The following is a 59535-nucleotide window of genomic DNA, read 5'->3' as shown; positions in this document are numbered from 1 at the left end:
TTGTCTCTTAAGGGAACTCACATCCTCCTTTGTAAAGTATCTGAGGGTGAAATCCCTCTGAGACAGCTGGAAGGTTCTCTTCAGATACTGCTTGTTGTCTTTGCCCTTCTTCCAGAGTGTGGATTCAAACAGATCTAGAGCACATAGATCAGGAAAACCATTGAACATCCAGCTTTTTGCTTCAATGACATAGAAATATACACCCTGTAAAATAAAGGATGCTGCTGTATCTAATAAGACCTGCTGCAGTCACTCTGTCTGCACTGAGGAAGGTTGACTCACCTCAGCATGCTGGAGGCATAACTAAGTAAGTCTGACCACCTAATCTGCACAATAATTGGTGATTGAACTTTTTATTACGGCTTTATCTTATTCTAAGACATAAAAACGTGAATTGAATAATTTAATTACACGTCCACCTCTCAAAGTGGGACTAGAGCAACAGAGAGAGAAATGCAGACGGACGAATCGTTGTTCCATAAAGTCCAAATGTTCTGACCTTTCATTCAAAGCTAGAAGGAAAATGGAGAACTGGGAATAAATTGACCTCTGAGCTGATTGGTTTGGCAAAAACGCTGTTCTAGCTCCATTTTAGAGACGTAAACAGCGTTGAAACGTCGTCTTCTAAAAACAACCAAGTACTACGTGACTAACTGACTTCTTAATAATAATTTATCTCACATTGGAGAAATTTATCTCTGCATTTAAACTCCCCTAAATGTTAAACTCCTTCTTGCTCGATGATGTAATAAAGAACTGCCAGAACTAGTAGAAGCATTCCGGAACATTCAGCCTGAACGCTTCTCAGATCTCCAACCTTTGGCCGAACTTTCCTTCTGCTCCTGGAAAGGTTCAACAGTTACCTTGATTGTAAGTTTGCAGAAAGTCGTTTCTTTCTCCAGTGAACTCCCTTCTTTCATACTTTGCACGGATCCATTGGTCCTTCAGAACACTGAAGCAAAGCAAAAACATTTCCATTTGCTTTCACCAGGATTTACACAATCATTAACTCCATGTTTGTGTCCAATCACCAAATTATTCTCCTCTGCCGTTCATTAAAAGGACGGATGAGTCCCACCACCTATGCTAACACTACCTATGCTAACACCACCTATGCTAACACCGCCTATGCTAACACCGCCTATGCTAACACCGCCTATGCTAACACCACCTATGCTAACACTACCTATGCTAACACCACCTATGCTAACACCACCTATGCTAACACCGCCTATGCTAACACCAACTATGCTAACACTACCTATGCTAACACCACCTATGCTAACACCACCTATGCTTACACCACCTATGCTAACACCACCTATGCTAACACCACCTATGCTAACACCACCTATGCTTACACCACCTATGCTAACACTACCTATGTTAACACCGCCTATGCTAACACCAACTATGCTAACACTACCTATGCTAACACCACCTATGCTAACACCACCTATGCTAACACCAACTATGCTAACACTACCTATGCTAACACCACCTATGCTAACACCACCTATGCTTACACCACCTATGCTAACACCACCTATGCTAACACCACCTATGCTAACACTACCTATGCTAACACCACCTATGCTAACACCACCTATGCTAACACCGCCTATGCTAACACCAACTATGCTAACACTACCTATGCTAACACCACCTATGCTAACACCACCTATGCTTACACCACCTATGCTAACACTACCTATGCTAACACCACCTATGCTAACACCACCTATGCTAACACTACCTATGCTTACACCACCTATGCTAACACCACCTATGCTAACACCACCTATGCTAACACTACCTATGCTTACACCACCTATGCTAACACCACCTATGCTAACACCACCTATGCTAACACCACCTATGCTTACACCACCTATGCTAACACTACCTATGCTTACACCACCTATGCTAACACTACCTATGCTAACACCACCTATGCTTACACCACCTATGCTTACACCACCTATGCTAACACCACCTATGCTAACCCTAACCACTGCAACTAATGTAAATTTAAGCTAGTAATTTTTTCTTAAAATTAGTTCATTTTTATTGAATTGAGGAGGTAAGTGAGACACTTTGAATGGAACAATTTACATTTAAATTAAGAAAAAACTGTTGCAAAAATCATCTTATCTGCCAGCTCACATTAAGGGTAAATACGCTTAATTTAAGAAATGTTTACTTATTTCTAGATCAGTTTTCCAGTGTGAGGTCAAATAAAAAAGGTGAAATAAAAACTCACATGCAGTCGTGATGCCGCGGCCTGTAATAGAAGGACGGGACACACTTCTCAAAAACAGCTTTGGCAGCAGTATTTCCCATCTGTTGCATGAACTGAAACCACAGAATGACGGGTTTTAGGAGGACAGCGCATGTTTTTCAGCTTCCTTCCCATTTTTAAACCAAACTTTTAGAAATCTGTGTTTATTGAATAGTTGCTGCAGGTTAGAGGTGGATTATCACTTATTTCCAATTAGCTGAACTCCTGGACAGTAAAATGTTTCACCTGAAAGGAGAATTACAGTTTTGGGTCAAATGTTAGAACTTCAAAAACGTTTCAGTATTTATCAAGAACTCCTTTGCGGTCCTAAGTTGCTACCATGGTAACCTGCACACAGGGGTTAGTAAAGGAGTGTGATAATAAGCAAACTGAGGTTCTTCAAAAATATTCTTCCAACTGTGAAAACAATAAATCTATAACAGATCACTTTATAATAAGACTTTTAGGCCAAATATGAAGCAAATAATTCTAAAGTTGATGCAACAAATCAGAGAGTTTCGTTTAATGAAAATGTGTTGCATGCGAACTGAAACAACAAACAAACAAGGAAGCATCATTTGAATCAATGAGAAATGAAGCAAAGTTCCCATCTCTACCTGAACTAAAGAGTCTTCCCAGTAATCCAGGCGTATGGATTTCACTCTGCTGACTGAGGGCAGGTTACGGTGCATCCCAGAACAGTTCAGGCACACAAACACGCCGAGCGTGTACGAGGCCCAGTCAGGCTCTGCGAGGGCGAACCAACATGTGGGAAGAATGAAAGGAAAAAAAACAGATCATTTTCTGTTCTACAGGTAGCGTGGCGGAGGCTTCCTTTCAAAGGGTTGGCCGATCGCTCTAAGAGGAACAATTAGGTCATAACGCAGCTACATAGAGTCCCTGCTTCCCTAAATCACACTCAAACGGGACCAAAGCAATAGAATCTGGGTTTTTAAACATTTGCCTCTAGCTGCTCTTTACTGTTATTAAATGAGAGCACTGAAACAAGGAATTAAAGAAATAAAGGTTTTAAAAAGTCCAGATTTCCCCCTGCAGCTGAGGGCGTACTCACCAGGAGCAGCACAGTCAGCACACAGGTCGTTTCCCGCCTGCTGCACCAGATCCAGCAGGATTCGGTTGTTTCTTCCCTGACTGGCCATAGAGGAAAGCTGCCTGTTTCTACCAGCAGATTCAGCTACTAGGTATCAACTCCATGCTGGTTCCAGCTCTGCTCGGCGGCAGCTAGAAAACGCTGCTTCTTCTCACTGGGCCGGTATTTCCTCTTAGCAGGGCAGCATCATGAAGTTAATTGTTCTGCATACAAAACACAGACATCCAGAAATAACCGAGAAAGGAAGTGAAAGAAACGTCAGTCGGCCTCACAGTGACTGACTGACCGTATCAGCCCTCTGGCTCATATAAAAGGTTGGAGTTTGACTGGAATGGGGGAGTCCTTATCAGTCACTCTGTTACTCTATAACAGCTGGAGAAGCTGGCGGCTGACGGATACAGACTGTTTGACCAAACTCTGCTTGATCAGAGATAATGTTTAAGAGATTCATTGATTTTCATCCAAGACGAGGTTTGGATGTTTGGTGGAGCAAGACGTGAACCTGCAGGTTCCAGACTAGCACCTTTAGCACTGAGGGTGAAGCTGGGGAGGGATTGTTCACCAGGACAAAGGGAGGAAAAGTTTGGACAAACTTGGACAATAAACTATAGAGAATAAGGAAGCAGCCGATAGATGTTTGAGCAGAATGTGAACATAAAAGGTTAAGAGTTTCATTTTAAAGCCACTAAACTGAGAAGAGCAGAGATGTCGTCTTTCTCATCCCTGAAGAGGTTTAACCTTTTAGTAACTTTACTGTTTCTTCTAAACACATTTAGGGGGTGAGCCTCATTGAAAACGCAATTCTATTCAGTTTATTTCTATAGCTCCAATTCACATCATGTCATCTCAGGTCACTTTCCAGTTCACCAGATCATCCAGTCAGATTGATTCAAAGTTTTCTATCTAAGGAAAACCAGCTGATTGCATCGACTCATTGACTCTTCAGCAATCCCTCACACTAAGCATGCTTGTAGCGACAGTGGAGAGGAAAAACTCCCTTTGAACAGGAAGAAACCTCCAGCAGAACCAGGCTCAGTGTGAGCGGCCATCTGCTGAGGAAATCTTTATTGTGAACTTAAAATTAGAAACTTCATGTTCAAGGTTTAAAACCTGGAGTCAAAGTTCTAAAAATCTAAAACTATTTTGCTGAGAGGGGAAGAAGAGGCGTCCGTTCGCCCTGAAGAATATTCTAATGCTGGAACTGGTCGCCTACTGGATCTTAGCTCTAACCAGTTAGCAGGAATTATAGGAAAGCCTAAATATGGCGCTCGATGGCCCCGTTTCTTTTATTTAGGACAGCTAATTGAGCACATTTGGTGTTTGCTGCTCTCTAAAAAACTTCATGACAGAACAGAAACTTTCTTTGACTTCTTTACTTCTGGCAGGAAAGAAGAAATAAAAATCAGTTTTGCGTCATTGTTGAATCCAGTCATGTTGTTTTAATCCAAACCAGCAAAACTCCTGGAAATGATTTCAAACATGACATCATTTTTAACCCCTTAGTGTCAGATGTTGGCTTCCTGACCTCTGGGATCATAGATGGAGTCGATCGATCCATCCATCCATCCATCCATATATATATATAATATATTATATATATATATATATTATATATATATATAATAAAACGTTACAGAGACGGGTGACGTCAAGGGGCGTTTCTTCAGCAGAATGTGTCCATTTGGTTTATAATATTTTCAAATATAATCATAGTTTGTATAAAAAGGCAAAGGACTTAGGGAATCACGATTTTTTTATTTTTTTATTTTTTTTTACTTTTATTTAATAAATTCAAAAAACACTTTCAGAAAAGCAGAAACCTACAACTGAACATATGCCATCCATAACCGCCTTATTGTTCTCCAGTAACTTTATCGAGGCATGAAAACTTTTAATATCGTTTTGGAATGCTTGAAAATGTGGATAAACTTTATAGAATCTGCATTTGTGGATAAAGAATTTTCCCATAATGAAAATATTATTACATAAAAATTCCACATTTTTATCATTAAAAGTAATGCCAAATTTAACTCCTTTATATTCAAAATTAGGAATCACATTTTTTGTAGATAACGATCATAAATCTTGTCCCAAAAATACGTAACCACACAACAATTGTAAAAAGGGTTAGGGTTTTAAAATGAACTTCTTTCATCTTTGGTAGGAAATGAGAAAAATCCTGTTCTGACCTTAAGAACTTCTATCTCTGAAAACACGTTTAAAGATAAGTTCCTCTTAACTGGGAGAGGAAAAATTGTGTTGTTTATGTGTTCTCTTATCATTTTGTTATTCATTTTGAGATCCGTAAAATCGTAATTATCTATAAGGAGAGTGGGAAAGATCAGTGTTACATCAGAATATTTAATCCTTCCTTTGACCAAATTCATCATGGTTGCCAGAATTGCCCTAATCAAAGATAGAAATTGTTTCCTTGGACAATCTAAATTATATTTTCTTTTAAATACTGTATAATCCAGAATATCACCGTTTGTGTCCATAAGATGTATAATGGCCCAGATACCCTTTTCCTCCCATTCTCTGTACTATAGACATTTTCTCTTATACAAAATAAATTTGTTATTCCAAATAATCCTATTATGTGGCGTAAAATTGTGTTCGTATAACATTTTCCAATACTTTAGAACTTGTGTGTGGTATTCTGATAATTTAATCGGTAATTTGACAGGATCAAAGTTACATCTTAAGAGAAATTATATTCCTCCATTTTTTTGAAAAAGTTGTGAAGGGAAACAAAACCATAAACTTGTTTCATTTTTAATTAAAGTCTGCAGCTATTTTAATTTTATTACAGCATCCATTACTTCAAAATCAAAAACATTTATTCCTCCTCTTTCTTCTGACTTTACTATGTTGTTCTTTCTGATCAGATGTCGTTTATTATTCCATATGAAATTGTAATGAATTTGATAAATGTTTTTTATCGTAGTATTTGTTATATTTAAGGTAAATGCTGGATAAATTAGTCTGGCTATCCCATCTGTTTTAGTTAATAATATTCTTCCAAAAATTGAAATGTTCCTTTGGAGCCAACTTTTAAATATTTGTTGATTTTTTTGTAAAATTGGTTGAATAATTGTTCTTTCATTATCAGTGTGGTCCTTGTTAATTATTACACCTAAATATTTGATCTTATTCTTTGCTTTGTTATTATGAATTAAAGTGGATTGATTATTTTGAATTGATTGATTGATTTCACATTTTTCCATTTTCAATTTTAGGCCTGAAGCTTTAGAGAGGAAATAAACTGCTTCTAAAGCCTCAGGTATTTGGTCAGCATTTTTAAGAACACCGCTGTATCGTCTGCTAACAGTGTAATATCAAAGTTTGTACCTGGGAAACTTAGTGGACTTATCTTGCTGTTATTTTTAATGTTTAATGCTAATAGTTCTGTTCCTATTATAAAAAGCAGTGGGCTAATCGGGTCGAATTCCTCTTTTTACATCAAATCTCCTGATATTTCCTGACTGAAGCAATTCCGAGCTTCTTATGTCTTTATATAATGTAGAACAATGTTTATATTTTTTTTCCAAAGCCAAATTGTTATAATGACTTTATTATGAAAGGGTTTCTATTTTATCAAATGCTTTAAGGAAATCTGAGAACAAAATGATTCCTTCATCTTCTATAAATTGTTTGTATCTATTTTTTTAATTAAAAGAGTATTTTCCTGGAAACTGATCGCATAACCAGTTTTATTTTGAAAATCCATGAGAAAAATATATTTCCGGGTCACAGACGTATTTCCGGTAGAGGTCACTGAGCGCTCCGTTGCTAATGTGAGGAAAATTAATCCTGAAATGGTTTCATAACTAAAGGAAGAAGGATCGATGTGGCTCCTTAGAAGATTCCTGTCGCCGGTGGTTAGAAGAGGTTGGTCTCCATGGTGATTTGATCCCCATGCAGCGGTCTGTAGTTCAGCTCCCTGAAGGTGGCTGGAGCTTTAGTAGGCCTGTTAAAATGCCTGAATGAAATGAATCCCGCGCTCTTTAATTCACTCTTATGTTTTTAGCAGCTGTTTAATTTGGGATCAAAGCAAACTAGCTCTCAATACTAAAAACGATTACGTCATATACAATGACAAACGTGAAGAAATAGAACTATGAAAATAGATTAAAGACATCTTTCTAGAAGGTATCATCGGTAAGGATCTTAGTTAAAAATCTATGGGTTTAAGAGAAAGTGAACATTTTAATAAATCAATCAGGATTAATCAGTTTGTTAAACTCAAAGATCAGATTATATTTCAGCTGCTGTGTGGAGATTAAAACCAGTTAATCTACACATTAAATTTACATTATAATAAAGGGCAGAGGAATCTATTAATAACACAGAAATTAATATTTCCAGTGAACATCAAAGAAAGGTAAGAAAAATAGAGAAAAAGATAAAACCTTTAAGGAGGAAATGTATAAAAATAAATAGATTATAATCCAAAGTTATAGACAGTCACAGTAAAATGAATTAATTTGTGGAACAGATTTAAAGCTGCAGGGTTAGTGATTGAATTAGGTCTGGAATATTTCTAAACTTTAATATATATTTAATCTATAGGCTGTAAATGACAGTAAATATCAGAGAGAAGCGACGCAGAGATGGAAAATGATCTAAAGTTCTTCTTTTATTGAGGATGTTTGTGTGAAATGTAAATGATTTGCAGGTCGCCATGCCGGGCGGCTGGGCTTCCTCCTCCAGCCGCGCTACGGTTCCCGTCCGGCCGACCTGGAGCTGCGTTACCTTCAGTGCACCTGCTGCTGGAGGAGCAGGGTTCCCGTGGCCGGCTTCGAGACCTTGAACGCCTCGCTCACCTCCCCGTCTGAAGCCCGTAAGGAGGAAGACGGCGGGAGTACGCTGGACGCCTGCTACACCTCGGAACAGCGGGACGCCATCCTGCAGCTCCTCAACAACGCCACCTCGGCGGAGCTGGCCGGGGTCAAGCTGCTGAGAGGCCGCAAGTCACTGAGCATCGTGGAGTACAGGACCAAACACGGACCTTTCCGAACTCTGGAGAGCGTGGTCAACGTTCCGCTGCTGAAGCACAAGAGCGCCGTCACCGTGTTTAACGCCATCCTGAACCCGGTGAGGAAGGAGAAGAAGGTCAGGGTCCAGCTGGCCAAGTTCATCCGGCCGGAGGTCGACCGGTCCTGGTTGGAGGTGAGATCCAGGCGTCTGAGGAGCAGAGCTTTATCTAGGATTAACCTTTAACACCTTTTGCTTCTCAACATGGATGCAGCTTTATAGGAGTTCTTCCATTTAGCCCCGTTTACCCCGGTACCCCTAAATAGAAATCAGTGGTTCTGCATCAATTCTGCCTGAATAGTTGATGTAGTTTTCTTCCTGTGTAAATGAGGCAGTCCCTGAAGGCATCACAGTTTTGCTAAAAGCTTTGGAGAACAAACGAGGATCAAGAAAAACATCAACAGATGAAGTTATGATATAAGGAGAGTTTTCCTTACAAACTGGGTAGAAGCTTATGGTGGAGCTCTGGTTCCCATCATGCTGCCCAGTTTAGGGCAGCGACCTGACTGGGCGTAGGTGGAGGAGGGGGCGGCACCGCCCTCATCCTGTAACGCAGAGGCGGCAGAAGATGCTGATGGCGACACAGAAAAGACGCCTCAGCTGCGGTCAGAAGCTGCCGGAGGTCGAACCGGGTCACAGCCAATCATCTCTGTTCACTGGATTGCTAATAGCCTGAAAAATTCAAGGCATCGGCCGCCATGTTGGTACTCCCCACTCCCACAGTGCAGTAAAATGCCTCCCTGTGCAGCATTTAGCTGCTAAAACCAGGAAGACGTTCCTCAGGTCATTTCCCAGTCAGTGGATGAACTAAGCAATAAATCCATTTTTTATTCTAAGTTAAAGTTAATCTACTGATGCTATGAAACAGTCAGTCTGTGTCAAACTGATGAATTTATCTTTATTTTAAAAGTCTGAAAATGAGAACATTGTGGTTGTTTGATGCTGTAGCGCACCGATTACATTCTGACCGGTCTAACTAGGGAGTACCAATATGGTGGCTGGTGACTCCATCCCGTACTACCGACGGGCAATCAGCAATCCAGTGAACAGAGGTCAGAGGTCAGAAGCAACATGCTTCCCTCACAGATGGAAAACGGTCCTCTGCTGGTAAACAGTCACAAGGAAGGATTCATTTTTAACCCAATTAACAGAAAACCTGGATTTTATTCTCTCATCCAATCAAGGAATAAATAAACAGACCCGATGTAGAGAAGGGGAACAGAAAGATGGAGCGAAAGGGAGCAGATCTAGAAGGAAACCTGTTGGCTGCAGAAACAAAGACTGTGTTAGAAAACCTGGACTAGATCCTTCCAAGTCCGTGAAAATAAGGAGACCGGAAGAGTTTGGGCTGTGAATTCGATCAGGTCTACCTTTCTGCGGGTTTTACCGCCGCTATGCTCTGTTGCTTAGCAACCGTGAAAGTTTACACATTACAAGTTTTATATATTTCTTTTTTATTAAGTGAACAAAGACTGATTTAATCAAGAGTGGAATAACGGTTCCAACCACCGGCAGCAGGAACCAATCAAATCAAATGTAATGATAGAAACCTTAGTCAGTTAAATAACCTGCTGCTGTCATTCTGCACATCTCTGATGTTGCTGCTATTTTCAATTACTGTAAAAATGTCCACAGCTGCATATTGGTTATTTATTCTCCAGTTTTATATTGTTAAAACACTTTACAGGATTTTATTGTTTATATTTTAACTCTTCACTATTATGTTATTCTTTATTCTATTGTGTGACCATTTTCAATAATCTTTCTGCTGCTGTAAATCTGCCCATTGTGGGACAATAAAGGGATTTTGTATACATTGTTAAGTAAATCTTAACAATGTATGTATAAAAAATATATCTGCAAAATTTCTGATATTCAACAACAAAAATTCTTAGTTAAGCAAATTGTGCAAAACAGCAATTCAAAAATTAAACTCGTATCAGATTTATAGAGAGGCTGTCAGAGTGGCTAACAGAGTGGCTAACAGAGAGGCTAACAGAGAGGCTGTCAGAGTGGCTAACAGAGTGGCTAACAGAGTGGCTAACAGAGAAGCTGTCAGACTGGTTAACAGAGAGGCTGTCAGAGTGGCTAACAGAGAGGCTAACAGAGATGCTGTCAGAATGGCTAACAGAGAGGCTAACAGAGTGGCTTATAGAGAGGCTGTCAGAATGGCTAACAGAGAGGCTAACAGAGTGGCTTATAGAGAGGCTGTCAGAGTGGCTAACAGAGAAGCTGTCAGACTGGCTAACAGAGTGGCTAACAGAGTGGCTTATAGAGAGGCTGTCAGAATGGCTAACAGAGAGGCTAACAGAGTGGCTTATAGAGAGGCTGTCAGAGTGGCTAACAGAGAAGCTGTCAGAGTGGCTAACAAAGAGGCTGTCAGAGTGGCTAACAGAGTGGCTAACAGAGATGCTGTCAGAATGGCTAACAGAGAGGCTAACAGAGTGGCTTATAGAGAGGCTGTCAGAGTGGCTAACAGAGAAGCTGTCAGACTGGCTAACAGAGTGGCTAACAGAGTGGCTAACAGAGGCCGTCAGAGTGGCTAACATAGAGGCTAACAGAGAGGCCGACAGAGTGGCTAACATAGAGGCTAACAGAGAGGCCGTCAGAGTGGCCAACAGAGAGTCTTTCACAGTGGCTAACAGAGTGGCTAACGTAGAGGCTAACAGAGACAGAGTGGCCAACAGAGTGGCTAACAGAGAGGCTGTCAGAGAGGCTAACAGAGAGTCTTTCACAGTGGCTAACAGAGAGGCTAACGTAGAGGCTAACAGAGTAGCTAACAGAGACAGAGAGGCTAAAAGAGGCTGTCAGAGTGGCTAACAGAGAGGCTGTCAGAGTGGCTGTCAGAGTGGCTAACAGAGAGGCTGTCAGAGTGGCTAACAGAGTGGCTAAAAGAGAGGCTGTCAGAGTGGCTAACAGAGTGGCTAAAAGAGAGGCTGTCAGAGTGGCTAACAGAGAGGCTAAAAGAGAGGCTGTCAGAGTGGCTAACAGAGAGGCTAACAGAGTGGCTAACAGAGAGGCTAACAGAGTGGCTAACAGAGAGGCTAACAGAGAGGCTAACAGAGAGGCTGTCAGAGTGGCTAACAGAGAAGCTGTCAGACTGGCTAACAGAGTGGCTAAAAGAGAGGCTGTCAGAGAGGCTAACAGAGAAGCTGTCAGAGAGGCTAACAGAGTGGCTGTCAGACTGGCTAACAGAGTGGCTGTCAGAGTGGCTAACAGAGAGGCTAACAGAGAAGCTGTCAGACTGGCTAACAGAGTGGCTGTCAGAGTGGCTAACAGAGAGGCTGTCAGAGTAGCTAACAGAGAGGCTGTCAGAGTGGCTAACAGAGTGGCTAACAGAGAGGCTAACAGAGAAGCTGTCAGACTGGCTAACAGAGAGGCTAACAGAGTGGCTTATAGAGAGGCTGTCAGAATGGCTAACAGAGTGGCTTATAGAGAGGCTGTCAGAATGGCTAACAGAGAGGCTAACAGAGTGGCTTATAGAGAGGCTGTCAGAGTGGCTAACAGAGAAGCTGTCAGACTGGCTAACAGAGTGGCTAACAGAGGCCGTCAGAGTGGCTAACAGAGAGGCCGTCAGAGTGGCCAACAGAGAGGCTAACAGAGAGTCTTTCACAGTGGCTAACGTAGAGGCTAACAGAGGCAGAGTGGCCAACAGAGTGGCTAACAGAGAGGCTAACAGAGAGTCTTTCACAGTGGCTAACAGAGAGGCTAACAGAGTGGCTAACGTAGAGGCTAACAGAGTAGCTAACAGAGACAGAGAGGCTAAAAGAGAGGCTGTCAGAGTGGCTAACAGAGGCTGTCAGAGTGGCTAACAGAGTGGCTAAAAGAGAGGCTGTCAGAGTGGCTAACAGAGAGGCTGTCAGAGTGGCTAACAGAGAGGCTAACAGAGTGGCTAACAGAGAGGCTAACAGAGTGGCTAACAGAGAGGCTAACAGAGTGGCTAACAGAGAAGCTGTCAGAGAGGCTATTTAGAGTGGCCAACAGAGAGGCTAACAGAGAGGCTAACAGAGAGGCTAACAGAGAGGCTAACAGAGTGGCTAACAGAGAGGCTAACAGAGAAGCTGTCAGACTGGCTAACAGAGAGGCTAACAGAGCAGCTGTCAGAATGGCTAACAGAGAGGCTAACAGAGTGGCTTATAGAGAGGCTGTCAGAATGGCTAACAGAGAGGCTAACAGAGTGGCTTATAGAGAGGCTGTCAGAGTGGCTAACAGAGAAGCTGTCAGACTGGCTAACAGAGTGGCTAACAGAGGCCGTCAGAGTGGCTAACATAGAGGCTAACAGAGAGGCCGTCAGAGAGGCTAACAGAGAGGCCGTCAGAGTGGCCAACAGAGGCTTTCACAGTGGCTAACGTAGAGGCTAACAGAGACAGAGTGGCCAACAGAGTGGCTAACAGAGAGGCTGTCAGAGAGGCTAACAGAGAGTCTTTCACAGTGGCTAACAGAGAGGCTAACAGAGTGGCTAACGTAGAGGCTAACAGAGTAGCTAACAGAGACAGAGAGGCTAAAAGAGAGGCTGTCAGAGTGGCTAACAGAGGCTGTCAGAGTGGCTAACATAGAGGCTAACAGAGAGGCTGTCAGAGTGGCTAACAGAGTGGCTAAAAGAGAGGCTGTCAGAGTGGCTAACAGAGTGGCTAAAAGAGAGGCTGTCAGAGTGGCTAACAGAGAGGCTGTCAGAGTGGCTAACAGAGAGGCTGTCAGAGTGGCTAACAGAGAGGCTAACAGAGTGGCTAACAGAGAGGCTAACAGAGTGGCTAACAGAGAGGCTGTCAGAGTGGCTAACAGAGAAGCTGTCAGACTGGCTAACAGAGTGGCTAACAGAGAAGCTGTCAGAGAAGCTGTCAGAGAGGCTAACAGAGTGGCTGTCAGAGAGGCTAACAGAGTGGCTGTCAGAGTGGCTAACAGAGAAGCTGTCAGACTGGCTAACAGAGTGGCTAACAGAGAAGCTGTCAGAGAAGCTGTCAGAGAGGCTAAAAGAGAGGCTGTCAGAGTGGCTAACAGAGAAGCTGTCAGACTGGCCAACAGAGTGGCTAAAAGAGAGGCTGTCAGAGTGGCTAACAGAGAGGCTAACAGAGAAGCTGTCAGAGAGGCTGTCAGAGTGGCTAACAGAGTGGCTAACAGAGAGGCTAACAGAGTGGCTAACAGAGAGGCTAATAGAGGCTGTCAGAGTGGCTAACAGAGAGGCTAACAGAGAGGCTAATAGAGTGGCTAACATAGAGGCTAACAGAGTGGCTAACAGAGAGGCTAACAGAGAGGCTGTCAGAGAGGCTGTCAGAGTGGCTAACAGAGAGGCTAACAGAGAGGCTAACAGCGTGGCTAACAGAGAGGCTAACAGAGTGGCTAACAGAGTGGCTAACAGAGAGGCTAACAGAGTGGCTAACAGAGAGGCTGTCAGAGTGGCTAACAGAGTGGCTAAAAGAGAGGCTGTCAGAGTGGCTAACAGAGTGACTAACAGAGAGGCTGTCAGAGTGGCTAACAGAGTGACTAACAGAGAGGCTAACAGAGTGGCTAACAGAGAGGCTAACAGAGTGGCTAACAGAGTGGCTAACAGAGTGGCTAACATAGAGGCTAACAGAGAGGCTGTCAGAGTGGCTAACAGAGTGGCTAAAAGAGAGGCTGTCAGAGTGGCTAACAGAGTGGCTAAAAGAGAGGCTGTCAGAGTGGCTAACAGAGTGGCTAAAAGAGAGGCTGTCAGAGTGGCTAACAGAGAGGCTGTCAGAGTGGCTAACAGAGAGGCTGTCAGAGTGGCTAACAGAGAGGCTAACAGAGTGGCTAACAGAGAGGCTAACAGAGTGGCTAACAGAGAGGCTGTCAGAGTGGCTAACAGAGAAGCTGTCAGACTGGCTAACAGAGTGGCTAACAGAGAAGCTGTCAGAGAAGCTGTCAGAGAGGCTAACAGAGTGGCTGTCAGAGTGGCTAACAGAGTGGCTAACAGAGTGGCTAACAGAGAGGCTAACAGAGAGGCTAATAGAGGCTGTCAGAGTGGCTAACAGAGAGGCTAACAGAGAGGCTAATAGAGTGGCTAACATAGAGGCTAACAGAGGGGCTAACAGAGAGGCTGTCAGAGAGGCTGTCAGAGTGGCTAAAAGAGAGGCTAACAGAGTGGCTAACAGAGAGGCTAACAGAGTGGCTAACAGAGTGGCTAACAGAGAGGCTAACATAGAGGCTAACAGAGAGGCTGTCAGAGTGGCTAACAGAGTGGCTAAAAGAGAGGCTGTCAGAGTGGCTAACAGAGAGGCTAACAGAGTGGCTAACAGAGAGGCTGTCAGAGTGGCTAACAGAGAAGCTGTCAGACTGGCTAACAGAGTGGCTGTCAGAGAAGCTGTCAGAGAGGCTAACAGAGTGGCTGTCAGAGTGGCTAACAGAGAAGCTGTCAGACTGGCTAACAGAGTTGCTAACAGAGAAGCTGTCAGAGAAGCTGTCAGAGAGGCTAAAAGAGAGGCTAACAGAGTGGCTAACAGAGTGGCTAACAGAGAGGCTAACAGAGAGGCTAATAGAGGCTGTCAGAGTGGCTAACAGAGAGGCTAACAGAGAGGCTAATAGAGTGGCTAACATAGAGGCTAACAGAGTGGCTAACAGAGAGGCTAACAGAGAGGCTGTCAGAGAGGCTGTCAGAGTGGCTAACAGAGAGGCTAACAGAGAGGCTAACAGAGTGGCTAACAGAGTGGCTAACAGAGTGGCTAACAGAGTGGCTAACAGAGAGGCTAACAGAGAGGCTAACAGAGTGGCTAACAGAGAGGCTGTCAGAGTGGCTAACAGAGAGGCTAACAGAGAGGCTAACAGAGTGGCTAACAGAGTGGCTAACAGAGTGGCTAACAGAGAGGCTGTCAGAGTGGCTAACAGAGAGGCTGTCAGAGTGGCTAACAGAGTGGCTAAAAGAGAGGCTGTCAGAGTGGCTAACAGAGTGACTAACAGAGAGGCTGTCAGAGTGGCTAACAGAGTGACTAACAGAGAGGCTAACAGAGTGGCTAACAGAGAGGCTAACAGAGTGGCTAACAGAGTGGCTAACAGAGAGGCTAACAGAGTGGCTAACAGAGGCTAAAAGAGAGGCTGTCAGAGTGGCTAACAGAGTGGCTAAAAGAGAGGCTGTCAGAGTGGCTAACAGAGTGGCTAAAAGAGAGGCTGTCAGAGTGGCTAACAGAGAGGCTGTCAGAGTGGCTAACAGAGAGGCTGTCAGAGTGGCTAACAGAGAGGCTAACAGAGTGGCTAACAGAGAGGCTAACAGAGTGGCTAACAGAGAGGCTGTCAGAGTGGCTAACAGAGAAGCTGTCAGACTGGCTAACAGAGTGGCTAACAGAGAAGCTGTCAGAGAAGCTGTCAGAGAGGCTAACAGAGTGGCTGTCAGAGTGGCTAACAGAGTGGCTAACAGAGTGGCTAACAGAGAGGCTAACAGAGAGGCTAATAGAGGCTGTCAGAGTGGCTAACAGAGAGGCTAACAGAGAGGCTAATAGAGTGGCTAACATAGAGGCTAACAGAGGGGCTAACAGAGAGGCTGTCAGAGAGGCTGTCAGAGTGGCTAAAAGAGAGGCTAACAGAGTGGCTAACAGAGAGGCTAACAGAGTGGCTAACAGAGAGGCTAACATAGAGGCTAACAGAGAGGCTGTCAGAGTGGCTAACAGAGTGGCTAAAAGAGAGGCTGTCAGAGTGGCTAACAGAGAGGCTAACAGAGTGGCTAACAGAGAGGCTGTCAGAGTGGCTAACAGAGAAGCTGTCAGACTGGCTAACAGAGTGGCTGTCAGAGAAGCTGTCAGAGAGGCTAACAGAGTGGCTGTCAGAGTGGCTAACAGAGAAGCTGTCAGACTGGCTAACAGAGTTGCTAACAGAGAAGCTGTCAGAGAAGCTGTCAGAGAGGCTAAAAGAGAGGCTAACAGAGTGGCTAACAGAGTGGCTAACAGAGAGGCTAACAGAGAGGCTAATAGAGGCTGTCAGAGTGGCTAACAGAGAGGCTAACAGAGAGGCTAATAGAGTGGCTAACATAGAGGCTAACAGAGTGGCTAACAGAGAGGCTAACAGAGAGGCTGTCAGAGAGGCTGTCAGAGTGGCTAACAGAGAGGCTAACAGAGAGGCTAATAGAGTGGCTAACATAGAGGCTAACAGAGGGGCTAACAGAGAGGCTGTCAGAGAGGCTGTCAGAGTGGCTAAAAGAGAGGCTAACAGAGTGGCTAACAGAGAGGCTAACAGAGTGGCTAACAGAGTGGCTAACAGAGAGGCTAACATAGAGGCTAACAGAGAGGCTGTCAGAGTGGCTAACAGAGTGGCTAAAAGAGAGGCTGTCAGAGTGGCTAACAGAGAGGCTAACAGAGTGGCTAACAGAGAGGCTGTCAGAGTGGCTAACAGAGAAGCTGTCAGACTGGCTAACAGAGTGGCTGTCAGAGAAGCTGTCAGAGAGGCTAACAGAGTGGCTGTCAGAGTGGCTAACAGAGAAGCTGTCAGACTGGCTAACAGAGTTGCTAACAGAGAAGCTGTCAGAGAAGCTGTCAGAGAGGCTAAAAGAGAGGCTAACAGAGTGGCTAACAGAGTGGCTAACAGAGAGGCTAACAGAGAGGCTAATAGAGGCTGTCAGAGTGGCTAACAGAGAGGCTAACAGAGAGGCTAATAGAGTGGCTAACATAGAGGCTAACAGAGTGGCTAACAGAGAGGCTAACAGAGAGGCTAACAGAGTGGCTAACAGAGAGGCTGTCAGAGTGGCTAACAGAGAGGCTAACAGAGAGGCTAACAGAGTGGCTAACAGAGTGGCTAACAGAGTGGCTAACAGAGAGGCTGTCAGAGTGGCTAACAGAGAGGCTGTCAGAGTGGCTAACAGAGTGGCTAAAAGAGAGGCTGTCAGAGTGGCTAACAGAGTGACTAACAGAGAGGCTGTCAGAGTGGCTAACAGAGTGACTAACAGAGAGGCTAACAGAGTGGCTAACAGAGAGGCTAACAGAGTGGCTAACAGAGTGGCTAACAGAGAGGCTAACAGAGTGGCTAACAGAGGCTAACAGAGAGGCTGTCAGAGTGGCTAACAGAGTGGCTAAAAGAGAGGCTGTCAGAGTGGCTAACAGAGTGGCTAAAAGAGAGGCTGTCAGAGTGGCTAACAGAGAGGCTGTCAGAGTGGCTAACAGAGAGGCTAACAGAGTGGCTAACAGAGAGGCTAACAGAGTGGCTAACAGAGAGGCTGTCAGAGTGGCTAACAGAGAAGCTGTCAGACTGGCTAACAGAGTGGCTAACAGAGAAGCTGTCAGAGAAGCTGTCAGAGAGGCTAACAGAGTGGCTGTCAGAGTGGCTTACAGAGAAGCTGTCAGACTGGCTAACAGAGTGGCTAACAGAGAAGCTGTCAGAGAAGCTGTCAGAGAGGCTAAAAGAGAGGCTGTCAGAGTGGCTAACAGAGAAGCTGTCAGACTGGCTAACAGAGTGGCTAAAAGAGAGGCTGTCAGAGTGGCTAACAGAGAGGCTAACAGAGAAGCTGTCAGAGAGGCTGTCAGAGTGGCTAACAGAGTGGCTAACAGAGTGGCTAACAGAGAGGCTAATAGAGGCTGTCAGATTGGCTAACAGAGAGGCTAACAGAGAGGCTAATAGAGTGGCTAACATAGAGGCTAACAGAGTGGCTAACAGAGAGGCTAACAGAGAGGCTGTCAGAGTGGCTAACAGAGAGGCTAACAGAGAGGCTAACAGAGTGGCTAACAGAGTGGCTAACAGAGAGGCTAATAGAGGCTGTCAGAGTGGCTAACAGAGAGGCTGTCAGAGTGGCTAACAGAGTGGCTAAAAGAGAGGCTGTCAGAGTGGCTAACAGAGTGGCTAAAAGAGAGGCTGTCAGAGTGGCTAACAGAGAGGCTGTCAGAGTGGCTAACAGAGAGGCTGTCAGAGTGGCTAACAGAGAGGCTAACAGAGAGGCTGTCAGAGTGGCTAACAGAGAAGCTGTCAGACTGGCTAACAGAGTGGCTAACAGAGAAGCTGTCAGAGAAGCTGTCAGAGAGGCTAACAGAGTGGCTGTCAGAGTGGCTAACAGAGAAGCTGTCAGACTGGCTAACAGAGTGGCTAAAAGAGAGGCTGTCAGAGTGGCTAACAGAGAGGCTAACAGAGAAGCTGTCAGAGAGGCTGTCAGAGTGGCTAACAGAGTGGCTAACAGAGAGGCTAACAGAGAGGCTAATAGAGGCTGTCAGAGTGGCTAACAGAGAGGCTAATAGAGTGGCTAACAGAGTGGCTAACAGAGTGGCTAACAGAGAGGCTAACAGAGTGGCTAACAGAGTGGCTAACAGAGAGGCTAACAGAGAGGCTAACAGAGAGGCTAACAGAGTGGCTAACAGAGAGGCTAACAGAGAGGCTAACAGAGAGGCTAACAGAGTGGCTAACAGAGAGGCTAACAGAGAGGCTAACAGAGTGGCTAACAGAGAGGCTAACAGAGTGGCTAACAGAGTGGCTAACAGAGTGGCTAACAGAGAGGCTAACAGAGAGGCTAACAGAGTGGCTAACAGAGAGGCTAACAGAGTGGCTAACAGAGTGGCTAACAGAGTGGCTAACAGAGAGGCTAACAGAGAGGCTAACAGAGAGGCTAACAGAGTGGCTAACAGAGTGGCCACTGGCTATAATGAATATAGACTAGAAAGGAGTTAGGAATCCTTCTTTATGGTCAGATAAAAAGTTAATAGTGATTTTAGATCAACTCACATTTAGCAGAGAAGAAGTCAAAGGCAGCTTAACGCTGGTCTCCCACGGTTACCTGTGTGTGTACAGGCGGCGGCGTCCGTCATCTCAATCGTATGTGGGACCAATAAGATCGCCTGGGCCCATGTGGACCGTGGGATGAACGTCCTAGAATGGCAGCAGATGGACTGTCCTCATTTCTTCAAAGGATCCTACATGGCTTCTTCATACCTGAGTGACGTGAGTCAGCAGCTCTTCAGACCACCTGACGGTTCTTCATCCGTCTGACTGGGAATCCATTTCCTTTTCTGCCCTCAGGTGTCCTCGGTGGTGTCGGCCCTCCCATCAGCAGATTTCTACCTGATAGAGAAGCCGTCCATCTCTGTGCAGAACACAGCTCTGTTTCCTGTCATGGCTCACATGAGGACAGTGGAGGCCATGCTGTTCGCTCTGCTGGAGCCCAGAGTCTCCCCACCGGAGCCCAATATTCCTCCCAGGTCAGAAAACTGCCTTCAGATACTTCTTTTAAACCGCAGTCCTCTAATGTGTCCATAGTAAACAATCCAAAAATCATTTAATCATAAAATAAACCCTAAATAGAATCCCTGCTCTGGGACATAAAGAAATATGGCGCCATCTGCTGGGAGGCCAGTGAAACGAGATGGTCCCATTAGCTGCAGCTGTTTCATGGTTGTCATGCTTCACGGTCATTCTAATGCTACGTTCACACCAGAAGCAGCAGGTTCACATGCAGAGTCCCTGGTTGACGCCCACAAGGCGCAGCAGCAGGAGCAGCGGCGCCTCATGAGCGTCTGAGGAGGTGGGAAAATGTAACTTTAGCAGCTGGACGCGCCTCATCAACCAATCAGAAGCTAATCTGGGATATGGCAGGGAGTCAGACGCAGCACTGCTGATGCAGAGCGCTATGATCACTCCTCTGAAACAGTTTATTAACGCCTAAATTAACTTCAAATGTAGAAACCTGCCGGCAGAATATGTTGGCTTTTATTATCCTGCTGCCTGCAGTTTGTAGCTAATTTCTATAGTAGATTGATCTCACATAGAGTCACTGACTGTTCTTTCTTTGGACCAACCAATGGAACCAGAGGCCCCCTGGATAAAACATTATCTGCATAAAGTTTTACTGCAAAGCACCTTTGGTGGAATCGTTTTCTGTTAGTTGTATCGACAGCCATGTTGATTCCCCCGCTCCTCTCCAGGGTCCTCAACATGATGAGGGTCGCCGTGGGACGCCACTTTGGCCTGATGGTGGGGGAGTCCAGGACCAGCGGCGCTCAGACGGTGCGGCAGCTGATGACGGAGTCGGTGACGCAGAAGTTTCCCCGGATAAACTTCCCCCAGGAGCTTCTGGCCAAATACAGGAACTCCTTCCAGCTGGGCAGCAGGAGAGGAGGGGAGGAGCTATGTGACGCGCTGCTGCAGGCCGTAGCGTTCTACGAGCTGCTCGCCCAGCCCTCCTGCTAGCTGCAGGATACCCACCTGCTTCCAGGCGCTTTGCTCCGCCTCCGGATGGCTTCAGGACACGTTTAAACTGAATATGTTAAAAATAGTTTTATTTACCATTATTTGCATAAACATGATTAAAGGCTGTAAAGTTCTGTTCGACTGATGAGGCTGAATAAAAGAACCAAGTTCAGAGGTTTTCCTGAAATCTCAGGCCAGGAAGTGGATGCTAGATAAGGAGAGTTCCAGATGTGCCGCATTCGAGCGCTCCCAGATGTGCCGCATTCGGGCGCTCCCAGATGTGCCGCATCCGGGCGCTGCCAGATGTGCTGCATTCGGGCGCTCCCAGATGTGCCGCATTCGGGCGCTCCCAGATGTGCCGCATCCGGGCGCTGCCAGATGTGCTGCATTCGGGCGCTCCCAGATGTGCTGCATCCGGGCGCTGCCAGATGTGCTGCATTCGGGCGCTCCCAGATGTGCTGCATTCGGGCGCTCCCAGATGTGCTGCATCCGGGCGCTCCCAGATGTGCTGCATTCGGGCGCTCCCAGATGTGCTGCATTCGGGCGCTCCCAGATGTGCCGCATTCGGGCGCTCCCAGATGTGCCGCATTCGGGCGCTCCCAGATGTGCCGCATTCGGGCGCTCCCAGATGTGCCGCATCCGGGCGCTCCCAGATGTGCTGCATTCGGGCGCTCCCAGATGTGCCGCATTCGGGCGCTCCCAGATGTGCCGCATTCGGGCGCTCCCAGATGTGCCGCATTCGGGCGCTCCCAGATGTGCCGCATTCGGGCGCTCCCAGATGTGCCGCATTCGGGCGCTCCCAGATGTGCTGCATCCGGGCGCTGCCAGATGTGCTGCATCCGGGCGCTGCCAGATGTGCTGCATCCGGGCGCTCCCAGATGTGCCGCATTCGGGCGCTCCCAGATGTGCCGCATTCGGGCGCTCCCAGATGTGCCGCATTCGGGCGCTCCCAGATGTGCCGCATTCGGGCGCTCCCAGATGTGCCGCATCCGGGCGCTCCCAGATGTGCCGCATCCGGGCGCTCCCAGATGTGCTGCATCCGGGCGCTGCCAGATGTGCTGCATTCGGGCGCTCCCAGATGTGCTGCATTCGGGCGCTCCCAGATGTGCTGCATTCGGGCGCTGCCAGATGTGATGCATCCGGGCGCTCCCAGATGTGCTGCATTCGGGCGCTCCCAGATGTGCCGCATCCGGGCGCTCCCAGATGTGATGCATCCGGGCGCTCCCAGATGTGCTGCATTCAGGCGCTTCCAGCACTGGAATGAAAAGGAATGAGAGTCGGATTGAAGCGGCGTCCTGCTGGCGGCTTAAAGACGTAGAAACCGTTAGTTTGGCGTCAGGCTGACCTCCACTGCTCCCCTCTGAGGCGCCCGGAGCGGCGGAGGAGCGGCAGGTAGTCGATGCAGACGGCGCGCCTGTTCCCCAGCAGGCTGAGAGCCGACCGAGCGACGGCGAGCCTCTGGGACACGCTGGGGGGGGGGGGGGGGGGGAGTTAGATGATGACAGGAAACGCTGCCTCTACTGTAAATAGATCAATAGATCAATCAGGAAGCTGATTGGCTCCTGCAGGCTCACCTTGATCCACCTGGGGGAGGCTGAGCTGTAAAGCACAAGTTACGTTGTTTAGGGCGGTTGCTTAGCAACAGCCTGTCCTGCAGCCCGCCCCACTGTTCGCCGCTCAGGTTTGCTCTCCAGCCGTGCGCTTCGCTCCACGCCTCGGCGAGCCTCCGCCAGCAGCGCCGACCCCCCAGACCTTCAGCTGCAGCCTGGATCTCCTGAAGCGCCTCCGGCTTCCTTCTCCCCCCCTCCTCCCGCGGCTCATCCGTCATGCCATCCTTTAAAGCCGCTCCCGTCCAAAGGAAAGCGGCGGCGGCCGGCGGCTGTGAGGCAGACGGACTGAGCAGCGCATCAATGTTCGACATGAGGTCATAGAAATCTGCCAGGCTCTCCAGAGCGCCCATCAGCGCCTCGGCTGCACGCTGCTCCCATGAGCTCCGCGCTTCAGAGCGAGTCTCGCCGAGCGTCGGCGCTCTCTGAGGTCTGTAGGTTGAATCTGAAGCCGGTTTGGCGGCTGGCGATGAAGCGGCGCGTCTCCGTCGGCTGAGTCTGGAGGGTCTGAAGCACGACGGTGACTCAGTGGACCTGATGGTGTGATTAAGGTGGAGGTCGGCTTCTGGGGGCCTCAGCTCCATCTGCACCTGGGGGCGGGATGGGGGGGCCGCCATGGAGAGCAGGAGCTCCAGGTTGGAATAGAGAAGAGGCTGATTTCTCCTCCAGCTCTCTGATAGGATGCTGAGAAACGTTTCAGAGCAGGACTCCAGCTGCAGCGGAACGCATCATCAACATGGCGTCACTGTGAGGAAAACTTCATCTGATCCCAGCAGGAAGAAAACGGAAACTTCTTACCTGGAGGAAGTTTAGCAGGACAGTCGGGGTTAGAGGGTGGAGCCCCAGCATGTGTGCAGAGCAGCCTGCCAGCTGAGGAGGAACCGCTGGGTCCAAACCGCCGCCTTCTGCCGGCGAGCCGCCGCCTGCCGGTGAGCTGCGGTCCACATCTGCAGAAAGAATCAGTGATTTAGGGAGAATAATACTTGGTATTCATCCAGAAAAACGTGGCTCAGAGTATTTTGTTTTAAAGATGCGATCAGACAGAGCTGCAGCATTCAGGACGCCTCCGACTCTTCAGGTTCTGCTGCTTAGATCTAGCCTGACGTAGTCCGACTCAATTCTAGTCAGAATGAGTCTGATGCTGCTCCATAGAGCTGTGATTATGGGGCGTGTTTCCAACGAACCAGGAAAAAAAATGCCTCTGCACTCAATTGGATAGACCTACAACCAATAAGAGCAACGGAGTGCGTGACGTATGTTAAGCGATGCATAGTTGTTGTGAACAAAAATCAAAGCGTGCAGTTGCACGCCTAGAATAAGAAGATGAGCCTTGATCGCGTTTCTCTGTTCCTCTTTTAAAATTAATTTGCTGTCGATATCTTCTAGAACAGACCTAATAGCAGAATCTACTCACCTCAACTCTCCAGCGGCAGCCATTGTTGTTGTCACCCAAGCGTGCTTTGGTCACGTGGTTGATTACGTTACTGTTGATCATCTGTCCATCATCGTATAAAGCCCGCCCTGACAATTTGATTGGATCGCCTGACAGTGGGCGATCATACTCGCGCTACTATGGAGCAGAGCCAGACCGAACTTCCCGACCTCAAACCTTGTGGGCGGGACTAAGTTCGGAATGGCACCCAGGCTAGCTTAGATCCGCCATCAGTTAGAAATATCTCTCATAGTTGAAGTTTACCAATGATGAAAATTACAGACCTCTGATTATTCAGTAGGAGAGCCTTCTGTCAGAGGCTGACTGAATACTTTTTGGCTCCGCTTGGATGTCCCCCCCCCACCCCACCCCTTTAGGGGGCTACACCCCCTATAAAGGACAGTCTCTGCTGTTTACCTCAGAACTTCCTGCTGCAGGTAGAAGAAGCAGGAAGTTTAGCGCTAATTAAACCTTCCTGGAGTCAATTAGCTTCTCCTTCTAGTCGCTTCTCTTTTCTCTGCGTCACATGGAACCATTTAAAATCAGCCGACAGTAATAAAGGTTAAGCCGACCTCCATGCTGAGGCGTCCGTCCTCTGCCGCCGTTCACCCAGAGCTGCAGCTGCAGCAGGCAGCGTCTGACGTCTCCGCCTGAGACTCTGACCAGGCTGCTGGCTTCATCTAAAGGCAGTCGCACGTTTTCAGCCAGACACACCAGCTGCAGGAAGCTGCACACGTTCAGCTTTAAAGGACAGAAGCTAGAGATGATTTATCCCGCAGTCAGAGTTCTCTCCTGCAGACATGCATGCTGGGAAAACGCGCCCAGTGACTCACAGCTGATGGCGACTTGAAAACGATTTGGTCCAGGTAACCATGGAAACTCTGTCTGAATGAGCGATCTGAGGAAAACGAGAATCTCAGCGTGAATTTAACTGCATCCAGACCAACAGTTTGAGCCCCATTCCCACAGCCTCCACTCCGGGTCCCTGAGCAAGACCCTTAACCTCACACTGCTCCCCGGGCGCCGCACAATGGCCGCCCACTGCTCCCCGAGGGGAGGGGTTACATGCAGAGAGGCAGTTTTTTCAGGGTGGAATTAATAAAACTATTTATTTTATATTTCAGTTTCTGACCAGATCCAAAGAATAAAACATGGCGGCTATGGGAAGCAAAGAGGGACATTTAGCAGGTTATTATTTATTGCAGCTGTCTACATTTAAATTATTTGGTTTAGTAAGAAATGTGTAATTATAATAATAAGCTAATAAATCTTTGGACATTTATTACATTTTTGTTTTAGTTCAGTTTTAAAGCTCAGCAGGAGGTGAAGATGGTTTCCATGGAGCTTTATTCCTAACCAGAAACTAAATGAAACTTACCAGCGGTTGTCAGGACGACCGGCCGTTTGGTGGTGGTCAGGAAAGCCTTAATGGCTGCCAGGAAACCCACGTCAGCCTCAAACACCACATCCACCTGTCAGAGCGGGACGCGTCAAATAAGAACCAACCATGGCTTCAAGTCATCCATAAAGCAACGTTTCACCTCCTCAAACAGGATGAGGGACATGGCCGCCGCCGGCCTCCCGCTGGGCGCCGCCGACCTCCCGCTGGGCGCCGCCGACCTCCCGCTGGGCGCCGCCGACCTCCCGCTGGGCGCCGCCGGCCTCCCGCTGGGCGCCGCCGCCGGCCTCCCGCTGGGCGCCGCCGACCTCCCGCTGGGCGCCGCCGACCTCCCGCTGGGCGCCGCCGACCTCCCGCTGGGCGCCGCCGACCTCCCGCTGGGCGCCGCCGACCTCCCGCTGGGCGCCGCCGACCTCCCGCTGGGCGCCGCCAACCTCCCGCTGGGCGCCGCCGGCCTCCCGCTGGGCGCCGACCTTCCAGCTTCCTCCATCTTTGGCTTTCTAGTCTGACCTGCTTCTCGCTTCGCCTTAAAGAAACACGCTAAAGTAACGGCGCTCGGCTTGGCTTTGACCTTACGACCTGAGGCGCTCCGAGCCGCACCTCTTATAGATTTAGGAAGTTTTACTTTTCCTGTAAAAACATAAAAACAGGAAGAAACACAGTTTGTAAAAGAAGTGGAAAACGTAGAAATGTTGAACGAAAAAGTGCTCATTTAATCATCACTTTATTACCAATATTTACTAAAATCACATCTAATATCAACTTTTATTCAAGTTGAACAGATTTATTCAAAGATGAAGCTAAACTCTCAGATTTCTGTAGAAAGGAAACTTTTACCGGCTTTTAGAAAAACAAGTTAATTCATCTTCCTTTGGATTTTAATGAAACCATCGGAAGGAAACGGGGTCAAAGTTCAGCTGAAAACCATCCAGAGCAATGCTAGGCTAACATTAGCTTAGCTTTGTGTTGTTTTTCACTTGCTAATGCCTCCCACCTGCTAATGCCTCCCACCTGCTAATGCCTCCCACCTGCTAATGCCTCCCACCTGCTAATGCCTCCCACCTGCTGAGGCCTCCCACCTGCTAATGCCTCCCACCTGCTAATGCCTCCCACCTGCTAATGCCTCCCACCTGCTAATGCCTCCCACCTGCTGAGGCCTCCCACCTGCTAATGCCTCCCACCTGCTAATGCCTCCCACCTGCTAATGCCTCCCACCTGCTAATGCCTCCCACCTGCTGAGGCCTCCCACCTGCTAATGCCTCCCACCTGCTAATGCCTCCCACCTGCTAATGCCTCCCACCTGCTAATGCCTCCCACCTGCTAATGCCTCCCACCTGCTAATGCCTCCCACCTGCTAATGCCTCCCACCTGCTAATGCCTCCCACCTGCTGAGGCCTCCCACCTGCTAATGCCTCCCACCTGCTGAGGCCTCCCACCTGCTAATGCCTCCCACCTGCTGAGGCCTCCCACCTGCTAATGCCTCCCACCTGCTGAGGCCTCCCACCTGCTAATGCCTCCCACCTGCTGAGGCCTCCCACCTGCTAATGCCTCCCACCTGCTGAGGCCTCCCACCTGCTAATGCCTCCCACCTGCTAATGCCTCCTACCTGCTAATGCCTCCCACCTGCTAATGCCTCCCACCTGCTGAGGCCTCCCACCTGCTAATGCCTCCCACCTGCTAATGCCTCCCACCTGCTGAGGCCTCCCACCTGCTAATGCCTCCCACCTGCTAATGCCTCCCACCTGCTGAGGCCTCCCACCTGCTAATGCCTCCCACCTGCTAATGCCTCCCACCTGCTAATGCCTCCCACCTGCTGAGGCCTCCCACCTGTTAATGCCTCCCACCTGCTAATGCCTCCCACCTGCTAATGCCTCCCACCTGCTAATGCCTCCCACCTGCTAATGCCTCCCACCTGCTAATGCCTCCCACCTGTTAATGCCTCCCACCTGTTAATGCCTCCCACCTGCTAATGCCTCCCACCTGCTAATGCCTCCCACCTGTTAATGCCTCCCACCTGCTAATGCCTCCCACCTGTTAATGCCTCCCACCTGCTAATGCCTCCCACCTGCTGAGGCCTCCCACCTGCTAATGCCTCCCACCTGCTAATGCCTCCCACCTGCTAATGCCTCCCACCTGCTAATACCTCCCACCTGCTAATGCCTCCCACCTGCTAATGCCTCCCACCTGCTAATGCCTCCCACCTGCCGAGGCCTCCCACCTGTTAATACCTCCCACCTGTTAATACCTCCCACCTGCTAATGCCTCCCACCTGCTAATGCCTCCCACCTGCTAATGCCTCCCACCTGCTAATGCCTCCCACCTGTTAATGCCTCCCACCTGCTAATGCCTCCCACCTGATAATGCCTCCCACCTGCTAATGCCTCCCACCTGCTAATGCCTCCCACCTGCTAATGCCTCCCACCTGCTAATGCCTCCCACCTGTTAATGCCTCCTACCTGCTGAGGCCTCTGGTTTAGGGGCGGAGCGGTCAGTGTTGAAGTTGTTGAAGTACGCCGGCTTCAGGGGATGGTCTCCTGGGATGTCCACCAGGTGAGACTGCGTGGCCTCCTTCAGCTGAGCCAGAACATGGCGCCCGCTGCGCTGAGAGGAACAGTTCACCTCAAACACCTGTGGTATAAGGAGGAGGGGGAGGGGCTAATAGATCCTATCAAGTTAAAGAGCAGCTCAGTTCTGTGTCATTCCTCCTCTGACCACCAGGGGCAGTAAACCACCTGGATCTGTCTCCTCGCGCTCCACGCAGGTCGGGGTTAAATGTGAACAAAGTGATACATGTGAGCCCCCCCCCCCAAGCTCTGACTGAGGCATGTCGGTCAGAGAGGACAGATTCATAGACGCCCGTCCAGGGGGGGCTAAACACTCACAGCTGGAACAGCTGAACGTAAAAGCCTGCCGCACTTTTCAGAGTTCTAAAGCCAAAGACAGTTTTCCCACCTTGAAGCCGAGCTGCTGAGCGCAGGCATAGACAGCGGCCGTCTTTCCCACCCCTGAGGGTCCCGTTAGCAGCATGGCCTTAGCCAGCGGCTCCTTTCCTACGCCGTCGCCCTGGAAGGCGCCACAGTCCCAGAAATCTGGACGCAGGAAATAAAAATGTTTACAACATAATTAAAAAAACATTAATTATCTCAAACTTTGAGGGAAAGAAAGAATTTTACCGTTTCCTTCCTCCATCCGCTGCTCCTCACCTTCAGCTCTTAGTTTCCATTTCTGCAACCAGCTGATCAAAAGGAGGAGACCCCCCCCCAGTGTTAGCTATAGGATGGAGGAATGAAGCCGTACCTGTGAGCCCCCCCCCCGCCCCCCGTACCTGTGCAGCTTGGTGACGGAGGCGGAGTTACCGATCACTTCACTGGAATGTTGAGGAAAATACTTGTTGGTCCAGAGATCTTCCTCCAGACGGACGCCTGGATAAAAGGAGGGAAACTGGTTCAGGTTTCCATCTAATCCGTGTTTAAATTCATCCTGAAACAAGTTTAACTTGAATGTTTATTTAAAACCAGAAAATAAAGCTGAACTGGAAAAGAAGCTGCTGAGCCGATCTTCTGCTTCTATAAAACCTGGAACTCAACGTTAATCCAGACATTTAGAGTTTAACAAGTTTCCTGGATGAGAAACAAAATGCAGCGGATTGTTTTTCACTTTTCTGGAACGTTGCTGCAGATTTTAGCTCTATTGGACGTCAGCAGGAGCAAGGAGGAGCTACAGCTGCTGCTCCTCCACCTGCAGGAGGAGCAGCTTTAGGAGGAGGAGCAGCTTTAGGAGGAGGAGCAGCTTTAGGAGGAGGAGCAGCTTTAGGAGCAGCTTTAGGAGGAGGAGCAGTTTTAGGAGCAGGAGCAGCTTTAGGAGCAGCTTTAGGAGCAGGAGCAGCTTTAGGAGGAGGAGCAGCTTTAGGAGCAGGAGCAGCTTTAGGAGGAGGAGCAGCTTTAGGAGGAGGAGGAGCAGCTTTAGGAGGAGGAGCAGCTTTAGGAGGAGGAGCAGTTTTAGGAGCAGGAGCAGCTTTAGGAGGAGGAGCAGCTTTAGGAGGAGGAGCAGCTTTAGGAGGAGGAGCAGTTTTAGGAGCAGGAGCAGCTTTAGGAGGAGGAGCAGCTTTAGGAACAGGAGCAGCTTTAGGAGCAGGAGCAGCTTTAGGAGCAGGAGCAGCTTTAGGAGGAGGAGCAGCTTTAGGAGGAGGAGCAGCTTTAGGAGGAGGAGGAGCAGCTTTAGGAGGAGGAGCAGCTTTAGGAGCAGGAGCAGCTTTAGGAGGAGGAGCAGCTTTAGGAGGAGGAGCAGCTTTAGGAGGAGGAGCAGCTTTAGGAGGAGGAGCAGCTTTAGGAACAGGAGCAGCTTTAGGAGCAGGAGCAGCTTTAGGAGCAGGAGCAGCTTTAGGAGGAGGAGCAGCTTTAGGAGGAGGAGCAGCTTTAGGAGGAGGAGGAGCAGCTTTAGGAGGAGGAGGAGCAGCTTTAGGAGGAGGAGCAGCTTTAGGAGGAGGAGCAGCTTTAGGAGGAGGAGCAGCTTTAGGAGGAGGAGGAGCAGCTTTAGGAGGAGGAGCAGCTTTAGGAGGAGGAGCAGCTTTAGGAGGAGGAGCAGCTTTAGGAGGAGGAGGAGCAGCTTTAGGAGGAGGAGCAGCTTTAGGAGCAGGAGCAGCTTTAGGAGGAGGAGCAGCTTTAGGAGGAGGAGCAGCTTTAGGAGGAGGAGGAGCAGCTTTAGGAGGAGGAGCAGCTTTAGGAGGAGGAGCAGCTTTAGGAGGAGGAGCAGCTTTAGGAGCAGGAGCAGCTTTAGGAGGAGGAGCAGCTTTAGGAGGAGGAGCAGTTTTAGGAGCAGGAGCAGCTTTAGGAGCAGGAGCAGCTTTAGGAGCAGGAGCAGCTTTAGGAGCAGGAGCAGTTTTAGGAGCAGGAGCAGCTTTAGGAGGAGGAGCAGCTTTAGGAGCAGGAGCAGCTTTAGGAGGAGGAGCAGCTTTAGGAGGAGGAGGAGCAGCTTTAGGAGGAGGAGCAGCTTTAGGAGGAGGAGCAGTTTTAGGAGGAGGAGCAGCTTTAGGAGGAGGAGCAGTTTTAGGAGCAGGAGCAGCTTTAGGAGCAGGAGCAGTTTTAGGAGCAGGAGCAGCTTTAGGAGCAGGAGCAGCTTTAGGAGCAGGAGCAGTTTTAGGAGCAGGAGCAGCTTTAGGAGGAGGAGCAGCTTTAGGAGCAGGAGCAGCTTTAGGAGGAGGAGCAGCTTTAGGAGCAGGAGCAGCTTTAGGAGCAGGAGCAGTTTTAGGAGCAGGAGCAGCTTTAGGAGGAGGAGCAGCTTTAGGAGGAGGAGCAGTTTTAGGAGCAGGAGCAGCTTTAGGAGGAGGAGCAGCTTTAGGAGGAGGAGCAGCTTTAGGAGGAGGAGGAGCAGCTTTAGGAGCAGCTTTAGGAGCAGGAGCAGCTTTAGGAGGAGGAGCAGTTTTAGGAGCAGGAGCAGCTTTAGGAGCAGCTTTAGGAGCAGGAGCAGCTTTAGGAGGAGGAGGAGCAGCTTTAGGAGGAGGAGCAGCTTTAGGAGGAGGAGCAGCTTTAGGAGCAGGAGCAGCTTTAGGAGGAGGAGCAGCTTTAGGAGGAGGAGGAGCTTTAGGAGCAGGAGCAGCTTTAGGAGGAGGAGCAGCTTTAGGAGGAGGAGGAGCAGCTTTAGGAGGAGGAGCAGCTTTAGGAGCAGGAGCAGTTTTAGGAGCAGGAGCAGCTTTAGGAGCAGGAGCAGCTTTAGGAGGAGGAGCAGCTTTAGGAGCAGGAGCAGCTTTAGGAGCAGGAGCAGCTTTAGGAGGAGGAGCAGCTTTAGGAGCAGGAGCAGCTTTAGGAGCAGGAGCAGCTTTAGGAGGAGGAGCAGCTTTAGGAGGAGGAGCAGCTTTAGGAGGAGGAGCAGCTTTAGGAGCAGGAGCAGCTTTAGGAGCAGGAGCAGCTTTAGGAGCAGGAGCAGCTTTAGGAGCAGGAGCAGCTTTAGGAGGAGGAGCAGCTTTAGGAGCAGGAGCAGCTTTAGGAGGAGGAGCAGCTTTAGGAGGAGGAGGAGCAGCTTTAGGAGGAGGAGGAGCAGCTTTAGGAGGAGGAGCAGCTTTAGGAGGAGGAGCAGCTTTAGGAGCAGGAGCAGCTTTAGGAGCAGGAGCAGCTTTAGGAGGAGGAGCAGCTTTAGGAGGAGGAGGAGCAGCTTTAGGAGGAGGAGCAGCTTTAGGAGCAGGAGCAGTTTTAGGAGCAGGAGCAGCTTTAGGAGGAGGAGCAGCTTTAGGAGCAGGAGCAGCTTTAGGAGCAGGAGCAGCTTTAGGAGCAGGAGCAGTTTTAGGAGCAGGAGCAGCTTTAGGAGCAGGAGCAGCTTTAGGAGCAGGAGCAGCTTTAGGAGGAGGAGCAGCTTTAGGAGCAGGAGCAGCTTTAGGAGCAGGAGCAGCTTTAGGAGCAGGAGCAGTTTTAGGAGCAGGAGCAGCTTTAGGAGCAGGAGCAGTTTTAGGAGCAGGAGCAGCTTTAGGAGGAGGAGCAGCTTTAGGAGCAGGAGCAGCTTTAGGAGGAGGAGCAGCTTTAGGAGCAGGAGCAGCTTTAGGAGCAGGAGCAGTTTTAGGAGCAGGAGCAGCTTTAGGAGGAGGAGCAGCTTTAGGAGGAGGAGCGGTTTTAGGAGCAGGAGCAGCTTTAGGAGGAGGAGCAGCTTTAGGAGGAGGAGCAGCTTTAGGAGGAGGAGGAGCAGCTTTAGGAGCAGCTTTAGGAGCAGGAGCAGCTTTAGGAGGAGGAGCAGTTTTAGGAGCAGGAGCAGCTTTAGGAGCAGCTTTAGGAGCAGGAGCAGCTTTAGGAGGAGGAGCAGTTTTAGGAGCAGGAGCAGCTTTAGGAGCAGCTTTAGGAGCAGGAGCAGCTTTAGGAGGAGGAGCAGCTTTAGGAGCAGGAGCAGCTTTAGGAGGAGGAGCAGCTTTAGGAGGAGGAGGAGCAGCTTTAGGAGGAGGAGCAGCTTTAGGAGGAGGAGCAGTTTTAGGAGCAGGAGCAGCTTTAGGAGGAGGAGCAGCTTTAGGAGGAGGAGCAGTTTTAGGAGCAGGAGCAGCTTTAGGAGCAGGAGCAGCTTTAGGAGCAGGAGCAGCTTTAGGAGCAGGAGCAGCTTTAGGAGGAGGAGCAGCTTTAGGAGCAGGAGCAGCTTTAGGAGGAGGAGCAGCTTTAGGAGGAGGAGCAGCTTTAGGAGGAGGAGGAGCAGCTTTAGGAGGAGGAGCAGCTTTAGGAGCAGGAGCAGCTTTAGGAGGAGGAGCAGCTTTAGGAGGAGGAGCAGCTTTAGGAGGAGGAGCAGCTTTAGGAGGAGGAGGAGCAGCTTTAGGAGGAGGAGCAGCTTTAGGAGCAGGAGCAGCTTTAGGAGGAGGAGCAGCTTTAGGAGCAGGAGCAGTTTTAGGAGCAGGAGCAGCTTTAGGAGGAGGAGCAGCTTTAGGAGCAGGAGCAGCTTTAGGAGGAGGAGCAGCTTTAGGAGGAGGAGGAGCAGCTTTAGGAGGAGGAGGAGCAGCTTTAGGAGGAGGAGCAGTTTTAGGAGCAGGAGCAGCTTTAGGAGGAGGAGCAGTTTTAGGAGCAGGAGCAGTTTTAGGAGCAGGAGCAGTTTTAGGAGCAGGAGCAGCTTTAGGAGGAGGAGCAGTTTTAGGAGCAGGAGCAGTTTTAGGAGCAGGAGCAGTTTTAGGAGCAGGAGCAGCTTTAGGAGGAGGAGCAGCTTTAGGAGCAGGAGCAGCTTTAGGAGGAGGAGCAGCTTTAGGAGGAGGAGGAGCAGCTTTAGGAGCAGGAGCAGTTTTAGGAGGAGGAGCAGCTTTAGGAGGAGGAGCAGTTTTAGGAGCAGGAGCAGCTTTAGGAGGAGGAGCAGTTTTAGGAGCAGGAGCAGTTTTAGGAGCAGGAGCAGCTTTAGGAGGAGGAGCAGCTTTAGGAGCAGGAGCAGCTTTAGGAGGAGGAGCAGCTTTAGGAGGAGGAGGAGCAGCTTTAGCAGGAGGAGCAGCTTTAGGAGCAGGAGCAGCTTTAGGAGCAGGAGCAGCTTTAGGAGCAGGAGCAGCTTTAGGAGCAGGAGCAGCTTTAGGAGGAGGAGCAGCTTTAGGAGCAGGAGCAGCTTTAGGAGGAGGAGCAGCTTTAGGAGGAGGAGGAGCAGCTTTAGGAGGAGGAGCAGCTTTAGGAGCAGGAGCAGCTTTAGGAGGAGGAGCAGCTTTAGGAGGAGGAGCAGCTTTAGGAGGAGGAGCAGCTTTAGGAGGAGGAGGAGCAGCTTTAGGAGGAGGAGCAGCTTTAGGAGGAGGAGCAGCTTTAGGAGGAGGAGGAGCAGCTTTAGGAGGAGGAGCAGCTTTAGGAGCAGGAGCAGCTTTAGGAGGAGGAGCAGCTTTAGGAGCAGGAGCAGCTTTAGGAGCAGGAGCAGCTTTAGGAGGAGGAGCAGCTTTAGGAGCAGGAGCAGCTTTAGGAGGAGGAGCAGCTTTAGGAGGAGGAGGAGCAGCTTTAGGAGCAGGAGCAGCTTTAGGAGGAGGAGCAGTTTTAGGAGCAGGAGCAGCTTTAGGAGGAGGAGCAGTTTTAGGAGCAGGAGCAGTTTTAGGAGCAGGAGCAGTTTTAGGAGCAGGAGCAGCTTTAGGAGGAGGAGCAGTTTTAGGAGCAGGAGCAGCTTTAGGAGGAGGAGCAGTTTTAGGAGCAGGAGCAGTTTTAGGAGCAGGAGCAGCTTTAGGAGGAGGAGCAGCTTTAGGAGCAGGAGCAGCTTTAGGAGGAGGAGCAGCTTTAGGAGGAGGAGGAGCAGCTTTAGGAGCAGGAGCAGCTTTAGGAGGAGGAGCAGCTTTAGGAGGAGGAGCAGTTTTAGGAGCAGGAGCAGCTTTAGGAGGAGGAGCAGTTTTAGGAGCAGGAGCAGTTTTAGGAGCAGGAGCAGCTTTAGGAGGAGGAGCAGTTTTAGGAGCAGGAGCAGTTTTAGGAGCAGGAGCAGTTTTAGGAGCAGGAGCAGCTTTAGGAGGAGGAGCAGTTTTAGGAGCAGGAGCAGCTTTAGGAGGAGGAGCAGTTTTAGGAGCAGGAGCAGTTTTAGGAGCAGGAGCAGCTTTAGGAGGAGGAGCAGCTTTAGGAGCAGGAGCAGCTTTAGGAGGAGGAGCAGCTTTAGGAGGAGGAGGAGCAGCTTTAGGAGCAGGAGCAGTTTTAGGAGGAGGAGCAGCTTTAGGAGGAGGAGCAGTTTTAGGAGCAGGAGCAGCTTTAGGAGGAGGAGCAGTTTTAGGAGCAGGAGCAGTTTTAGGAGCAGGAGCAGCTTTAGGAGGAGGAGCAGCTTTAGGAGCAGGAGCAGCTTTAGGAGGAGGAGCAGCTTTAGGAGGAGGAGGAGCAGCTTTAGGAGGAGGAGCAGCTTTAGGAGGAGGAGCAGTTTTAGGAGCAGGAGCAGCTTTAGGAGCAGGAGCAGCTTTAGGAGCAGGAGCAGCTTTAGGAGCAGGAGCAGTTTTAGGAGCAGGAGCAGCTTTAGGAGGAGGAGCAGCTTTAGGAGGAGGAGCAGCTTTAGGAGCAGGAGCAGTTTTAGGAGCAGGAGCAGCTTTAGGAGGAGGAGCAGTTTTAGGAGCAGGAGCAGCTTTAGGAGGAGGAGCAGTTTTAGGAGCAGGAGCAGTTTTAGGAGCAGGAGCAGCTTTAGGAGGAGGAGCAGCTTTAGGAGCAGGAGCAGCTTTAGGAGGAGGAGCAGCTTTAGGAGGAGGAGGAGCAGCTTTAGGAGGAGGAGCAGCTTTAGGAGGAGGAGCAGTTTTAGGAGCAGGAGCAGCTTTAGGAGCAGGAGCAGCTTTAGGAGCAGGAGCAGCTTTAGGAGCAGGAGCAGTTTTAGGAGGAGGAGCAGCTTTAGGAGCAGGAGCAGCTTTAGGAGGAGGAGCAGCTTTAGGAGGAGGAGCAGCTTTAGGAGCAGGAGCAGCTTTAGGAGCAGGAGCAGTTTTAGGAGCAGGAGCAGCTTTAGGAGGAGGAGCAGCTTTAGGAGCAGGAGCAGCTTTAGGAGGAGGAGCAGCTTTAGGAGGAGGAGGAGCAGCTTTAGGAGGAGGAGCAGCTTTAGGAGGAGGAGCAGTTTTAGGAGCAGGAGCAGCTTTAGGAGCAGGAGCAGCTTTAGGAGCAGGAGCAGCTTTAGGAGCAGGAGCAGCTTTAGGAGGAGGAGCAGCTTTAGGAGCAGGAGCAGCTTTAGGAGGAGGAGCAGCTTTAGGAGGAGGAGCAGTTTTAGGAGCAGGAGCAGGAGGAGGAGCAGCTTTAGGAGGAGGAGGAGCAGCTTTAGGAGGAGGAGCAGCTTTAGGAGGAGGAGCAGCTTTAGGAGGAGGAGCAGCTTTAGGAGGAGGAGCAGCTTTAGGAGGAGGAGCAGCTTTAGGAGCAGGAGCAGCTTTAGGAGCAGGAGCAGCTTTAGGAGGAGGAGCAGCTTTAGGAGGAGGAGCAGTTTTAGGAGCAGGAGCAGCTTTAGGAGGAGGAGGAGCAGCTTTAGGAGGAGGAGGAGCAGCTTTAGGAGGAGGAGCAGTTTTAGGAGCAGGAGCAGCTTTAGGAGCAGGAGCAGCTTTAGGAGGAGGAGCAGCTTTAGGAGGAGGAGCAGCTTTAGGAGGAGGAGCAGTTTTAGGAGCAGGAGCAGCTTTAGGAGCAGGAGCAGCTTTAGGAGGAGGAGCAGCTTTAGGAGGAGGAGCAGCTTTAGGAGGAGGAGCAGTTTTAGGAGCAGGAGCAGCTTTAGGAGGAGGAGCAGCTTTAGGAGGAGGAGCAGCTTTAGGAGGAGGAGCAGCTTTAGGAGCAGGAGCAGCTTTAGGAGGAGGAGCAGCTTTAGGAGGAGGAGCAGCTTTAGGAGGAGGAGCAGCTTTAGGAGGAGGAGCAGCTTTAGGAGGAGGAGCAGCTTTAGGAGGAGGAGCAGCTTTAGGAGGAACACGTTTAGAAACACATCTGATGTTACAGATTATCATCTGAACATCCAAACGCAGATGCTGCTTCCAATCTGAAGCATATGAACAAGCACGGCGGTGGAGGAATGATGATTTGGGCTTGACCCTACAATAAACCTTAAAAAGGAAATCTCAGACAGAAGCGGCTACAATAGAATAGAATAGAATAGAACAGAATAGAAACCCCTTTATTGTCCCATAATGGGGAAATTCTGGTGTTTTCAGCAGCAAAAAGATTAAATGTGGAGCTTAGAAAAATGTCTAAGAATAAAACAATAGTGAAAAGTTAAAAGATAAACAATAAAATCCTGTAAAGTGTTTTAACGATATAAAACTGGAGAATAAATAACCAATAAACAGCTATGGACATTTTACAGTAAATAGAAAATAGGAGCAACATCAGAGATGAAAGCAGCAGGTTATTGAACTGACTGAGGTAGAAACTCAGTAACTGATGGCGTTTCCTCTGCGCTACTTCTCCACTTCCTGTCTGACATGGAACCGAGTCCGGACTCGGCCTCCAATCACAGGTCACTTCTGCTGCTCTTCTTCTCTCCTTTACAGACAATAGAAACCAATAAAAGTGAACCTCACCTGCAGAAGCTGGATCCTGAAGCTCATCACTGGTTTTCTTCAGCAAAGACTGGAAAACTGTTGGTACTGGAAAACCTGGGTTGGATTGTTGGATTTCTTCCAGGAGGAGGTCCAGATGTGAGGATGGTAGTCTGGCCCTCCGGCGCCTGCATGGCACCGCAGCCTCATGTTTACCTGTCAGGTGGAGGTCCAGATGTGAGGATGGTAGTCTGGCCCTCCGGCGCCTGCATGGCACCGCAGCCTCATGTTTACCTGTCAGGTGGAGGTCCAGATGTGAGGATGGTAGTCTGGCCCTCCGGCGCCTGCATGGCACCGCAGCCTCATGTTTACCTGTCAGGTGGAGGTCCAGATGTGAGGATGGTAGTCTGGCCCTCCGGCGCCTGCATGGCACCGCAGCCTCATGTTTACCTGTCAGGTGGGATCCTGAATGGTGACTTTTCACTTTCTGAGGAAGAGGTTTGTTTTCAGTCGGATCAGAGCCTCCCTCACAGCTCCCTTTACCCCCCCTCTGGAGGTTGGTGGGGGAGAAAATGGGAGCTATTTTAGAGCCAGTGCTGGGTGCTCTCCCCCCCTCCCCGATGGGAGGAGCAGCGAGGCTTTCCTTCCAGGTCTCCCCCTCAGAGCAGCAGCCTGGCAGCAGCTGATCTGCCTGTTTGGCGCCTTTTTGCCGTTTCAGTTTGTTTCGCTTCATCTGAGCAACATCACACTCTGCACTCTGCTGCCATTTTGGATTTGGCGCTCGGCTGTGACGCACAGTGACAGCGTCAAACTGTGCGACGTAAACCAAACTGGTAGACCAGCTGACTCCTTTAGATGGTCTCCTATTGGCCCAAAGTTCAGCTCGATATGTTCGATAAGCTCATTGATAATATAATGATTCCATTCATTTAAAGCCGGAGAGAAGCTCTAGGAGGAGGTCACGTGGGACCAAAGATCGTCTATTCTTCTTCTTCTTCTTCTATTGAGTTTTCTGGCAGTTTGCATCCTGTGTGCATTACCGCCATCAACTGGACGGAGATGTAATTCAGAAATATAATGCCTATATATCTTTATATCTTCATGAAACTAAATTCTATCTATACTTACACACACGCACATACACACACTAAATTCTCCCAGCTAATTCTGTATCTTTTAAATATTTAATAAGTGCTTTAATTATCTTATCTGATTGATGCTTCCCTAATAAATCAGCCATCTTTACTGAACTCCCCATTACCCTTTCCAGTTCTTTCCTCTCTTTTATATATTTGCTACAATAGATCAACACATGTTCTAAGATCGTCTATTGCGGAAGGGATGAGACATTAGAAAGTCTTTTCTAATAGTTAAATTAATCACTGTTATTAATAATAATACTTTGGACTGGTAATGCACTTTATATTTATACAAATCCCAAAGTGCTATTTACTAAAACAGGTTAGTCCTAAATGAAAAAACTTGGGGACAAAAAATAAAATCAAAGACAATAAGTAAAAAAAATATAAAATAAAATAAAGAAATTGGGGAAATAGTTCAATTAAAAGCTCTACTAAAAAGTGGATTTTAAGGTCATGTTTAAAAGCACCTGTGGGGCCCTCAGGGGGCCCGGGTTCCCCAGAAAGCCCCACCCACCTTTATTATTCAGGAATCCATTACTAATAATACTGTAATTTTATTTGCTTTTTTCCAAATACAATTTTAAAATAAAGATTTAAAAACCAACCCAGTGGATCACAGCTCCCTGACATCCAAGGCTGCTTTCACCCCTGGCTGAGGCCCCCGTTCTGACTGAAGCCAGAGTACCTGGAGAGAAACCTACGGATACAGAAAATCCTCCCACTGATGATCAGGTTCATTATTCTTTAACACAAACATAAAAGAAAAAAATGTCTTTCTGCAAGACTTGTGTATAAATTTATAAATAATAATGTTGGATTTTAAGCAAAAGAAAGTTAAACTAATTGTTGGTCGTCATGGAGACGGATTCAGACTCACCTTTAGTAGCGTTTTAAACAGAGAAGCAGGTTGGACGGAGCGTCGGCCTAATTTATAGAGATTAGAGGAGTCATCATTTAATCAACCAGATCTACATAGATCGCTCTCATTCAGTAGAAATGTTCAAACTGACAACAGGTTCAGTCGCATAACGAGTTACAGAATAAAGGAGATAAAAGGCTTCGTATTGAATCTAGTTTTATAGATCCTTTACCAACTTTATAAGCCCTGATATGATGTTCATCACTGCCAACTAAATGAAGTAATACAGCCACTCTGTGTCTTAGTTCTATCTCACCGTTAACCACTTTATTGAACGACATGATCCACCCCCCCCCCCAAACACACACACACACACTTTCATTTATTATTTATTTCTTATGACTCCAAAACTAGAAAAGCTTCTTTAACATTAAAAATCCCATAAAAGGGAAAATAGCAGCTTAACTTGATTAGATTTCAGAGTTAATGATGTTTTTCTCAGACGCTGATCTGATCTTTGAGTTTGTTCATAAAGCGGAAGCTTTCGGCACTTTTAGTTCAGGAACATCAAATCATGTTTTATGCAAATCAACAGGATGATTTTAGGCACCAAGCTGCATTAATGCACATTAGTTAGCAAGAAGACACGCTTGGTTTTCTGGCATCTTCACTATAACTTGGGGGAAGTGACGTCTGCGGATCCTGCTGACGGCGAGAGCGCTTTGTTCTGCAGGAACTCGGACACCAGCGGCGCCACCACTTCAGGATTGTTTAGGTGGACGTGATGATCACCTGGAACCTTCACCACCGTGTTCTGAAACAGAAGAACAAACGTTGGAGGAACGGCTTTGATCCAAACACCTGAAGTCAGCAAGGAGAGGAACCTCTGAATAGTGCTGGCAGTTAGGAAGCAGCAGCACCGAGGCAGCCAACATGGCGGCCTCCTGACCTCCCTAGCCTTGGCTACCAGCTATACGGTTACCCACAATGCACTGCGTGGCAGACCGTTTTTCCATGTTGTTTTCTAAAATAACGACACATTTCTCAGCTGCTCTTAACGAGTCTGATCTCCATTTTTCCCACAGGCTGCAGAGCCACGTGTTCAAGTGACAGAAAAAATTAGACTTATGACTTTTTAGCAAAGCTTTTTAATTAACGGAGGAAAAATAAAATCTTCCCAGTTTGGTGGCAACAATGAGCTCTATGCACAATCCTCCGCTTCCTGAGCAGAACAGCTCTTTGGTTCCCAGTCTTCTTCTAATGAATGAACTGATGAATCCAGGTGTGCGCAGCTCAGTAACCATGGCAACACACACCTGGGTTCATCCAGTGATGGAGACAGAGCTGCTCTGTTCAGGAAGTGGTGGAGTTTTCCATTTCCCAGGATCTCGCTAACATAACCTGTGGCGTTAAAAGTTGTCAAACTGATCCTGAACTCGGTCCATAAAGCTGATTTTTATGTGTAAAGCTGCAGAAACCCCATTTTAAGCACATTTTCCTCCCATGTCTGTTGGAATAAACATTTTAGCAACCTGCTGCCAAAACGTCTCTGAAGCGTCGTTTGAACTTCGGCTGATTTCCATCGAGCTTCACTAACGAGGAATCACCCAATTAAGCTCAACGCTAACCACAGTTAGCATCTGATCGGTGCTAAAAGACATTTTCTCTGTTTGGAGAGAACAGAGAAAACAGACTGGAGTGTTAAAAGCTGAACCCATATCTCAGCTTTTATCAAACTTTCTGTCAAAGAAAGGAATTTGTTCTGATTTAGATGTTAGAGGTAAGAAAGGTTTGTCTGCGGACTCAGCAGAGACATCGTTCCATTTCAGGAGCTGGTTTGTAGTTAAACTAACTGCCTTCATCGTCATCAGTGCCTCTAATTAGATGTTTGCTTTGGTGTTTATTGATCCGCAAAATCGTTGGTCAAAAAATAAAAATGAAGTTATCAGATTTCTTAAATTACTGTTGAAACAAACAAACATGCAGAGCACACCAGTAAAGACTGGGAAGCAAAGCTCTGGTCTGACTGGGAAGGAGGAATGGACTCACATTTCTATCCCTGTAGGCCTGAAGAAGAGTCGATGTAAATTTCTTCTTGTCACCGTCTGTAAATATTTTCTCAAATCCACCTTCTGCTCTGTTGGAAGAAATAAAGCAAATCATTCAGTGTGATGCATTCAGGGGGAATCGGACAAACGGAACAACAGCTCACAGAACAACAAGGACAGAAGCTTCAATCTTGGACTGCAGCTCCAGACTCTGTTCCAGACTGAGGCGAGAAATGTTCTTCTAAAAAGGAAAGAAACACAGAAAACAGAAGTTACTGAACGGCCAGCAGCCACAGACAGACCACTAGCCACAGACAGACCACTAGCCACAGGTAGACCGCTGGCCACAGGTAGACCACTGGCCACAGGTAGACCACTAGCCACAGGTAGACCACTAGCCACAGGTAGACCGCTAGCCACAGGTAGACCGCTAGCCACAGGTAGACCGCTAGCCACAGGTAGACCACTAGCCACAGGTAAACCGCTAGCCACAGGTAGACCGCTGGCCGTAGACAGACCGCTAGCCACAGGTAGACCGCTGGCCACAGGTAAACCGCTAGCCACAGGTAGACCGCTGGCCGTAGACAGACAGCTAGCCACAGGTAGACCGCTGGCCACAGGTAAACCGCTAGCCACAGGTAGACCGCTGGCCACAGGTAGACCGCTAGCCACAGACAGACCGCTAGCCACAGGTAGACCACTAGCCACAGGTAGACCACTAGCCACAGGTAGACCGCTGGCCACAGGTAGACCACTGGCCACAGGTAGACCGCTGGCCACAGGTAGACCGCTAGCCACAGACAGACCGCTAGCCACAGGTAGACCACTAGCCACAGGTAGACCACTAGCCACAGGTAGACCGCTGGCCACAGGCAGACCGCTGGCCACAAGTAGACCGCTGGCCACAGGTAGACCGCTGGCCACAGGTAGACCGCTGGCCACAGGTAGACCACTGGCCACAGGTAGACCGCTGGCCACAGGTAGACCACTGGCCACAGGTAGACCACTGGCCACAGGTAGACCGCTGGCCACAAGTAGACCGCTGGCCACAGGTAGACCGCTGGCCACAGGTAGACCGCTAGCCACAGGTAGACCGCTGGCCACAGGTAGACCGCTGGCCACAGGTAGACCGCTAGCCACAGGCAGACCGCTGGCCACAGGTAGACCGCTGGCCACAGGCAGACCGCTGGCCACAGGCAGACCGCTGGCCACAGGTAGACCGCTGGCCACAGGTAGACCGCTGGCCACAGGTAGACCGCTGGCCACAGGTAGACCGCTGGCCACAGGTAGACCACTAGCCATAGGTAGACAACTAGCCACAGACAGACCGCTGGCCACAGGTAGACCACTAGCCACAGGTAGACCACTAGCCATAGGTAGACAACTAGCCACAGACAGACCGCTGGCCACAGGTAGACCACTAGCCACAGGTAGACCACTAGCCATAGGTAGACAACTAGCCACAGACAGACCGCTGGCCACAGGTAGACCACTAGCCACAGGTAGACCGCTGGCCACAGGTAGACCACTGGCCACAGGCAGACCGCTGGCCACAGGTAGACCGCTGGCCACAGGTAGACCGCTAGCCACAGGTAGACCGCTGGCCGTAGACAGACCGCTGGCCACAGGTAGACCGCTGGCCACAGGTAGACCACTAGCCACAGGTAGACCGCTGGCCACAGGCAGACCGCTGGCCACAGGTAGACCACTGGCCACAGGTAGACCACTGGCCACAGGTAGACCGCTGGCCACAGGTAGACCACTAGCCACAGGTAGACCACTGGCCACAGGTAGACCACTAGCCACTGGTAGACCGCTGGCCACAGGTAGACCGCTGGCCACAAGTAGACCGCTGGCCACAGGTAGACCGCTAGCCACAGGTAGACCACTAGCCACAGGTAGACCACTAGCCACAGGTAGACCACTAGCCACAGGTAGACCACTAGCCACAGGTAGACCGCTGGCCACAGGTAGACCACTAGCCACAGGTAGACCGCTGGCCATAGGTAGACAACTAGCCACAGGTAGACCACTAGCCACAGGTAGACCACTAGCCACAGGTAGACCGCTGGCCACAGGTAGACAACTAGCCACAGGTAGACCGCTGGCCATAGGTAGACAACTAGCCACAGACAGACCGCTGGCCACAGGTAGACCGCTGGCCACAGGTAGACCGCTAGCCACAGGTAGACCACTAGCCACAGGTAGACCGCTGGCCACAGGTAGACCACTAGCCATAGGTAGACAACTAGCCACAGACAGACCGCTGGCCACAGGTAGACCACTAGCCACAGGTAGACCACTAGCCATAGGTAGACAACTAGCCACAGACAGACCGCTGGCCACAGGTAGACCACTAGCCACAGGTAGACCGCTAGCCACAGGTAGACCACTAGCCACAGGTAGACCGCTAGCCACAGGTAGACCACTGGCCACAGGTAGACCTCTGGCCACAGGTAGACCACTGGCCACAGGTAGACAACTAGCCATAGGTAGACAACTAGCCATAGGTAGACAACTAGCCACAGACAGACCGCTAGCCACAGGTAGACCACTGGCCACAGGTAGACCACTGGCCATAGGTAGACAACTAGCCACAGACAGACCGCTGGCCACAGGTAGACAACTAGCCATAGGTAGACAACTAGCCATAGGTAGACAACTAGCCACAGACAGACCGCTAGCCACAGGTAGACCACTGGCCACAGGTAGACCACTAGCCATAGGTAGACAACTAGCCATAGATAGACAACTAGCCACAGACAGACCGCTAGCCACAGGTAGACCACTGGCCACAGGTAGACCACTGGCCATAGGTAGACAACTAGCCACAGACAGACCGCTGGCCACAGGTAGACAACTAGCCATAGGTAGACAACTAGCCATAGGTAGACAACTAGCCACAGACAGACCGCTAGCCACAGGTAGACCACTGGCCACAGGTAGACCACTAGCCATAGGTAGACAACTAGCCATAGGTAGACAACTAGCCACAGATAGACCGCTAGCCACAGGTAGACCACTGGCCACAGGTAGACCACTGGCCACAGGTAGACAACTAGCCACAGACAGACCGCTGGCCACAGGTAGACAACTAGCCATAGGTAGACAACTAGCCATAGGTAGACAACTAGCCACAGACAGACCGCTAGCCACAGGTAGACCACTGGCCACAGGTAGACCACTAGCCATAGGTAGACAACTAGCCATAGGTAGACAACTAGCCACAGACAGACCGCTAGCCACAGGTAGACCACTGGCCACAGGTAGACCACTGGCCATAGGTAGACAACTAGCCACAGACAGACCGCTGGCCACAGGTAGACCACTGGCCACAGGTAGACCACTGGCCACAGGTAGACCACTGGCCATAGGTAGACAACTAGCCACAGACAGACCGCTGGCCACAAGTAGACCGCTGGCCACAGGTAGACCGCTAGCCACAGGTAGACCGCTGGCCACAGGTAGACCACTAGCCACAGGTAGACCGCTAGCCACAGGTAGACCGCTAGCCACAGGTAGACCGCTGGCCACAGGTAGACCACTAGCCACAGGTAGACCACTAGCCACAGGTAGACCACTAGCCACAGACAGACCGCTGGCCACAGGTAGACCGCTAGCCACAGGTAGACCGCTAGCCACAGGTAGACCGCTAGCCACAGGTAGACCGCTGGCCACAGGTAGACCGCTGGCCACAGGCAGACCACTAGCCACAGGTAGACCGCTAGCCACAGGTAGACCGCTGGCCACAGGTAGACCACTAGCCACAGGTAGACCACTAGCCACAGGTAGACCACTAGCCACAGGTAGACCGCTGGCCACAGGTAGACCACTAGCCACAGGTAGACCACTAGCCACAGGTAGACCACTAGCCACAGGTAGACCGCTGGCCACAGGTAGACCGCTAGCCACAGGTAGACCGCTAGCCACAGACAGACCGCTGGCCACAGGTAGACCGCTGGCCACAGGTAGACCGCTAGCCACAGACAGACCGCTGGCCACAGGTAGACCGCTAGCCACAGGTAGACCGCTAGCCACAGGTAGACCCTAGCCACAGACAGACCGCTGGCCACAGGTAGACCGCTGGCCACAGGTAGACCGCTGGCCACAGGTAGACCGCTAGCCACAGGTAGACCACTAGCCATAGGCAGACCACTAGCCACATGCAGACCGCTGGTCGTAGACAGACCGCTGGCCATAGGTAGACCACTAGCCACAGGTAGACCACTAGCCACAGGTAGACCACTAGCCAACAGACCGCTGGCCAAAGGCAGACCGCTGGCCGTAGACAGACCGCTTGCCGTAGACAGACCGCTTGCCGTAGGCAGACCGCTGGCCATAGGCAGACCGCTTGCCGTAGGCAGACAGCTGGCCATAGGCAGACTGCTGGCCATAGGCAGACCGCTGGCCATAGGCAGACTGACTGCTGACCATAGGCAGACCGCTGGCCATTGCAGACCGCTGGCCATAGGCAGAGTGACTGCTGGCCATAGACAGACCGCTGGCCATTGCAGACCGCTGGCCATAGGCAGAGTGACTGCTGGCCATAGACAGACCGCTGGCCATTGCAGACCGCTGGCCATAGACAGACCGCTGGCCATAGGCAGACCGCTGGCCATAGGCAGACCGCTGGCCATAGGCAGACTGACTGCTGACCATAGGCAGACTGACTGCTGACCATAGACAGACCGCTGGCCATAGGCAGAGTGACTGCTGGCCATAGGCAGACTGACTGCTGGCCATAGGCAGACCGCTGGCCATAGGCAGAGTGACTGCTGGCCATAGGCAGACCGCTGGCCATAGGCAGACCGCTGGTCATAGGCAGACTGACTTTTTGGCCATAGGCAAACCGCTGGCCATAGGCAGACTGACTGCTGGCCATAGGCAGACCGCTGGCCATAGGCAGACCGCTGGCCATAGGCAGACTGACTGCTGGCCATAGGCAGACCGCTGGCCATAGGCAGACTGACTGCTGACCATAGGCAGACCGCTGGCCATTGCAGACTGCTGGCCATAGGCAGAGTGACTGCTGGCCATAGACAGACCGCTGGCCATTGCAGACCGCTGGCCATAGGCAGAGTGACTGCTGGCCATACAGACCGCTGGCCATTGCAGACCGCTGGCCATAGACAGACCGCTGGCCATTGCAGACCGCTGGCCATAGGCAGAGTGACTGCTGGCCATAGACAGACCGCTGGCCATTGCAGACCGCTGGCCATAGACAGACCGCTGGCCATAGGCAGACCGCTGGCCATAGGCAGACCGCTGGCCATAGGCAGACTGACTGCTGGCCATAGACAGACCGCTGGCCATTGCAGACCGCTGGCCATAGGCAGAGTGACTGCTGGCCATAGGCAGACCGCTGGCCATAGGCAGACTGACTGCTGGCCATAGACAGACCGCTGGCCATTGCAGACCGCTGGCCATAGGCAGAGTGACTGCTGGCCATAGGCAGACCGCTGGCCATAGGCAGACTGACTGCTGGCCATAGACAGACCGCTGGCCATTGCAGACCGCTGGCCATAGGCAGACTGACTGCTGGCCATAGACAGACCGCTGGCCATTGCAGACCGCTGGCCATAGGCAGAGTGACTGCTGGCCATAGACAAAGGTGTCAAGTAACAAAGTACAAATACTTCATTACTGTACTTAAGTACACTTTTAGGTATCTCTACTTTACTCCATTGCTTACTTTTCTTCCTACTTCTGACTTCTACTCATTTTCACACCAGTATCTGTTCTTTCTATTCCTTACATTTTTAAATCAATCGTTCCTCGTTCCTCTTGGCTTCGGTTTAATGTTTATAAATCTTTATTTCCCGTCATGTGCTCCATCCAATGCAGATGATTGGCTCCACCCACATCTAGTGAAAACTAGTGTGATTGGATGAGTCATAGAACGCAAACACTCATTGGTTAGCTAAAGGAAATCATCAGAAGCCAGCAGGTGTTCTTCAAACTGCTAACGTGAATTGTCTATGCCATGCTACAATGTGGGATTCAGAAAAAGATGTTGAAATGTCTGAAAGGTCGGACACAGGCGAGAGCGTATCGGGAGACGGAGACCAACCAGACCTCCCTCATCCTTGGCCCTATCTCAGAGGATTATAGAAATAGAGCTTTCAGTTCATATAGCGGCATCTGGCTGTTTTTATTAAAGGTTACTTTATACTTTTATACTTTAAGTAGTTTGTGGAGCACATACTTTTTCACTTTTACTTTAGTAAAGAGGTCAAGTTGATACTTTAACTTTTACCAGAGTGTTTTTAAACTGCAGGATCTAAACTTCTACTGAAGTAACAAATGTGTGAACTTTTGACCCTGCTGGCCACAGACAGACTGCTGGCCATAGACAGACTGCTGGCCATAGGCAGACCGCTGGCCATTGCAGACCGCTGGCCATAGGCAGAGTGACTGCTGGCCATAGGCAGACCGCTGGCCATTGCAGACCGCTGGCCATAGGCAGAGTGACTGCTGGCCATAGGCAGACCGCTGGCCATTGCAGACCGCTGGCCATAGGCAGAGTGACTGCTGGCCACAGGCAGACCGCTGGCCATTGCAGACCGCTGGCCATAGGCAGAGTGACTGCTGGCCATAGACAGACCGCTGGCCACTGCAGACCGCTGGCTATAGACAGACCGCTGGCCATTGCAGACCGCTGGCCATAGACAGACCGCTGGCCATAGACAGACCGCTGGCCATTGCAGACCGCTGGCCATAGGCAGACCGCTGGCCATAGGCAGACTGACTGCTGGCCATAGACAGACCGCTGGCCATTGCAGACCGCTGGCCATAGGCAGAGTGACTGCTGGCCATAGACAAAGGTGTCAAGTAACAAAGTACAAATACTTCCTTACTGTACTTGAGTAAACTTTTAGGTATCTATACTTTACTCCATTACTTATTTTTCTTCCTACTTCTGACTTCTACTCATTTTCACACCAGTATCTGTTCTTTCTATTCCTTACATTTTTAAATCAATCGTTCCTCGTTCCTCTTGGCTTCGGTTTAATGTTTATAAATCTTTATTTCCCGTCATGTGCTCCATCCAATGCAGATGATTGGCTCCACCCACATCTAGTGAAAACTAGTGTGATTGGATGAGTCATAGAACGCAAACACTCATTGGTTAGCTAAAGGAAATCATCAGAAGCCAGCAGGTGTTCTTCAAACTGCTAACGTGAATTGTCTATGCCATGCTACAATGTGGGATTCAGAAAAAGATGTTGAAATGTCTGAAAGGTCGGACACAGGCGAGAGCGTATCGGGAGACGGAGACCAACAAGACCTCCCTCATCCTCGGCCCTATCTCAGAGGATTTATAGAAATAGAGCTTTCAGTTCATATAGCGGCATCTGGCTGTTTTTATTAAAGGTTACTTTATACTTTTATACTTTAAGTAGTTTGTGGAGCGCATACTTTTTCACTTTTACTTTAGTAAAGAGGTCAAGTTGATACTTTAACTTTTACCAGAGTGTTTTTAAACTGCAGGATCTAAACTTCTACTGAAGTAACAAATGTGTGAACTTTTGACCCTGCTGGCCACAGACAGACTGCTGGCCATAGACAGACTGCTGGCCATAGACAGCTGGCCATAGACAGACCGCTGGCCATAGACAGACTGCTGGCCATAGACAGACTGCTGGCCATAGGCAGACCGCTGGCCATTGCAGACCGCTGGCCATAGGCAGAGTGACTGCTGGCCATAGGCAGACCGCTGGCCATTGCAGACCGCTGGCCATAGGCAGAGTGACTGCTGGCCATAGGCAGACCGCTGGCCATTGCAGACCGCTGGCCATAGACAGAGTGACTGCTGGCCATAGGCAGACCGCTGGCCATTGCAGACCGCTGGCCATAGGCAGAGTGACTGCTGGCCATAGACAGACCGCTGGCCACTGCAGACCGCTGGCTATAGACAGACCGCTGGCCATTGCAGACCGCTGGCCATAGACAGACCGCTGGCCATTGCAGACCGCTGGCCATAGGCAGACCGCTGGCCATAGGCAGACTGACTGCTGGCCATAGACAGACCGCTGGCCATTGCAGACCACTGGCCATAGGCAGAGTGACTGCTGGCCATAGACAAAGGTGTCAAGTAACAAAGTACAAATACTTCATTACTGTACTTAAGTACACTTTTAGGTATCTCTACTTTACTCCATTGCTTACTTTTCTTCCTACTTCTGACTTCTACTCATTTTCACACCAGTATCTGTTCTTTCTATTCCTTACATTTTTAAATCAATCGTTCCTCGTTCCTCTTGGCTTCGGTTTAATGTTTATAAATCTTTATTTCCCGTCATGTGCTCCATCCAATGCAGATGATTGGCTCCACCCACATCTAGTGAAAACTAGTGTGATTGGATGAGTCATAGAACGCAAACACTCATTGGTTAGCTAAAGGAAATCATCAGAAGCCAGCAGGTGTTCTTCAAACTGCTAACGTGAATTGTCTATGCCATGCTACAATGTGGGATTCAGAAAAAGATGTTGAAATGTCTGAAAGGTCGGACACAGGCGAGAGCGTATCGGGAGACGGAGACCAACCAGACCTCCCTCATCCTTGGCCCTATCTCAGAGGATTATAGAAATAGAGCTTTCAGTTCATATAGCGGCATCTGGCTGTTTTTATTAAAGGTTACTTTATACTTTTATACTTTAAGTAGTTTGTGGAGCGCATACTTTTTCACTTTTACTTTAGTAAAGAGGTCAAGTTGATACTTTAACTTTTACCAGAGTGTTTTTAAACTGCAGGATCTAAACTTCTACTGAAGTAACAAATGTGTGAACTTTTGACCCTGCTGGCCACAGACAGACTGCTGGCCATAGACAGACTGCTGGCCATAGACAGACTGCTGGCAGACTGCTGGCCATAGACAGACTGCTGGCCATAGACAGACTGCTGGCCATAGACAGACTGCAGCTCGCTCGCCTACCAGGTTGATGCGAAAGTCTCTGGAGAACGTCACTCCTGCAACAGACAGAAAGATCCATCAGGAATGGAGCAGAAAAAGCAAAAGAGACTCTAAGGGGGAAGATTGATTGATTGATTGATTGACTTTATTAATTGATTGATTGATTGATTGATTGATTGATTGATTGATTGATTGATTGATTGACTTTATTGATCTCACAGTGCAGAAATGTACTCCGTCCATCAGCTCAAATAGTCAAAGAGAAGAAGAAGGTGGGAATATGAAGCACTGATTTACCTCCGTCCACCTGGACCAGACCTCGCTCTAAGAGGATCTTTGCAGACGCTTCACCCAGACTTGGGTTAGCAGCCAAAAGCCTGGATGGTGACACACAGGAAGAACCTCCATGACGGTTAGAAAGAATCCAGTTACAGATGAAACAGGCGGGTTTTACCTTTCAACAGCCTTTTCATAGGTGTAAACTCGCCCCTTCATGCCCTCCATCTTCTTTTCAAACTGGATCATCTCATCCATCCCCTGCCGTAGTATTCCAGGCATTTCTTTCTGAAAGTTCATGGAAATGATCCTTAAAAACAAATATTTATCCTTTTCTTGGTGTCAGATATCAGATCAACAATCAAACAGAGAATAACCAAACGCTGTTTTAAAATAATCCAGAATAATTTCCAGCTGAGGGGGGGGGGGACTCTTTAAGCACAGTTGATTGATGTATTGCTGATATGAAAACCTTTTAAGGTTCTACCAAAACATCTGGATCAGATCTGGACTTTGACTAGGCCAACTCAAAACCTTTTTTCCCTCTGAAGCTTTGGTACTTTACTTGATTTTCCTGCTGTTCACCAAACTGACTTCATGGTAAAGCAGCACAGCAGGCCCACATCACCACACTGCCATCACTGAGCAGAGGTGACGGCCCTTTGCTGCTGTGGGCCTGTTGTTCCAGGTGCTGCTTTAGGCAGGAAGGAAATATCAGAATTAAAAGCTCAGATAATTATTTGCATGATATAGACCCTTTAATCAACATTTTGCATGAATATTTCCCTTTTTGAAATAGTTGAATCTACCAGCTGATTGCTCAGCCCTGCATGTCCCCCAATAATCAGCAGGTATTGCTGGTAAAATTCTAATTTGAAGCGGTTGATTGAAGCCACAGCGATGGACTGGCGACCTGCCCAGGATGGACCCCGCCTCCCGCCCACTGACAGCTGGAGATAGACACCAGCACCCCTCGCCAACCCAACTGGGACAAGCGTGCCAGATAATGGATGGATGGTTGATCGTAGCCAGTTAGTGATTTAGCTAAGTGGGTGATCACTTTTTTACACCACTGTACATCAAAATGAGGAAGAACCTTCACCAGAAGTCTGTTTGTTCGTAGCTAATTAAAAACGTGTTCAGATGATCAGTCTGGATATCTTGCGTTTTCGTCTATAATTCATAATTTCCTTCCTTTTTACGGAAGTCATTCATCTTTACAATCAATAGAAAAGCAGCCGCAGGTAAACAGGAGAGATGCTGCTGCAGTTTACTAAAACTAAAGATTTGCTTATTAAGCTTCACAGTAATTGGAGAAAAAGGAAATAAATAAACATATCAGCTGATTCCCCTCCATCATATCCAGCCTCCTTAATAAGGATTAAATCCTGAATCATCACACAGATTATTAGGGATTATTTCAAACATGGAGCTTCCTGCTCTGTTTCCTAACCGTACAAACATCATGTCCTATTTTCTGAGGTTCTGAGTTCTGAGTAAATGGAGAAGGTTGCTGCGGGTCGGTAAACATACCGGATCAGTAGGTATGAACCCGTAGGAGTCCAGCAGCACCACGGCGTCCACCATCTCAGGATACAGAGCGCTGAACTGTAGAAAACAGCAAACAGATGCTGAACAGTCTGAACTACAGCAACATTCACAGCGCTAATGCTCTCTCTGTGCTAACGTCCATTTATTCCATCTCCTCTCTCAGAAGGGTTTGTCCTGCATTCCTTAACTGATTCTCAGTCCTTCATACGTCTGGAATTGATTCAACAGAAACTTTATTGACAAACGGAGCAGAAATTTGTCATTTTAATTAGAAGTTAGACGTAGCGGGGCGTGCTTTGGTGGCGCAGCGGTTAGTGCATAAGACCCACGTTTGGAGGCCTTAGTCATCGTTTGCCTTGGGTTCGAATCCAGCCTTTGGTCTTTTCCCGCATGTCCCCCCCCCCCCCCCCCTTCCTGTCAGCTTACTGTCCATAAAAACGAGCCACTAGCTCCGTAAAGACAAACAGATGCATTTAAAAAGACAGCGCCTTATCAGCGACGTCTCCTTCCTGCTGGGGAGGTCACTCCACCTCAGCCCCCACCCCCCCACCATCAATCATGTCTAAACTTGTCTCAAAAGGACTCCCCACAGCATGATGCAGTTACTGCCATGCTTCCCCATGTAATGGGAGAAAACAACTTCAGCTTCTGGACTCACCATTCCAGCTATGTTTCCACCTGAAACACAAAGAGAAGTCATGAAGGTCCTTCCAAGAACATCTGCAGATCACAGGATCAGTGCATCACTCACCCATGCTGTGGCCGATGATGGAGAACCTGCTCCACTGCAGCGCTGTGGGGAGGAAATATCATCACTGAGTCTACCACCTAATGGAGCCCAATTTATTAAATGAAGCTAGATTCTACTCAAAGGAATCCAATGCATCACCCACCATCAACCACTCTGCGCACGTCCAACACGTAAGAAGGGAAGGCATAGAGAACTCCAGGAGGACGATGGGATGAGCAGCCGTGACCGGGCAAGTCCACCGCGACGTACCTGAAGTCTGAGGAAGGAAAACAGGCTGTAGCCGTTACTGTAGTCATCAGTTATCGTCCTTCCTGGTCCAGGCGTCTAACAACCATTCCATTGAATGGGTAACCATGTTCATAAAACCGCTTTCCTATACTTAGAGGATTAAAAGGTTTTTATATTTTGTGACTTTCAGTTTCTGTGGTTTATCAATACTGTTGGGCCATAAACATTGATATTAATTTTGGGCATTGGGGACCGACATCTCAGCTGATATTAGCCATTTGACATTAGCCAGCTGACACTAGCCATTAGCCAGCTGACATTAGCCAGCTGTCATTAGTCATTAGCCAGCTGACATTAGCCAGCTGACACTAGCCATTAGCCAGCTGACATTAGCCAGCTGTCATTAGTCATTAGCCAGCTGACATTAGCCAGCTGACATTAGCCAGCTGACTCTAGCCATTAGCCAGCTGACATTAGCCAGCTGTCATTAGTCATTAGCCAGCTGACTCTAGCCATTAGCCAGCTGACATTAGCCAGCTGTCATTAGTCATTAGCCAGCTGACTCTAGCCATTAGCCAGCTGATATTAGCCATTTGACATTAGCCAGCTGACACTAGCCATTAGCCAGCTGACATTAGCCAGCTGTCATTAGTCATTAGCCAGCTGACTCTAGCCATTAGCCAGCTGATATTAGCCATTTGACATTAGCCAGCTGACACTAGCCATTAGCCAGCTGACATTAGCCAGCTGTCATTAGTCATTAGCCAGCTGACATTAGCCAGCTGTCATTAGTCATTAGCCAGCTGACATTAGCCAGCTGACATTAGCCAGCTGACTCTAGCCATTAGCCAGCTGACATTAGCCAGCTGTCATTAGTCATTAGCCAGCTGACTCTAGCCATTAGCCAGCTGACATTAGCCAGCTGTCATTAGTCATTAGCCAGCTGACTCTAGCCATTAGCCAGCTGACGTTAGCCAGCTGTCATTAGTCATTAGCCAGCTGACTCTAGCCATTAGCCAGCTGACATTAGCCAGCTGTCATTAGTCATTAGCCAGCTGACTCTAGCCATTAGCCAGCTGACATTAGCCAGCTGTCATTAGTCATTAGCCAGCTGACATTAGCCAGCTGACATTAGCCAGCTGTCATTAGTCATTAGCCAGCTGACTCTAGCCATTAGCCAGCTGACATTAGCCAGCTGTCATTAGTCATTAGCCAGCTGACTCTAGCCATTAGCCAGCTGACATTAGCCAGCTGTCATTAGTCATTAGCCAGCTGACTCTAGCCATTAGCCAGCTGACGTTAGCCAGCTGTCATTAGCCAGCTGACACTAGCCATTAGCCAGCTGACATTAGCCAGCTGTCATTAGTCATTAGCCAGCTGACTCTAGCCATTAGCCAGCTGACATTAGCCAGCTGTCATTAGTCATTAGCCAGCTTACACTAGCCATTAGCCAGCTGTCATTAGTCATTAGCCAGCTGACTCTAGCCATTAGCCAGCTGACGTTAGCCAGCTGTCATTAGTCATTAGCCAGCTGACTCTAGCCATTAGCCAGCTGACATTAGCCAGCTGTCATTAGTCATTAGCCAGCTGACTCTAGCCATTAGCCAGCTGACATTAGCCAGCTGTCATTAGTCATTAGCCAGCTTACAATAGCCATTAGCCAGCTGACATTAGCCAGCTGTCATTAGTCATTAGCCAGCTGACTCTAGCCATTAGCCAGCTGACGTTAGCCAGCTGTCATTAGTCATTAGCCAGCTTACACTAGCCATTAGCCAGCTGACATTAGCCAGCTGTCATTAGTCATTAGCCAGCTGACTCTAGCCATTAGCCAGCTGACATTAGCCAGCTGTCATTAGTCATTAGCCAGCTTACACTAGCCATTAGCCAGCTGTCATTAGTCATTAGCCAGCTTACACTAGCCATTAGCCAGCTGACATTAGCCAGCTGTCATTAGTCATTAGCCAGCTGACTCTAGCCATTAGCCAGCTGTTACTAGCCAGCTGACACTAGCCATTAGCGAGCTGACATTAGCCAGCTGACACTAGCCATAAGCCAGATGATACTAGCCAGCTGACATTAGCCATTAGCCAGCTGACATTAGTGATTAGCCAACTGACACTGGCCATTAGCCAGCTGACACTAGCCATTAGCCAGCTGACCTTACCCAGCTGTCATTAGTCATTAGCCAGCTGATACTAGCCAGCTGACACTAGCCATTAGCCATCTGACATTAGCCAGCTGATACTAGCCAGCTGATACTAGCCATTAGCCAGCTGACCTTAGCCAGCTGTCTTTAGCTAGCTGATACTAGCCATTAGCCAGCTGACACTAGCCATTAACCAGGCCGTGCCAGACCCAACCAAACCGCGCTAAACTGGTACTAGTTCATCAGTAGGGCTCGGCGCGGTTCAGTTCTGGCTCGGTTCTCAGATAACAAAGAGCGCATGAGCAGACCAAATCATCTCCTTACAGTCAGCCTCCATAATAAGGAAGTTTCAGACATTCGTAAAAATACTAGCTTCCCTACTGCGCTACATGATTTCCAGTGAGGATTCTGCTTAGCAGTGTGATAAACCTCAACGTCTGTCGTTGTTTCCTGCGTCTGGAAGCCCTGATAGGACTAATGTTTGTCGTATCCACCTCCCAAAAGCCGACTCTGTCAAGGAAATTCACCAAAGGCTGCCTTCTTCGCCTGACTCTCTGCAAACTTCCTGAATGTTACGAGAGCCGCCATTTTGGTTTGCTTGTTTCTCTCTAGAGAGCAGTAGTACCGTAGATTGCCACTAGGAGGAGAGGAACCATGCTAGTGTGGCATGTAAACAGAACCCGGCATGGTTGATCCTAGCCTGGCCCGAACTCAGCACGGATCGGTTTCAGAGGGGAGTGGAAATGGGTTACAGGAGAGGTGCATAACAATATGACTTTGACAAAAGAAATTATAATTAGTACAGCTTTCAGACAGGAAATGAACATTTCCATTCCTTAAAGTGCAGCAGTGATCAAATGTAAACAGTGAAGGAGAAAAAACATGGTGCAAAAAAACCTGCACTGATCTGGAAATTTAGAGCATTAATATTTATGATGCAGATATGCAGCGGTTTGGTGTCATCAGTGTGATGGCGGTGGGGAAGAAGCTGCTGCAGAACCTGCTGGTCCTGCATTGAATGAAGCCTCTTCCCAGAGGGCAGCAGGGAGAACAGTCCATGGTGGGGGGGTGAGGGGTCATTGATGATGTCTCGGGACACGCAGCGCTGGGATGAAATGTCTTTAATGGAGGGAAGAGGAGCCCCCATGATCCTCTCTGCTGTTCTCACCTTCTTCCAGTCTGAGGCGCTGCAGCCTCCACACCACACAGTGAGACAGCTGCTCAGAACGCTCTCTATGGTGCTTCTGGAGAAGGTGGGGAGGATGGGGGGGGGCAGGAAGTCCAAGCGCTTCTGGGCCCTTTGGACCAGTGAGGTGGTGTTTCCAGTCCAGGTGAGGGTGTCTGTGATGAATGTGGTGCTGCTGACCACCTCTACAGCTGAGCTGTTGATGAGCAGTGGAGCGTGGTTAGGCCGCTTCTTCCTGAAGTCCACCATGATCTCCTTGGTCTTCTCCACCTTCAGGATCAGGCTGTTATCTCTGCTCCACCAGCTGCTCCACCTCCTCTCTGTAGTCCAGGTCGTTGTCGTCTCTGATGAGGCCCACCGCCGTGGTGTCGTCTGCTAACTTCACCATGTGATCGGTGGTGAACCTGGGGATGCAGCCCTGAGGGGAGGGGCTTAGACTGATGACATCAGAGGCGTTCTGTCTCACCCGGACTGACTGAGGTCTGTTGGTGAGGAAGTCTAGCAGCCAATAGCAGAGGGGTGTATTGAAGCTAAAGGACCATTCTTTAAACGTTCACAAACAGCATAACGTTCAACAAAGGCTGATCGCAATATGAATCACTCTGTGACACTAAACCCAAACCTTAAAACTTTAAAACGGAAACAAATGGCGCTGTGGGAAACTGGTGGGTCTGCTAGCATGCAGGTTAAAAAAGGAAGAAGAATCTCTGCAGCGTAGCTAGAGACCACACTGCTGCTCCATGGGGGGTTACATGAGCTACATGCATGATGACAGGTCTGGACGTTTCCCTCAATCAACAGGATTAGTAGTTTTTTTAATTAACTGATGTGGACTGTTTAGTAAGGTGGAAGATGTGTGATGCTGTGGGGATGGTTGGCTTTAACTGTCAAACTTTGAGAGATTAAAATAATTTCAAGGCCCCAAAGAAGAAAAGTGCAGCGAGTTTGAATAAACAGGCAACAGAAAACATTTAAATACGACAAAAAGAACCTGACCTTTGGGTAGAAAAGGGAGCAGCGCGTTGAACGTCCCACAGTTATCAGCCCAGCCATGCAGGCACAGCACCGGCCGACCATGATCAGGACCCCAGACTGTACCTCTGATCTCCCCCCATGGCACCGCGATGCAGAGCTCTGAAACTGGAGCAGCAAGAAAAGCTCAGTGTGAGCTGAGAGACATGAACGGCTCATCGCTCAATCGCTAATTAGAGAAATACAAAAATACACACTGAAGAATTTTTAGCTGCTTTTTAAACATTTTATAACAGGTATTAGAAGAAAAAGTTAAAAACAATCCAACGGACTTGGTTTCCAAGTCTGAAGACGTTTCTCTTCCATCCTTTTCTAGTCAAAATGTCAGAAATAGCGTTTAGTTCCAGGTTTTATACGGTGGAGCAAAAAGCCTTGTTTTTGTTTAGAAAACATGCAGATAGAAACTGTCTGGTTCAATTTTCTATTCAGTTTATTTCTATAGCTCCAATTCAATTCAATTCTATTCAGTTTATTTCTATAGCTCCAATTCACATCATGTCATCTCAGGTCACTTTCCAGTTCACCAGATCATCCAGTCAGACTGATTCAAAGTTTTCTATCTAAGGAAAACCAGCTGATTGCATCGACTCATTGACTCTTCAGCAATCCCTCACACTAAGCATGCTTGTAGCGACAGTGGAGAGGAAAAACTCCCTTTGAACAGGAAGAAACCTCCAGCAGAATCAGGCTCAGTGTGAGCGGCCATCTGCTGAGGCCCACTGGGGTTCTTTCTAAAACTTGCAGCCAAACGGTCCTTGGTTGGGAATCTGGGAATCTTGTTAAAGTGTTGCTTAAGAACTCAGTCATTAAACAAAGTATGATCCACAGTGAGCATGCGCTCAACTTTTATTAACTTCTTAACCAGCATTAACAACCGTCTTGCTTTGTTTACATCTCTTCTTCCACTGCCTTACTCTAGTAGTTGACCTTGTATTAATAACTCAATAGAACCACCTAGTGGGCATATCTGGAACTACCATTGAATACATTCTGCATATCAGCACAGTTAAAGCTGCAGTCTGTAACATTGAGAAGAGAGCAGACTTCGACTGAAAATTTGAAGAAAAACAGGTTTCACGCCACTCCCCCACCCTCTCTGCTTCACTCATGCCCCACCTCCAAGCCCCACCCCTCTCACAGCACCTGCGCGGCTACCGCATGCGACCAGAAGCGTCCAAGCAGCGTACGCGGCATGGAGTGTGAACCGGTAAGAGCGATAACACTCACCTCCAAGCAGCTAGATATAAGATGCTGGTTATACCGAAGTTTGCCGTGTAAGCAGTTGTCGGCAGGGGCAGTAAGGGCAGTTTCTCTTTCGCTGGTGGCTGTCGCTCCGCCATGACTTCCACGCAGCCGGGCGCTGCGGCAGGTTAAGCAGTGGGGGGGGGGGGAGCTGTGATTGACACTCCATCAGACGCTCCTCTGGCTGTGATTGGTTGTTTTGACTCGTCCCGAAATATTCTTTCCAGATTGAAATACAGGCAGTAGGCGGGACCAATAGAGCAGTTTTTTTCACAGGTTACATATCACATTGCTGTCTGGGCATAGAGACAGTTTTAGCCAATATGACAAAAAAGTGATTTTTAAAAACTTACAGACTTCAGCTTTAAAGTTGAGGGTCGGATTGAATTCTAATCAACAACTGGAGATTCTTGAGAATAATGTTGAAGTTATGCCGGGACGGATATGTCAGCGAAACAATGATCCACATCTACTCAGGCATTCCAGCAGAGTGTTCTGGAACGGTCGTTCTAATCCTCAGACCTGAAGATCATTGAACGCGTGGGATGATGTGTAGCAGGATGTCCGCGCTCGGCCACCATCAAACTTAACTGTGTTTTGCAAAGAAGAACGATCAGAAATCCCTTCATCCAGGATCCAGGAACTCATTCAAAGCTACAGGAAGCACTAGAGGCTGTTGTTTTCGCAAAAGGAGGATCTGCTAAATATTAATGTCTATTTTTTGCTTAGGTGCCCAGATTTTTGCATCTGTCAAATTTTATTGTTTTAATGCGTCCTGCACATTTTCTGTTAGTCCAAAAAACATCAATTCAATACTGAAATATTATCGTGTCCATCAGTCATTAGATTATCAACCTGAAATAGCTGCTAAAAACACCCAAATATTTAGAAATAAAATAATTAAGATTAATAGAGGTGCCAAACTATCTTAATCAAACGCCTTTTTAAGGATTATTACCATAATTCCTTCTGATTATCAAATTTAATCTGCTGGTTTGACCTTCAGCAAAGATTAAATGAAATGTTGGAATAATTTCTGATCACTGAAGGCAAATAATCCGATTAAAATCTGCTAAACCAGAGCAGAAAATAACGGTCAGGTCGCTTCCATAAAAACCAACAAGTCTGAGAAAAAAAAAACCTGAAGTTTTAATAAGAAATAAATTTTAGGTTGATGTTTTATTTCTGCAATGAAAACTTTTCAAAAACAGAAAAGAAAGTAGAATTTTATTTCCGCTCCAATCTCATATATTCCTGAATTTAACTGGTTTCCAGTAACTGTGGCTCCATTAGATGCTGGTTTCATAGAATATTTTAGGATATTTTTCAGCGATCAAAGCTATAAATTAATAAACTTTCATTTTTACCTGCTTGCTTCGCCGCACCGGACGTGACGTGTCTCACACCTTTTAACGCCTGAATCATCTCCGTTAATCCCAGAAGGAACAATTTACTTTAATACCAATAATCTAAACTTGCTGTCATTTAAGAATCAAGTATTTATTAATCCGCAGAAGGTTTCCGGGTGTCTCATGTCACGTGTGCTCAGCGGATGCTCCCATTGGATAGACTGGAACCGGACAGAGAAGATTGGTCCAATCAGCTTCTCCTAGGGGAGGGGCTTACCTTTCACCCAGTGTGATGTTAAACATTAACCAGCAGGGGGCGGGCTAGTCAGCATTTACCTCAGGACGCTCTGATTGACATTAGATGGAGCTGATGAGAAACCCCTGATGTGTGTGTGCTTTTCTCTTTTTTTGTTTATTTATTTTTATCCTTGATTTTTTTGTTGTTGTTTGGTTTTGTTTTATTTGTTCTG

At 48.8% G+C, this 59535-nt stretch overlaps 4 protein-coding genes across 11 annotated transcripts; 1 reads left to right on the top strand and 3 right to left on the bottom strand.

Annotated features, from left to right (window-relative positions):
* Nucleotides 1–3: 3 nt before the first annotated feature.
* LOC119776775 (arf-GAP with dual PH domain-containing protein 1-like) lies at nucleotides 4–3709 on the bottom strand (the record flags this gene model as incomplete). Its single annotated transcript, XM_038275366.1, has 5 exons — nucleotides 3354–3709; nucleotides 2899–3029; nucleotides 2264–2355; nucleotides 864–952; nucleotides 4–134 (listed from the first exon to the last, which is right to left on the bottom strand). Coding segments are annotated over exons 1-5 (531 nt in total), but the record flags the coding sequence as incomplete, so codon positions are not given.
* A 3432-nt stretch (nucleotides 3710–7141) lies between these two features.
* tefm (transcription elongation factor, mitochondrial) lies at nucleotides 7142–20703 on the top strand. Its single transcript, XM_038275359.1, has 5 exons — nucleotides 7142–7283; nucleotides 8071–8564; nucleotides 19137–19286; nucleotides 19365–19543; nucleotides 20267–20703. The coding sequence occupies exons 1-5, from the start codon at nucleotides 7241–7243 to the stop codon at nucleotides 20529–20531; spliced, it is 1131 nt and encodes a 376-aa protein (XP_038131287.1). The 5' UTR covers nucleotides 7142–7240; the 3' UTR covers nucleotides 20532–20703.
* A 780-nt stretch (nucleotides 20704–21483) lies between these two features.
* LOC119776764 (ATPase family AAA domain-containing protein 5-like) lies at nucleotides 21484–37332 on the bottom strand. 6 transcript variants are annotated; one of them, XM_038275353.1, is made up of 15 exons: nucleotides 36383–37332; nucleotides 28295–28391; nucleotides 28143–28204; nucleotides 27922–28058; nucleotides 27426–27597; nucleotides 25443–25599; nucleotides 25112–25232; nucleotides 24949–25042; nucleotides 24404–24468; nucleotides 24143–24311; nucleotides 22937–23085; nucleotides 22106–22851; nucleotides 21877–21999; nucleotides 21755–21786; nucleotides 21484–21579 (listed from the first exon to the last, which is right to left on the bottom strand). In XM_038275353.1, the coding sequence occupies exons 1-14, from the start codon at nucleotides 37071–37073 to the stop codon at nucleotides 21771–21773; spliced, it is 2799 nt and encodes a 932-aa protein (XP_038131281.1). In that variant the 5' UTR covers nucleotides 37074–37332; the 3' UTR covers nucleotides 21484–21579; nucleotides 21755–21770. The 6 variants fall into 6 exon arrangements, with proteins under 6 accessions (XP_038131281.1, XP_038131284.1, XP_038131283.1 ...); XM_038275356.1 differs by lacking the exon at nucleotides 21484–21579 and having other exon boundaries at nucleotides 21667–21786; nucleotides 36383–36499; nucleotides 36578–37332; XM_038275355.1 differs by lacking the exon at nucleotides 21484–21579 and having other exon boundaries at nucleotides 21667–21786; nucleotides 36383–36712; nucleotides 36791–37332.
* Nucleotides 37333–38717: 1385 nt separating this feature from the next.
* serhl (serine hydrolase like) lies at nucleotides 38718–59272 on the bottom strand. Of its 3 annotated transcripts, XM_038275360.1 has the most exons (12): nucleotides 59084–59268; nucleotides 56439–56582; nucleotides 52025–52138; nucleotides 51883–51924; nucleotides 51790–51809; nucleotides 51114–51188; nucleotides 49759–49868; nucleotides 49602–49681; nucleotides 49326–49360; nucleotides 40554–40630; nucleotides 40391–40478; nucleotides 38718–39155 (listed from the first exon to the last, which is right to left on the bottom strand). In XM_038275360.1, the coding sequence occupies exons 1-12, from the start codon at nucleotides 59139–59141 to the stop codon at nucleotides 39012–39014; spliced, it is 987 nt and encodes a 328-aa protein (XP_038131288.1). In that variant the 5' UTR covers nucleotides 59142–59268; the 3' UTR covers nucleotides 38718–39011. The 3 variants fall into 3 exon arrangements, with proteins under 3 accessions (XP_038131288.1, XP_038131289.1, XP_038131290.1); XM_038275361.1 differs by lacking the exons at nucleotides 38718–39155; nucleotides 40391–40478; nucleotides 40554–40630 and adding an exon at nucleotides 47867–47977 and having other exon boundaries at nucleotides 49270–49360; nucleotides 59084–59272; XM_038275362.1 differs by lacking the exons at nucleotides 38718–39155; nucleotides 40391–40478; nucleotides 40554–40630 and adding an exon at nucleotides 49103–49197 and having other exon boundaries at nucleotides 49263–49360; nucleotides 59084–59272.
* Between the last annotated feature and the right edge of the window lie 263 nt (nucleotides 59273–59535).

This window comes from Cyprinodon tularosa, unplaced genomic scaffold (assembly GCF_016077235.1).
Source record: "Cyprinodon tularosa strain WSP-4 unplaced genomic scaffold, ASM1607723v1 ctg955, whole genome shotgun sequence".
Taxonomy (NCBI): Eukaryota; Metazoa; Chordata; class Actinopteri; order Cyprinodontiformes; family Cyprinodontidae; genus Cyprinodon; species Cyprinodon tularosa.
The sequence above is the reverse complement of the archived record's forward strand: the minus strand, read 5'-3'. Positions and strand labels throughout refer to the sequence as shown.

Coding starts and splice junctions, on each gene's coding strand:
- tefm (XM_038275359.1), top strand. CDS start 7,241: ATGTGGCTCCTTAGAAGATTCCTGTCGCCGGTGGTTAGAAGAG. Junction 7,284..8,070: donor GTCGCCGGTGGTTAGAAGAG/GTTGGTCTCCAT, acceptor AATGATTTGCAG/GTCGCCATGCCGGGCGGCTG. Junction 19,287..19,364: donor CTTCTTCATACCTGAGTGAC/GTGAGTCAGCAG, acceptor TTCTGCCCTCAG/GTGTCCTCGGTGGTGTCGGC.
- LOC119776764 (XM_038275353.1), bottom strand. CDS start 37,073: ATGAAGCGAAACAAACTGAAACGGCAAAAAGGCGCCAAACAGGCAGAT. Junction 25,043..25,111: donor CCCTCATCCTGTTTGAGGAG/GTGAAACGTTGC, acceptor CCGCTCTGACAG/GTGGATGTGGTGTTTGAGGC. Junction 23,086..24,142: donor ACGGACGCCTCAGCATGGAG/GTCGGCTTAACC, acceptor TTCTTTCTGCAG/ATGTGGACCGCAGCTCACCG.
- serhl (XM_038275360.1), bottom strand. CDS start 59,141: ATGATTCAGGCGTTAAAAGGTGTGAGACACGTCACGTCCGGTGCGGCG. Junction 52,139..56,438: donor GCTCCCTTTTCTACCCAAAG/GTCAGGTTCTTT, acceptor TTCCTTCCTCAG/ACTTCAGGTACGTCGCGGTG. Junction 51,810..51,882: donor CATCATCGGCCACAGCATGG/GTGAGTGATGCA, acceptor TTTGTGTTTCAG/GTGGAAACATAGCTGGAATG.